The sequence below is a fragment of the Suricata suricatta genome, chromosome X (assembly GCF_006229205.1).
Source record: "Suricata suricatta isolate VVHF042 chromosome X, meerkat_22Aug2017_6uvM2_HiC, whole genome shotgun sequence".
Lineage (NCBI taxonomy): Eukaryota > Metazoa > Chordata > Mammalia > Carnivora > Herpestidae > Suricata > Suricata suricatta.
The window spans coordinates 37,815,791-37,887,879 of NC_043717.1; the positions used below are offsets into that span (position 1 = coordinate 37,815,791).

The 72,089-nt window shown below is 43.1% G+C and overlaps 1 long non-coding RNA gene across 1 annotated transcript; it reads right to left on the reverse strand.

The window, feature by feature from the left end:
- Nucleotides 1-11,923: 11,923 nt before the first annotated feature.
- LOC115283662 lies at nt 11,924-37,789 on the reverse strand. The gene is made up of 4 exons (XR_003905047.1): nt 37,617-37,789; nt 37,316-37,482; nt 27,278-27,363; nt 11,924-13,837 (listed from the first exon to the last, which is right to left on the reverse strand). It is a non-coding gene; the product is annotated as an uncharacterized LOC115283662 (long non-coding RNA).
- Between the last annotated feature and the right edge of the window lie 34,300 nt (nt 37,790-72,089).

Genomic DNA, 72,089 nt, shown 5'->3' on the forward strand with positions numbered 1-72,089 from the left:
TTGAATAACATGAGTTAATTTCATAGAGGGAAACTGGAAGTATTTTAAATCATTAGCTGAGGTAGTTTTAGAAATTCTTGTTTTAGAAATTGTGTCTCTTAAAGTGTTAGCTGTTTTTCTTATCTATAGCTTACGTATAGTTTTCTAAAAGTATAGTGGGGGGATCTATATAGTTCAAGAGGCAAATAGGTCTCTGAGACCTCTGAAGAGTAATAGTTGTCCCTCTCTCCCGTTCCTGTGTTCCACAAACATGAAGCAGGGAGAAACAGAAGGGAAGACATCGTCAGTAAAATAATTCCAGAACATTTCCCCAAATTGAAAGATTTGAATTTCCAGCTTGAAAGAGCTCATCACAATGGAGAAAAATAGATCCACATCAAGGCAGAGTTTTAAATCACTTAGGATGGAGGAAAAAAAATCTTTCCAGAGAGAAAGAGATTTAAAAAAACAAAAAACAAAAACAAAAAACAAAACAAAACAAACCACCCCAAGCTTTTATATAAAGGATCATGAATCATTATGACATTTTATTTTTCCACAGCAATGCTGGAAGCTAGAAAACAACGGAACAATGCCATTAAACTTGAAGGAAAAATCACTTCCAACCTAAAATTCTACATTCTGCGAAACTATGAATTCAGTATGAGAGCAAAGTGAAACGCTTATATAGTCTCAAAAACGTCACCTCCCATGCCCTGTTTCTGGGGAAACTGCTGGGGGAGGTGCTCACTAAAAAAGACAGTAAACCACAAAAAAGAGGAAAAGACAAGACAAGAGGAGAATCAAGTGAGAAAGAAGACACAAAAGAATACCTAATACGGGGGTGCCTGGGTGGCTCAGTGTCCGAGTTGGACTCAGGTCATGATCTCACCACTCATGAGTTCGAGCCCCGCATTAGCCTCTTTGTTGACAGCTCAGAGCCTGGAGCCTGCTTCAGATTCTGTGCCTTCTCTCTCTGTCCCTACCCCATTTGTGCGTGTTCTCTCTCTCGCTCTCTCTCTTTCAAATATAAATAAAAACATTAAAAAAAAGACTACCTAATATGGTAGTGAAGGGACAGTCTAGAATGAGCATTCCACAGGCCTAGGGAACAAGCTGTTCGTGTTTAAACAGATCAGAAGTCTTGGAAGATAGTTCTCCAAAAACAGAAGAAACTGATCGAGTATCTGACGTATTCAAACTTACTGAGAGGAAGAATAGAGAAGAGTCTGGGGATGAAGTACTGGTAGGTCCATAGAAAACTAAACAAACAGAAAAGAGAAAATTATTCATTCCAGAAAAAACAAAGAGTTATGCAGTTAAAAAAAAAGTAGTCATAGTATGCTTCATGACTTAGCTATGACTACCATTCATTTACACGACCATAATTATTAAACACAGAATAATGTTCCAGTGGTTCTATATTGCCACACTAGGAGAATGGGGGATGGAAAGAGTACTTGCTTGCCATGGTAGAGGGATAACTTTTAACACTGAAAAATGAAGGAATAGCAGTGTAAGGATTTTATTCAGAAAAGGGGGGGCAAAATGGCTGACTCGGTGGAGCATGTGACTCTTGATCTCAGGGTCATGAGTTTGAGCCCCACGCTGGGGGTAGAGTTACCTTTAAAAAAAAAAAAGGTAGGCAAATATCAAAAGAAAAAAGGAAAGACGTTGAAGGAGGCTATCTCTGGGGAATGGGAAGTGCTGGGAGAGGGGAGAGTAGAGAGGAAAAGGTTAAAGACAGCTGTCCTCCATAAGTCTAATAGACCTATTTGCTTCTTAAATTCTGTATATTCCCACACAACTTTTAGAAAATTAAACTGAGCCACCCAGTCTTAATTTCGGCTCAGGTCATGATCCCAGGGTCGTGGGAGCGAGTCCCACATCAAGCTCTGTGCTGAGTGTGGAACCTGCTTAAGATTCTCTCCATCTCTCCCTCTGACCCTCTCCCTTCATGCTCTCTCTCTCTCTCTCTCTCTCTCTCTCTCTCTCTCTCTCTCTCTCAAATAAAAATAATTTTAAATCTGAAATTGTATGCAAACTGTTATTTACCAGATCTGCTTCTGGAAGGAGGGTAAGCTAAACGCCATCAAATAAAACAGAAGATTCCGAGGAGACAAAAATACATTGCCTCTGCCAAAAACTCGTGTGTCCTTGATAGCTAATTCTATCTCCATTCTACAACTGGTGTATAACAAAGAGGTTACACTGTTCATGTGTGTCCTTGGGAATGTTCTGGAAGACAGAACCAAGCAAATGTGCATTAACATTGTCATCATCACGTAGGGTGCTTTTATAAAACTGTGCACATGGCCTTTAAAACTCTTACTAAAAGAGCTAAAGTTTTGGTCTCTAGAACAGCCTTATTAGGGGAGGTAAAAAAGAGGCAGCGGTCTGAGATAGAAAAATTTACGGCCATAGAGTACATTGTAAATCTAGATGTCCAGGAAATTTTTTTAAGAAGGAAATTTCAAAAATAGAAAAATAAAAAATAAATATAAATAAATAAATAAATAGAAGAAGGAAATTTCAGAAGTATAGTCAGTTCCTCAACAAACACTTTTGGCGTTATCCAAAGAGACTCTTGCATATTATCAAGTGCTTAGGAATTCAGTCAAAGACAAGGTCATACGTGGCTAATGTACATCAAAGTAACTGCAAGTAAGTTCAACCTCAGCGTGCTTGGGTGGCTCAGTTGGTTAAGTGTCTGACTTCAGCTCAGGTCATGATCTCACAGTCTGTGGGTTTGAGCCCCGTGTCGAGTTCTGTGTTGACAGCTCAGAGCCTGAAGCCTATTTCAGATTCTGTGTCTCCCTCTCTTTCTGCCCCTTCCCCACTTGCTCTCTGTCTCTCTCTCTCTCTCAAAATAAAGACATTAAAAGAACTTTAAAAAAAAATTTTAAAGTGAGTTCAACCTCAAAGTAATCAAAGAAGTCCAAATTAAACCAAAATACCATTTCTACCTGCCAAATTGATAAGAAGATGCAAAAAATATATTATAAGATAGTCAATTGATACAACTTTCCCAGAGAACTATGTGTATTGAACGATTGAAAATATTTATATCCTTTGAACTCAGTAATACTTCTAAGAATCCTAAAAAAAGTAAATCATTGGTACATATAAACCCATTTGTATAGAATAACTTATAGTATGAAAAATTGTTATTGTCCAATGTCTCATAATAGGAGATTGGTTTAATAAATTATAGGGCAATCATATTAAAGAGCTGAAAATCATGTTTTAGAAGAATATTGAATGTTATGGAAAAGATGTGATAGATTGTAGGCAAAACTGGACAAAAACCAATATGTAAAAAATGAAAATATACATTCACAGCTAATAGGAGCTAAAGAGAGAGGGGAAGATATATATCAAACTGTATTTAGTAGTTGAGTTTTTATTTTCTTCTTTCGTGCTTTTCCTACATTGAATGCCATTACTCTTATTACCCAGGAGGAGAAAAATGGTTCCTGTTACTGGGATGACAATCTTCTAGAATTTTTATATTACTTCAACAAGACCAAATTCCAACTAAATGAAAGTACCCTAACAACACAAATGCCAAGCAGCGGGTAATGAAGTATTTGCATGTGCTGTCTTCTTTTTGTAAATGTGATAAGTAATTCATCATCATTCAGTCACTTTCAAATCAGAATTTCTTTATAGGGGTAATGGACATGAACAAAGAGTCCAGCTAACACGGACCTCCCACTTCGCCATAGAGAGGGTACTCCGTGTCAGGGCTGTGATTTGCAACCCCGGGATAGATATTGTCCCTGTGGAATTCTGACTGATTTTCAACATGTCTTGACCTATCATAGATTTGATTCATGTAAACCTGCCCTAATGAATGTAGCACTCAACTCCAGATACTTCTCCAATACGGCATCGTTACTCTCTTTCCTACCATTAAAAAAAAACCTCTCAAATATTAGGAGAGTGATAGGTTGGTATATCTGAGCTACACATATGACAGGAACTTGTAAATTTTATCTGGGAGGTTATTGGTCATTTGATGTAAATAAATGCAATACAACCACAGGATTTAAAAAAATCAAACATGACAGGAGGGCATAATATGAAAACCCAGTCATCCTACCTCATCAGCCCACTTCCCAGAGGTAAGCACTTTAACATTTGGTTGGGTATGCTTCCAGATGAATTTCATGCGTATGTACAAATGGTGAATGAGATTGTATTACATTCAGAACCCTACACAGGGCTCCTCTCATTTAGTAACAGGTCTTGGGTACTGTCATATTAGTGCATTTAGATCTATCTCATTCTTTTGAACACCTACGTGGGTGGATGGATGATTATTCACTTATGGAATCCCATGGAATAACTGCGCATAAATGCATTGACACGGTGGTTCAACATTGGACCCTTAAGCTGAAACCTAGTTAAGGAAGTCAAATGAATAAGGAATGAGCTGGGCTACGAGGGTCCCTTGCTAGAAGGTCACCCGTTCCCAGGGTTGATGAGAAATCATATATTTTGTGGAATCTCAAAGAGCTCAGAAGTCACTGCCTTCTTCACTCAGGTCCCCGGATTTTAAAATATTATGTAAACTTCATATTGAAGTAAATATATGTACAAGAAATATTTAGGTTCCTTCCACTTTTGAGTACAGATGTAAAATTCTGAAAGGAAGGATTAGCCAAATTAACATAAAAATGGAACAACAAAACAAAAACAGATTATGTTTACACCAGGAATTAAAGGATGCTTTACAACAGACTAAAGGAGAGAAGCCATATGTTGTCTCAGTTCATGAAGTGAGTACAGTTTGATATAGTTCAACATTCATGATAAAAAAAAAACCCTCAGCAATCTAGAAGTGATTTTTCTGGCTTAATAAAACTTACAAGCAACATTATATTTATTATAGAAAATTTAAGGGCATTCCTCTTAACATCTGGAATAAGATTTAAATGCTCACAGGGGCACCTGAGTGGCTCAGACAGGTGGGCGTCTGACTTCAGCTCAGGTAGTGATCTTGTGCTTTGTGAGTTTGAACCCCGTGTCGGGCTCTCTGCTGACAGCTCAGAGCCTGGAGCCTGCTTCAGATTCTGTGTCTCCTTCTTTCTCTCTGTCCTCCCCCATTCATGCTATCTCTCTCTCTCTCTTCCTCTCTCCCTCTCTCTTCCAAAAAGAAAATAAACATCAAATAAGTAATAAAAATTAAAATGCCCACAAAAACTGCCACTAATTAATATGGTATTGAAACTGTTAGCTTCAGGCATAGAAAATGAAAAAGAAATAAGAGGTTAAGTATTAGGAGGGAGTATATGAGATTATCATTATTTTCAGACAAGTTCATCTTCTTAGAAAGGTCAGCAATAGATAAAGTTGAGCAAAATTGCCAGATACAAGAAGAGTCTACAAAAGATGGTATGTCCCTCTAGATCAGAAATAAATAATACCACTGGTAAAATTAAAAAAAAATTCTTAGGAATCATTTAATCCAAGAATACATAAGACTTCTTTGGGGAAAACTTAAAACTTTTACAAATGACGGTAAATGATGATCTGTGTAACGGGAGAAATTTCATTTTCTTTGATGGGAAGACGATATTCTAAAGATCTCAATTTAATCTAAAATAATTTATAAATTCAATGCAATTCTAATCAAAATCTAAGGTAAATTTGTTTAGGAACACCATATATTTAACATTTATATAGAAAATAAAGGTCAGAAGAAGCTAAGTCAACCTCAAAAAAGAAAGTTTAGGGGTGGCCCCTACTCAATAATAAGATCTTAACATCTATAGGATCTGCAATAATACCCCCTTATATTTCACATTTAATTTGTGGCTTCTCTTTTTTGTTTGATCAATCTAGTTGGAGGGTTTTCAATTTCATCGTTCTTTTCAAAAGCCAGGTTTTGGCTTAATTGACTTTTTCTATTGTTTGTATATTTTCTATTGCATTGATTTCTATTCTTCTTTTATTTCTTTCCATCTACTTACTAAGGATTTATTTTGATCTTTTTCTAGCTTCTCAAATAGAATTTTTAATAATTGACTGGATTGTTCATCTTATCTAACATAAATATAAACATTTAAAGCTATCCCACAAACTTTGATAAGATGATTTTCATTTTCATTCAGCTAAAAATATTTTCTCATCTCTATTTTTTTTTACCTCTGGATTACTTAGATGGGTGTTAATTTAAAATATATAGAAACATGTTTTACAGCCCAAAATATGAACTATCTTGGTAAATATTCCATGTGCACTTGGAAAGAATGTGTATTATGTTGTCGAGTAGAATGTTCTATAAATGTCAATTAGATTAAGTTGGTTGACTATGTTATCCAAGTTTTCTATATCCTCATTAATTTTCTGTATTCTTGTTCTATCAATTCCTGAAAAGAGTGCTGAAATCATTGATCAAAAAAAAAAAAAAAAGGAAACTGACTCAAGAAGAAAGAGAAAATCTCAAGATCAGTATCTATTAAAGAAATAAATTTAAATTTTTTAATGTTTATTTATTTTTGAGAGAGCTAGAGGGGAAGAGTGAGCACATGTGGGGTAGAAGCAGAGAGAGAGGGAGACACAGAATCCGAAGCAGACTCCAGGCTCTGAGCTGTCAGCACAGAGCCCAATGTGGGGCTCGAACTCACAAACTGAGATCATGACCTGAGCTGAAGTTGGACACTTAACAGACTGAGCCACTCAGGTGCCCCTAAAGTGAATTATGTTTAATCTCTAAGAAAAATGGACTGAAATTTTAAGAGTTTTCATTTCTAACAGCATCACAAAAGGTCAGATACAGAAGAATGAATCTAATGTCTGATATGTTAAGAGTTGTAGGCAGAAAACTACACAAAAACTTACAGTTTCATGTAAGAAAATAAGGAAGACCTACCAATGGCAAGATCCCAATCTTCATTAGAGTATAAATGTCAATTCTCCCCAAATTAACTACCATTCCAATTAAAATTCTAACTTTTTGGTCAAAATTGACAGTGGATTCTGAAACTTACATACAAATGCCAAAGTGCCTAAAATATCCCAAGCAATATCAAAGAACAACAACTCTAGTGCATATGAAAACTTATACAGTGAGGGTAATAAAGATAATGTGGTATTGGTACAAGAATACTCAAACAGACCAATAGAATGGAATAGATATGTAGACACATATATGTAAGTACATCTGATTTACAACAAAAGTGGTACTCCAGAGCGGGGGGGGGGGGGGGTTCTCTTCAACAATGTTGGGTAAATTGTAGAGCCCTGTACCGAAAACTGAGATTCGATGCCTAACACACCCAATTTACATGATCCAATTCCAGGAGAATTGGAGGTTTAAATGGGAAAGACAGGGGCAGGTGGGTGGTTCAATTGGTTAAGCGTCCAACTCTTGGTTTCAGCTCAGGTCATGGTCTTGTGTATCGTGAGTTTGAGCCCCACATCAGGCTCCTGCTTGAGATTCTTTCTCTCTCTTTCTCTCTCTCTCTCTTTGCCCCTTCCCCACTCACTCTCTTTCTCTCTCGAAATGAATAAATAAACTTAACAAAATAAATGCGAGGGGCTAAACAATAGAAATTCTGGAGTAGGGAAAGATTTTAACAGGGAACACACAAAAAATGGCACTTTTATAAAGAAAAGATTGAAAGATTGGATTAAGAATGTTTGATCATCGAACCCCTGAAACAATGAAAGGGGCATTAGAGTAAATGATATTTGTAGTAAAATAACAAGAGGCTTACATCCAGGGTATGTGAAGAGTGCGAGTCAACAAGTAACCCAAGGCAATATAAAAGTGAGCTTCGGCATTTTTATATCGGCACCAGAGTGGATATCTAAATGGCCAGTAAACATATACAAAGGTGCTGAACTTCATTAGTTATTAAATTAAATGCACCATAAGATACTGTTACATACCTAACAGAGTGGTTAAAATTAAGACCTACAGTGTTGTTGGTGAGGATGTAGAGCAACAGGAATTCCTGTACATGGTTGGTGGAAGGGTAAAGTGTAGCTAACAACTGCCAGGTAACACTGGCATTATCTACTAAAGCCAACTTCTGCATACTCTATGATCGAACATTTTTACTCCTAGATACACTTCAACAGAATGAGGGCACTTTGTGCCATCAGGCTACAAATGAAAGGACATTCATAGCAAGAATACTTCAAAAAAATTTTTTTTAATTTATTTTTGAGAGACAGAGAGATACAGTGCAAGCAGGGGAGGGTCAAAAAGAGGGAGACACAGAAACTGAAGACAGGCTCCAGGCTCTGAGCTGTCAGCACACAGCCCAATGTGGGGCTTGAACTCACGTACCGTGAGATCATGACCTGAGCTGAAGTCAGACACTTAACTGACTGAGCCACCCGGGTGCTCCAGAATACTCCAAAAATGTACACAACTGACTATGTATGTTTACTAATGTGGATTAAGATGCAACAGACTACAACATGGATACATTTCAATTTTTTGAGCAAAATAAGTCAAAACCAAAAGATTATGTACGATATAATTCCACTTATACAAACTTCATTACCAAGCAAGGCTAAGCTGTAATCTTAGACTTGAGGATAGGAGTCACCTTTGGGAGGAGGAAGGATAATGACCATGACAGACACCCAGGGGTAGGGTTTCTGAAGTCCCAGTAGTATTCCATTACCTGATCTGGGTAGTGGTTACACAGATCTATTCAGAGAGTTGTTCACTCATTTATTTTTTTAAGTGTATTTTTGAGAGAGAGAGGGCATGCACACACGTGAGTGGGGAAGGGGCAGAGAAAGAGTGAGATTTAGAGAGAGAAAGAATCCCAAGCAGGCTCGACACTGTCAGTGCAGAAGAGCCTGATGTGGGGCTCGAACTAACAAACTGTCAGATCATGACCTGAAGCGAAATCAAGAGTCGGACACTTAATCGACTGAGCCACCCTGGTGCCCCCATTTATTTTATGTATGTCTTCTCATGGATGTGCTATATTTTAGAATCTTAAGTTAAACATTAGAAAAACATGAACCTGACAGAAAACTCCCAAAGTTCAAATGCATATGAAAAAATGTCCTTGGGGTGCCTGGGTGGCTCCGTCGGTTAAGCGTCCAACTTCGGCTCAGGTCATGATCTCACAGTCTGTGGGGTCAAGCCCCGCATCAGGCTCTGTGCTGACAACTGAGCCTGGAGCCTGCTTCAGATTCTGTGGCTCCCTCTCTCTCGTCTCTCCAGCTTGTGTTCTGTCTACGAAAAATAAATAAACATTAAAAAATAAGAAGGAAAAAAATGTCCTTGATCACTAGTAGCCAGAGAAATGCAAATTAGCACAGTAAGATATTACTTTCCATCTTTTAGACTGGCAAAAACAGCTTCATTGTGTTAATTATTGGCAGGAAGGTGCATAAGAAGTCTCATTCACTGAAGTTGGAAGCACACTTATCAGGGCACTCTGAGGGACGCGGGGTGTGCATGTGTGTTTGGGGGGGGGTGGGTGTATCTTCTATGACCCAACAACTCCACCCTTCACTATATGATCCAAGTAATTTCCTACACAGATCCAGGAAGCAGGTGGTAGAATGTTTACTACAATGTTACTTGTGGTGGTATCGATTCCCATTTGAGGTCCATCTTTGGAAATGGCATTATTGAAATGTGGTGGTTATACGCCATAGAGCACTATGCAGAATGAGAAGCAACAAATTGGACAGCAACATGGATTGATCTTAAAAACACTGTGTTTAAGAAAAAAGAAACAGAATAGGATAGAGCACAATTATCACTCATATGAATTAAAAATACCCGAATGTCAAAAAGGATTTTTCAAGAACATATGAAAATTAAATGGTGTATATTAAACAGGTAACTTTGCATGGGGAGTGAGGGAAAGTGGAGAGTACAAGATGGTGATAAAAGAAATTTTGATTTTATTATTTTTTAGAGGCGGGGGGAGAGGGGCAGCAGGAGAGAGAATCTTAAGTAGACTCAACGCTCAGTGCAGAGCCCGACGCAGGGCTTGATCCTACAACCCTGGGATCATGACCTGAGCTGAAATCAAGAGTCAGACCTCAACTGACTGAGCCACCCAGGCACCCCAAAGGAAACTTTGCTTTTCAAAAGCAAGAAAAATATAAATAGCCAGGATCAGACACCAATTTAACCAAATGGTCAAAGTTAACAATGCCAGGAGTGGGACAAACCAACAGAATGTGCTTCCTAATGGTCACTTAGGAAAGCAAATGGTCACGTGTGTGGTATGTGTAACCCGAGGCAGAAGGAACCGTCAAGAGAAATACACACTGAAGGGTGTTCTACACAGTAGTTGGCCCGTACTTGTTGGGTGTCCAAGTCATGAAAGACAGGCGGGCTGAGGGGACTCTTTCGGGTTAAAGGAGACTAGACACAGGACCACCAGATATGGGATCTTAAATGGATCTTGAACCTAAAATAGGACAATAGTGAGACGAGTAGGGGGGATGTGAATCAGGTGCCTCAGATTATAGTGTTATATTGCTAACTTCCGATTTTTTGTAACTATAGTTACATAACATATGAACACTTTGGGAAATGATAAAGAATATGTGAGACTTTTATAGTTTTAGGATAGAATTCACACACCAAAAAATTCACCCTAGGTGTACAATTCAGGGGTCTTTTGTATATCCACAAAGTTGTGCAACCATCATTAGAACATTAATTGCAGAACATTTCTATCACACCCAAGAGAAACCCTATACCCATCGGCATTCATTCCCCACTGCCTCCTTTAGCCAGCCCCTGGCAACCATTGCTCTCCCGTCAGTCTCTCTAGACATGACTATTCTGAAAGTTTCCAACAAATGGAATCATATAGCATGTGGCCTGTTGTGTCTGGCTTTTCTTTTTTAAACTTTTAAATGTTTTCACTTATGTTTGGGAGAAAGAGAGAGAGACAGAGCATGAGCAGGGGAGGGGCAGAGAGAGGGAGACACGGACTCTGAAGCAGGCTCCAGGCTCCATGCTGTCATCACAGAGCTCGATGTGGGGCTCAAAACCACAAACCAAGAGATCATGACCTGAGCCAAATTCAGATGCTTAACCAAGCCACCCAGGAACCCCTCTGGCTTTTTGAACTTAGTGTAATGTTTCCAAGGTTCATCTTGCCTTGTAGCGTGTATCTGCATTTCATTCCTTTTTATGGATGAATAATATTCCAGTGTGTGGACATATCCCCTTTCTTATCCATCCATCAGTTGTTGGACATTTGTGTTGTTTCCACCTTTGGGCTATTATAAATAGGAATAGTCTGGCTGTGAACATGGATTGGTTTCTGTATCTGTTTTCAGTTATTTTGGGTATATACCTAGGAGCGGAATTGCCCTGTCATACGGGAACTCTATTTAACTTCTGGAGGAACTGCCAACCTTTTCCCAAGGGGCTGCACCATTTTAAGCTCCCACATAAAGCACTGTCTTCTTAGTGTTTTTGGTAACTTTTTGCCCGTCTGAAATTGTTTCAAAATGGAACCTTGAATAACCACATTGCTGTGTTGAGAAAAATGGGCAAATACAAACTCCCATTATTTGTACCTTTATTCTGGCTTTCAGGATCAATTCGATGTTGGGTACATTGCAGTTGAGTGGGAAACGAAACCCTGACCACGTAAGGAGTTCTTCGCAGTGGGCCCCACTGTCATTTTTTAATGTCGGGCAAAGGGACGCAAAGGGCATCACAAGTATGGGAGTGGACAGAGGAGAAAGAAAATGGTCCTTTCGACAATTATGATTTATTAAATATAAGCATGCCACCCAGAGACCTTTATTCCTCTCCTAAGGCTTTCAAATATCTCAAGTGCAAGGACTTTCTCTCCCAGGGCACACAGGCCAGTGCTTTCAGTGCAGAACAGATGACAGAACTGACAGGTGAATAAAAAGCCAAAAGACACACACACACACACACACACACACACACACAAACAAACACAGCACACACAAAAAATCTTTCAAGTCATTAGCTTTATTTTTCCTGAATTCAGCATGGGGTGACAAAAATACATTATGATCATGAAAATCAACTATTACTCATTCACGTTCTACTTTAAATCTGTTAATTCATATTAATTAAAAACACATGATCTCTTACTAAAACTCTCCATATCACCAAGAGTTTATAAACTTCTCCTTTAAAAAGTTATATTCCTTTCTTACTGAGGATTTAATGGTTTAAATTGCTAGATTTTGTTTTAATGTTTAGAGGATTACATTATTTACCAGGAGCAGATAAACAAACCATAATGTAAAAAGTTTTCCAGAAGCTCTTTGCATTCCCTTCTTCCCTTTCTCTTGCAAACTGGTGTCTTATCTTTACAAGTTCTTGGTCATGCCATAAAGCTGTTCTTCTGGTTTCATAAGAGATGGTGGACCGTGGTGTAAAAAAAAAAAGTCTAGTTTATGTAAATTCCAGAGTTTAGTTTAGAGAGCAAATCATGTGGTTGAATGTTGGGGCAGAGTGAAAGATCTGGAATCCGGTGAGACTGAGAGTCACTTACAGAAATTTCCAGGCTGTGGTAAAGGGAGAACAAAACTAAACCGGGTTCCTGCATGTGGGCAAGAAGCCAAAATGAGCAGGGAAGTGTGACCGGGCCCATAGGTGCTATGCCTGGTGACAGTAATTACGAACAGAAACCAAATACGAATTAATAACAACACGTAAGTTATCGCTGTTTGAGAGTTGAGGCAGAAGGTAGGACGAATGGCATTCCACCTTTTCTCTGGTTCGTTCAGTTTCCTAGGCTGGTGTGGGAGAGCATCTTAGGTGAAATCAGAGCAAAATAATTCCTTGCTAAGGTGATCAGCCGTCATGAGGCCCTTGCTCTACACTGTCTAATGCCAAAGCCCACTGCCCAATGCCAAAGAGGTTTCTGCCTCTTGGGAAACAGTTATTCCAGAGCCTGCCAGTGAAGCGCTGAGGGTATAACCATGAAGAACATGTTTCCAGGTAGCCTGAAACCCAGCAGACAATGTAGCTGTTGCTCAAGAAACACAGATGTCTACATTGTATGCCAGGTTCACGCCCCAGACCTGGATGCTGGCCCTGTAAGTCCTCCCCACGCATGATTTCAACATAACTGCCGGCTGCATTCCAAGTTCCCAGTATGTATCAGATCTACCTCACTGAAAAGACATGTCAAAATGCACTGTTGGGACTCATCAACTACAAGTAAAATGTCCTTAAACTGTCATACTGTAAAATTGTCATTTTTATTCACATAATTGTGAAAAATGCCATTTAAAAGTCTAGAGATGACAAAGATGGATGGATGGGTGGGTAGACAGATGAATAGGTGGATGGACGGGTGGGTGGATGTAGGTAGGGACGTGTGTATGTATGGATGGATGGATGGATAGAAGGACAGATGGGTGGATGGGTGGGTAGATGGATGGATGGATGGGTAGTTGGGTAGTTGGGTGGATGGGTGGATGGATGGGAGGGTGGGTGGATGGATAAGATATATAGGTAGGTAAGTTAAGTAGGTACACAAATGATTTTGTGACAGATGACACCTTCCACATGGGGAAAAGAGGAAAGAAAAAGAAAAACAGTCTATGGATTCCTCCTTCTTGTGGTGCTGAAATCAATTCACATGCCAGCTAATAATGGAAGATGTACCACTCCGGAACTTAACTCTATGTGAGTGTGTGTATGTAAATCAAGGTAACACTTAAATTATGAAGGACAGCACAGCAAACTTGCTCAGGACACTGTCACGGATGCCAGAAGATGCCATCAGAGACCCAGTAGCCAGATGTAGCTACTGATTCCAAAAGACAGGATCTACACTGGCTACTGAGCCCTTGAGGGTACCTACATTCGCCAGCAGCTAGGTGATCTGCAGTTTTCTGGGGAGGAGCTCTGTGGAAGAGAAGAGAAAAACATCAATCCTGGAAACTTATGGGGAAATGATATCAATGGATTTATTCACTCAGTGTATATCGACTGAATGATATTGAATCAAGTCCCAGATACTCTCTCAGTTGCTAGAGATCCATTAGCAAACAAGAGATGAAAAACCCGGCCTTTCTGGGCACATGACTATGAGAAAATCTACAACTGATTACCTAGCACGGGTCTACAGTAATGGGTTATCATATGAGAAACAAAGAAGTGGGCAAACACATAAATAAACACCCCAACCCAATGTTTTATTATGGCCTCGGAGCACTTTTGTTTGCTTTTTGTCCCTCGATGTGCATCCCTGCTCGATTACCCAAGTGAAAGTGACAAAAAGCAAACAAAAATGCAATCATGCACATAGGTAAGATAAATGACAGGAAAGAAGTTATATTGCCCCACTATAAATTGAGGATGGTAACATTATTTCTACCAAATGTCTAACACACCCAAGAAAATGCAAAAAAATAAAAAAGAGATGTCACAAAGTATTCAAAGCAGCAGCTCGCCAGCACGTCAGTACCAAGCTTTCTTCCCCAATGCGATGTAGGGAGACAAAAACTTTGAGGCTAGATGTCCTCTTCATGGATTCAGTCATTCATTCACTCCAGAAATGCCTACTGAGTGCCTTCTCCGTACTTTCTGCTGGGCACGGGAAATGTGACACTGACTAGAGTCGCCACACTCAGAATTGAGTGAGGAGGAGGAGAAGGAGGAAGAAGAAGAGAAACCTGTCACAGATCTGGGGTGAGAAAGTTCGCCGCAGAGAGAGGCAAGAGTCGGAACAAAGGCCCTGAAGCAGGAAAAAGCCTGGTGTCTTCGAGAAGACATGGCCACTGTGGCCAATGATTATTTCTGACTTTTAAGATTACATAGAATCCTACCCTCTTAAGAATTTAAAATGCTCGGGCTGTCACTTTGAAAAGACAAAGGAAAGTGACCATCAATTGGAAGAAAGCCTATACTCAGAACTTTAAATCACAATCCGACTGGACACATAGCTAGACCACAGAATGACACTGAAATATTCGTTGCCAGGAAAAGTGCCTTTAAAAATCTGTGTTAGCTGGTAGAAAAGATGACCAACGTTCTGGGAGCTCTAAATATATACATTTCAAGAGAATGATTTAACTATTTAATCACAGATGTCTAATTTTAAGAGAGAAGCTACTTGCCAAGTTATAATAATAGGGTTTCACCAGGTGGTTCACTCTTAAAGGAGGAGGGTAAAATTCATAAGGTGAAGGGGGTTTTCGTTTGATTGTTTCTTTTTTTTCTTTTTCACATTAATACAAACTCTACGAAGTACATTTTGGCACTGCCTGAAAGCCTGGGCATACATACCAAAGTGGGGGGGAAAAAAGACTGTTCGTGCAGGTTTGGCTGGATCTCATCCTCAATGTAAAACAAAGCATTTTATAGAACACGCCAAATTATATTTCATAAACCACTAAAACTAAATGTTCATAACTCTACTTTTATGAATAACTGACAATTACAGTGAAGCAAGGGTTCAGTTTGGTTAGTTTTAATGCCCAAATTCAAAGGATTATCTTTTATAAGTTTTGGTTTATATTTAAATTAGAATGGTATTTTTAAATTGTTCAAGCTTGCCCTGCTTATCCGCCAAATGTTCCTAAATTTAAAGAACTATGACGTTAAGATGGTCTTTTCCGTCTCTTTTTAAACTTACCAAGGTAATACCAAAAGGGAAAACTAAGTAAGATTTTATTAAAGACTATGCTATAGATTAGTGTCAACCAGGGACACATTTTTCAAGTTGATTAAAATATAGAACAAAATATCTAAGGAATATATTAGAGCATAGACTATTAACCAACAATACATTTTCAACGTTTAGGGGCACCTGGGTGGCTCAGTCAGTTGAGCATTTGACTCTTGATTTCAGTTCATGATCTCAGGGTTTGGGGAATGAGCCCCGGGTCAGGGTCCGCACTCAGCGTGGAGCCTGCCTAAGATTCTCTCTCTCCCTCTGCCCCTCTCCCCTACTCGAGCACGCACTCAATCTCTAAGATAAAAAAATTAGTTTATTTTAATCTTTTTAATGTTTAGTTTTGAAAGAGAAAGAGAGAGACAGAGACAGAGCACGAGCAAGGGAGGGGCAGAGAGAGAAGGAGACATAGAATCCAAAGCAGACTCCAGGATCCGAGCTGTCAGCACAGAGCCCGACACGGGGCTCGAACCCACAAACCGTGAGATCATGACCTGAGCCGAAGTCGGAAGCTTAACTGCCTGAGCCACTCAGGCACCTCCCCCGTCAAAATTTTTAGATAAAAATTTTTAAAAAACCATTTTCAAAGTTTATAAGTAAAAGTCAAAGAAAAGGAATCGGATCCAAATAAAAATGTCACATTATATAATCCCATTATCTAACAAGAAGCCAGCTAAGCCCCAGGGACGGGTGACACAACTGTAACCAAGGTACTTGCTGCTCAAGTCTCATTCATGGTGCAAACCAAATAAAGACAACAACTAAAAACATTTCTGTCCATTTGGGCTAAAGACCATTTATTTGAGGTGTACAGAATGGGAAAGAGAGTTTAAAGGGAGAAGACTGATTAGCAGTGAAGCCCGCCACCTGCTGTTGAAAATGTTAACCTAGAATTTGAAGAGCTCACCCTCCAGAATAGAACAGGGGTGACCTATAAACCAAATCAAGAAGTAAAGACCCCCACTGATGTTTCAAGCTAAGATGACAGACACAAAATGGCATACTCACCAAAGTTCCACGAAACACGGTGTTGTGGGTCATTCCACTAAAGAAGAGTAGCCTTACCCTGTCTTTTTTAGGGTTTATTGGGACAATCCTATTTGCCTCTGTCTCCAAAACAGGTCCGCTGACTTTAAAAGTTCTAGTTTTTGGAAAGAAATGTTGACCCCAGGCACTGTATGTGGAAGTCAATGAAGAGGGATGAATAGAATGTTAACTTTCCCAAGTCAAAATGGTCAAGTCTGGGGCACCTGGGTGGCTCAGTCAGTTAAGCGTCCAACTTTGGCTCAGGTCATGATCTTAAGGTTGTGGGTTCGAGTCCCACATCGGGCTCTGTGCTGACAGCTACTTCAGAGCCTGGAGTCTGTCTTCGGATTCTGTGTCTCCCTCTCTCTCTGACCCTCCCCTGCTCATGCTCTGTTTCTCTCTATATCAAAAATTAAAAAAAAAAAAAGGTCAAGTTTGATTCTAGATGTCTCCTCCATCTCCCACCCATGAGATTTCACATATTTTAGCTCATGTCCCAGCAGCTTTCAGAAACTAAATACAAATATATTTTTGCATCTGACAGCCGCACCCCAGAACGCTATTCTAACAAAGTCAGAGTTTACTTTAGAAGTGAACAAAAACGGTCTCCCATGGGTTAGATATCATGTTAAGTGTTCTTAACACACACACGGACACAAGGAAAAGGAGGTGTTGCATATGGGTATTTGCCCACGCCCAAACTCATCAAATTGCATACATAAAATACATATAGTTCTTTGTAGATCAATTATCCCTCTATAAAGTTGCTTACAAAAAAACAAAAACAACTAGCAAACAGCCTCCTGTGTGGTTGAGAACAGAAAGGCTTATGAACTCGATAGCCCAGGGAAGAAATGCACACACATATACACACCATGCACCATGGGATGAAACTATGTCAGAGGAAAAAAAAATAAAACCCAACCTTTTAAATACAGGTGACTAATTCAAGTACATTCTTGTGGACTTGGATTCCTTTGGGGTTACGCTGAGTTATGTGAGCCAGGGTCTCACCATGACCAGCACGTGATTGCTGCCCGTCGAAACCCTGCATACCTGAGATCCTGTGACCAGACGGACCAAAAACATTTACACCAGCTGATGGTCACTTGAAGCCCGAGGTGAACATTTTCTGAGACGCTCCTACTCGAGACATTTTTTTTTTAAAGGACCTCGCCTGCCAGATCATTCTAGTCTGAACAGGCCTGGGAAGGGGTGCGGTTGGCACGAGATCCTAAAACAACCTTCTAAAGGCAAAACCACTCAGAGCCCATAAAGACAGACTCAGACTAGTTTCTTAAAAATACTGTTTAGCAATTTAGACGCATGCCTTTCATCCGTCCCAACAAAAACCAAATTTTTTTTACACAATCGCTGGATGAAAACATGAATCATTTGACTCATTAAAAACACTCGGAGCAAACGGATGGTTTTCACTTAAGGAAAGGCCTTTTTATGGACAAGTTCCAGAAATTAATTGAACGTTTGTCCATGGGCAAACATCTCCGTGTGTCACTCTCCACTTCTCTGAAAGAAACCCCTCAATTCACTTCAGACTATGCCAGCCATGGGCATCTACAGGAACGAACGTTATCACTGACGAAGAAAGGTCATTTGTATTCTATCAATGGTAAATAAAAAAGAGTAAGAATACCAAAAACAAGGTGATTTTTCTGAACCTATAAATAACAAAGCAGGCAATTCTGCCAAGATTCCGTGACTTAGACTTTTACTTCATCACAATGAACCCCTACCCCTTACTCCTTTTCCATTCTTACTGGGGTCTTTCAAAATGTGTCAATATCACATCCCCCTAAGTACTGCAGGTTTCATTCATAATTAGATCTCCACTGTGCCTCTGCTCTGGTCGTGGTACAAAACTCCTTTTGTCACTGAATGTGCTCGCGGCGCAAAATTCTTCGTTTGGTCTTTGTCACCCTTCCCGTCAAATTTCACTCAGCTCAGGCAGAATGAAGGGGGGCAAATATCTGGCCTTTGCAAAACTGCGGGCCAGCTGCTCTTCTTCCTCTGCTGGGCTGCAGCTCAGAGAGACTCTTCTACGATTCTAGGGGGCCTTCTTAGAGTCTTCTGGAAAGTTAGCTACCTACTACCGAGGGCCAGGTTCCAGAGCACTCAGTCTGTGTCTCAACCAGAAACACAAGCCACATCACTCTCCAATTATTGCTTACAAGTGTGTCTCCCTAGGGGCGCCTGGGGGGCTCAGTTGGTTGAGCGTCCGACTTCGGCTCAGGTCATGATCTCACGGTTCATGGGTTCGAGCCCCACATCAGGCTCTGTGCTGACAGCTCGGAGCCTGGCGTCTGCTTCGGATTCTGTGTCTCCCCCTCTCTCTGCCCCTTCCCTACTCGCACTCTGCCTGTCTGTCTGTCTCTCAAAAATAAACACTGAAAAATAATTTAAAAAAAAGAGAGAAGTGCGTCTCTCTCTTAGAACGGGAGCTCTTTCAGGGGAAGAATGGAGACCTATTCTTTTGAGGTTAGCCAGGTGCTAGTATAGCACACTAGAGGACAGTAACCTCTTACTAAATATTTGCTGAAGAAATCGGACTGAAGTGCTTGGCACCTATACGAATATACATTGAAAAATAAACCAAGGGGCGCCTGGCTACCTCAGTCAGCAGCGTGTGCTACTCTTGATCTCGGGGTTTTGAGTTCAAGCCCTCCGCTGGGTGTAGAGATTATGCAAACATAAAATCTTTTTAAAAAATAAAATGAAATAGGGGCACCTGGGTGGCTCAGTTGGTTAAGTGTCCGACTTCGGCTCAGGTCATGATCTCACAGTTCACGGGTCGAGCCCCGCGTCAGGCTCTGTGCTCTCCGCTCAGACCCTGGAGCCTGCTTCAGATTCTTTGTCTCCCTCTCTCTCTGCCCCTCCTCCACTCACGCTCTGTCTCTCTGTCTCAAAAATGAATAAACATTAAAAAAATTTTTTTAATTTATAAAAGACAATAAAATGAAATAAACCAAAAAATTAGTGAGGGGGACCTCTATTTCAGGCAAATTCTTATATATCTTTAACCTTAAACAATACAAGCTTCCCATCTTAGTTTTATGGTACCTTTCTGGAAGATTTGTGGGCATTTATAGGAGTGCGCTATTTGTAAAGGAGTATATTTTCCTAACAGAACTGCAGGCTAGTGACAGCACAGTTTCTGAGTGCATGTTCCTATATAATCTCTTGCAGGGACAGAAGAGTCCTGGGCCTTCTGGAAGGCTCGCCTAAACACCTTCATTCCATACGATAAGTAAGCGAGATCTACTTCAATGACATGAAAACAATTGGGACAGCTGAACAAGTAACAGTGGAGGAGGGAAGAGAAGAGAAGAAGGAAAAGGTCAAAAGGAATATCCCATTTCTTTTGCTTGTGATGGTTACAAAATGAGCTACATTGTAATCAAATGAAGCCTCGTCCCAAAATCAAAGATCTCTACCAGAAGTAGCGTTGGACTTCCATTACCACAAGGTCTATGGTAGTATGCTGATTTTTCAAATTATTTGGTTTGGGTAAATGACTCATACCACAAAGGAAAAGGGAAGACAGCTAACGGATACATGTGAAGGTTTGAAGGGGCTAATAATAACGGTTTGAAATGAGGAGGGCTACATGTATATACCATGCTTGCTGATGCTATCTGATGACTTGGTGGTTACAATACCCACAAGATATTCACCAAGACAAACACGGTGATAACATAGATTAGTCTACTATGTAACAAAGAAAAAACAGGAAAGTTGATTGAGATTTATAAAGAAAGACTGTTCTGATGTGTGTTAAATAAGGCAAAGGGGCAGAATTGGGTATTTTTAAACTTCTAGAGAATGGGAAGAAAGACAGCCTTATCAAGTCCCAACCTGCACATCAATATTTGCTTCCAGAGTGATTGCCACGCAGTGGATGTGTGACCACTTCAACTGGTAATGAAGACACCACAAGTAGGGGTGCCTGGGTGGCTCAGTTGATTAAGTCAGTCTCTTGATTTTGGCTATGGTCAATGATCCCAAGGTTGTGGGGCTGAGCGTCCCAACTTCTGATTTTGGCTCAAGTCATCATCTCATGGTTCGTGGAATCAAGCCCCACATCAGACTCTGTACTGACAAGTGCCAAGTACAGAGCCTGCTTGGGATTCTCTCCCTCTCTCTCTGCCCCTCCCCTGCTCACTTGTACACATGCTCTCTCAAAATAAGTAAATCAACGGGTTTTTTAAATTTTTTTTAATGTTTTATTTATTTTGATACAGAGAGAGGCAGAGCATGAGAGGGGGAGGGGCAGAGAGAGGAGATGCAGGCTCCAGGTTCTGAGCTAGCTGTCAGCACAGAGCCTGATGCGGGGCTCGAACCCATGAACGTGTGATCTGACCTGAGCCGAAGTCAGAGGCTCAACCAACTGAGCCACCCAGGCGCCCCATCGTTTTTTTTTTTAAAGGAAAACAAAAAAGAACGAGGAGAGATGGAGGTCAATACAGCCGAGAAGAAAAGGGGTGTCAGAGAAGCCCGCCACCCAACTATGGCACCTAGGTACTCATCAAGGCTTCATGGGCTGTCCTGTTAAACTAGGTAGAAGAGGAAGGGTATAAGATCAAGAAAACCAAAAGTTGGGAGAGGAAGGATACAGGAGCAATAACCTTCGAGAGTTAAAAAAAAAAAGTTAATAAAGGTGAGCATCTGGAGTCCAAGAGAAAGGGAAAATTATTCACAGTCCTGTGCTAAAGGCAAGAGATGAAGGAAGGAAGTCTTTCTTCCTGTGCAAGGTGGGGGAGACGCAGTGGCCGACCTTATCGCTAGGTTGAAAGGGGAAATAACAGAAACAAAACTGGTGTTTATATTCATGGTTAGTAACAGAGGGGAAATCTGGTTCCTCTTTCTATGAGTGGAGAAAGCGGTCAGGAGAGATACTTGGCACTAAAGGATAATACAGCCTTGAAAGGACTGGCTAAGAAGGACAGGAGAGAGTGTTGTGTGTGTATGTGCATGTGCATGGCGGCGGGGGGTAGTAATCTGGGGGGTGTGAGTGGTGATGTACTATAGTAGTGATTTTCAGTCAACAAGGAATAGCAAAACCCTCTCGTTACAGAAAATGGCAAGGCGTAAGAGGCTAGAAACCGGTGCCTGGGTCGCTCAGTCAGTTAAGTGTCTGACTCTTGATTTGGACTCAGGTCATGATCTCACAGTTCGTGAGTTCGGGCCCCACATCAGGCTCTGTGCTATGAGCACTGATTGGGATTCTCTCCTCCCTCTCTCTCTGCTCCTCCTCCGCTTGTATGCATGCACACACACACACTCTCTCTCTCAAAACACACAAAAAAATTCAAATTTATTTAAAAAAAACTTGAAAATGAAAGGTGAACCCTCATCTTCTAATGAGAACACACTAGATGGAAGTCGTCAATGCTAGAAGAACAGCGAACCTCAGAGCTTGATGACCGATCCAAGCCACAAGACTGAACTTTCCCGGCATATGCAGCGTGTGGGTTGCCCACACATCCTATGGGCTTGACAAGCCAGGAACGATCCCAACTCATCGAATGTCCAACTTCAAAACTCAATGTCCCTAGCCCCACACTCACTCTCCTGCTTCCCAGTCCTAGCCCGCAGACAACAGCGTTGAAATTATTTGAATCCCTCCCGACAATTATGATTCATCATTCTGACGTTAGCTCTCTTTTAACTCCTATCCTGATTATTGAACTTTATGTGGTCTGGAGAACAAACTGTTAAAAAATATATATCCATGCAGTGTAATTCTTTGCATGCTGAGAGGTCAAATTCATCCTACCGCTGTGCTCTGTAACAGTTAACATGCCCATGGGACAGCTATTGGACCCCAGAATCTAGATGATTTGATGAAAAACAAAAACAAAATAAAGTAGAACAAAGAAAGAGAAATTCCTTCCATTGACTTTCATCCTTGGGCAAGACCTTACCATCTCTGCACTCTCAGATGATTACATCTCTTGATTTTCTAAGATTAAAATAAACCTGAATGGGTTTCAAAACCATGAATAAAAAGTTTAGAAACTGGAACTCTCGAGATCTAGTCAAGAAAACAAGTCGTGGTTTGTTTTCGATGTACCAGGATGGACAGACAGAAAACTCGTAGGAAAATTATCATTTTACCAACATATCAGATAACAAGGTACAAAACAGCATTTTCCACATGCATTCAACTTTGGAGTATTAAACCAAGAGAGGAGTCCGCTCGCGCACACGCGCGCACACACACACACACACACATACATACAACAGTTCTATGAATCTATTAAATTTGGGAAATGTTACAGAAGTACCATATGCTCCTCCTGAAGTTTCAATACAAACATAAAAGGTTCTGAGAAGTCCTGCAGTAAAGAAAGTTAATTGAATGTTGTTCACCCCAGTGTTTCCTGAACTTCTTCAACCAGAGAAGTTTTTCCCTGTGTTCTGAAAACATGTTTTGTGAAATGCCATCGTAGGGAATAAAATCGGCTACAGTGGCCCCCACATTGTTCATTGCATAAGCTGGGGAGAAGTTTGGTTGGCCAGAGACCCATCAGAAAGGAAGAGGGACAGTAAAGGAGGGCCACTGAATGTGATAAAGAGCAAAGAGAAACGTCAGTCAACATAGCCAAGAAGGAAAAAGGTGCCAAGTATGGATGGGCCAACCTTCTTAGCTAAGTAAATTCTAATGGTTCCCGCCTTCAGCTCTTCAGTGTCTTTTCAAACCACCGGTTTCAGTTTCCAGGACCCAACTAAGGACTGTTAGTCCCCAGTGTAGGGCTCAATCCCATACATCAGGAGATCATGACCTGGGCCGAAATCTAGGGTCAGATGCTTAACCGCCTGAGCCACCCAGGCACTCCAGGACCATTTAGTATCTTTTAAAGAAGAGTTTACAATAATTCAGGGCACAAGATTTCATTTTATTATGACACTGGGTGATCTTGATGGAAACTACAATAGAACCAATGAAATTAAGCTCTTTTGTCTACCGGTTGGTTTTACAAAGTGGCTCATTCAGTATCGCGCCATCAGTAATCAAGCCTGATAGGGAAAATCACATCGTAAATATCCATACCCGCTGCGTATATGATGTTTATGGGCTACCGCGGATCTTTCACGAGTCCTTGACCCTTACAACATTCTCGTGAAGCCTGCGGTTGTTAATACTACCTTTTTACAGATCGGGAAACAGGATTAAAGACCATTGCCGTGAGCAGCTCATATATACAAACAGAGGAGACTCTAGTAACTGCCTGGCAGATCAATGAGCGAAGAATCCTGGCCAAATACCCAAGGACATGAATTTGGGGAAGCCACAAGGTACGGTAGGAAAACTGGTGACCTCTCAAGAGGTTGGAGGCCCTGAGATCCAGGCAAACAGCTTGGCTTCCCTGGGTCGCGGTGTGTTCCCCAAGCAAATGAGGGGAATACCGATCCTCTTGCTAATGGGATTGTTGAGATGATCACACAAAATGAGGTTTCCGAAAAGATTTTATCAATGTTCATGGGCTGTGTGCATAGACTTGCTTCTCTTACAGTGGGAGAATCTGAAGGGGGGATTTTCATCTTTGCATATTTGAACCCCACTGCAGAGGCTTTAGCACCCCCCCCCATCATCTGGCGAGTGCTAAAGGAGTTGTGTTTAAGTACCAATGTTTATACACCAGACAGGTAGCTGGCCCCACAGCACTGGACAAGATCAGTCTGGATTCATTTGTTTCAATCCCTTGGGAAGAGGAGGAACTAAACCTATCACATCTATTATGTTCCGTTTAACTTCAGTTTCTCATCTGTTATTAGAAGGTTATAGATATAACCCCCCCCAAATTGAACCTTCATCAGGTATTTTTTTCCTGAGAGGCCAAGTCTTTATTTTGTCAACGAAGAGCATTTTTAAATGCTTACTAGAATAGTGATTGCTAAGTTTTTAAAGTTGTTTTTAACGGAGGAATAACTAACACGCCATAAACCGCACCTATTTAAAGTATACGATTTGATTAAGTTTTGACAGCAACATAGTGAAACTATCCACCAGCCCCAAAATTTCCCTGTGCCTTCTTGTACTCCCCAAGCAACCAGGAATCTGCTGTCATTATGAATTTCTCCGGCATGTTCTAGAATTTTACACAAATTGAATCATGCAGTGTGCCCTCTCTTCTGCCTGGCTTCTGGCATTAGGGGTCCTCTACGTTGCTGACTCCATTAATAACTCCCTTCATTTCAGTCTTGCATAGTAGCCATCGTACGGATACACCACAATTTGCTGATCTATTCACCTGTCGACGGACATCAGGGTTGGTTCCAGTTTTTAGCTGTTACTTATAAAACGGCCATAAACACCCAAGTACAAATCTCTGTAGAGACACAGGCATGCTCTTCTCTAGGAGCAGAATAGCTGGACCATACGGTAGGCGTGTCCTTAACACTGTAAGACTTTGCCAATGGTGTTTTAAAATGTGCCATTTTACACTTCCACCTACATGTATGAGGAGAGTTCCACAACATCTACAAACTTGCTGCCACTTGATCAGCCTTTTCCATTGGAGCCATTTGAATAGGTGTGTGGTAGACGACTGGCATTTCAATTTGCATTCCCCTAATGACTACTGACGGTGAGCATCTTTTCATATGTGCGTCTGTCATGTGTCTCTCTTCTTTGGTAAAGTGTTCAAACCATTTGCCCATTTTTTCTAGGTTGTTTCTTCATTACTGAAAACTCCATTGGTTTTATTGGGTGGTGCAACACAGATAGCTAGGAACTCGGTCAACATTTTACGTAATTCACGGGGCCCTCATGCTGAACTAAAATATTGTCCACACGTTAGGACAAACCTGAAATTGTTTTCAAAGCGAGAAAAGGGTGCGATTATTTTTACAGAGGCTCAGAACTCCGTCAGCAAACAAAACAATCGTATGTCCACGCATTCCAGGGGTACCAAAACCATCTGAATTCTCCCTCAGAGCATCATGTTCACGCTCTGTGCTCACTGTATTCTAATCCCTTAAGATTCCATTTTACGAGGGGAATCTCTCACGTCAAACTTGTGGCCACAGTCAAACAGAGACGAAGGCCAAACCTCTTTCTCACTGTTTGTGCGATCAGTTACGGCTACACATCTGCCAGCACGAAGATGATGTCTCCTTTAACATCTACAGAGGAGACTAGTTTGAGGGCAGCTCTAAGGCTTTCCTTTGAGGAAAAGCAGGCCCAGTTCTGCCGTGTAGGGCCATCGGCTCACAGCTCAATTGTTACAGTTGATGTGGGTTTCCTTTTAGATGCCTGGAAAATGACTCTGCTGACCACATCCACATTCTGAAATACTTTTTGAGAACTTGTAACCAAACTGCAGGAACTGACTCATTTTGCAGTGCCCGGCCACCACACAGTTCGTTCCAGAATAGACTCCAGTCAAAGGAGGTCTCAGAGCACAGGCACAGGGGAAGGCAAGGGGGAAATCCCGGGATGCAGGGGGCAAAACGGCTCAAGCCCCAGGAGACCAGCAGACGTGACCAGCTTTAGAAAAAGGACCAAAGAGGACACACCGCTTCATGAGTGACACATGTGTTGTCCTCCAAACTAGATGTCAGAGGCTGCTCGAAAACCAACCTTCATATATAGCTCTTGATCTTTCACCTAGAAAGCAGATTCAGTTGCGGGATGTATGCAGGGGGATTTGGCGGAGATAGGGTCTTGAACTCCCATTCCTGAATTCCTTGATAAATCAGTAACACACATACCCCCATTTCTCAGCAGCTAAGCAGGAATGGACCCCCAGTTTGAAGTCACCTGGACTTAAGACCAGAAATTTAGAGGCACCTGGGGGACTTAGTTGGTTAAGTGCCTGATTTTGGCTCAGGTCATGATCTCAAGGTTCATGGGTTTGAACCCTGTGTCGGGCTCTGTGCAGACAGCTTGGAACCTAGAGCATGCTTTGGATTCTGTGTCTCTTCCTCTGTCTCTGCCCCTCCCCTGCTCATGCTCTCCCACTTCTCTTTCAAAAATAAATAAATATTTAAAACAACTTTTTTAAAAGACCAGAAATTTGCAGGTACCCTGGGGGTCTCCTACATCCTTCATTATCTACTTCTACACCCTTCTCTCTCACCTCCCACAAGAAGTGGCAACCCTCAGCTCCCTTTTCTCCCAGTCCAGAGTTCCTACCTCAGGGGAGGGTGGACAGGAGCAAACCAGGCCCTCAGCCAGCAAACACTCTATGTTCCCCAAGTACTAATTTCTTCAACCCACAAGTGAAACTCTCAAACTCTCAGTCAGTTTCAGCCAGAGGCAGTGAGGAAATCCGGTCCAGTTGAACTCAACTATAAATGACAAAGCCGGTTAACTCTTTTCTGCAGGTGGGTCCCTGGCTCAAAGAACAGGGGCGCTAACCCAAATGCATAACTAACTAGTGGAAAGTCAGGCGAGGTTGGTAAGAATTAGGCATCAGGTCTCAAGTGGGGTGAAGGAAGAGAAACGTGGACAAGACATGCAAACAGCACTCAAGCCCCTGCGATGCTGTTTAAGTGGTTAGACCCGGCTGCGTGGTCCCATGTCGATAAAATGACGCGCATACACATTTTACATCTGTCCTCGCTGATTGCCACGTCCGTTAACAAGAAATGTCCCAGATGACAGAGACTGTACGTACCTTGCATAAAAGGGAGGACTTTTAATACAGGATGCAGAGCAGAGGACAACAAGGGGCTGCAATCCATTTACAGCAATCGACTCTATCTATAAGAAATGGCAAAAACAAAATGTCTTTAACGCAGTTATTTCAAAGAGAGTAAATAGACACACTTGCATTCATCCCAAAGGAGCGATGGCTTTGGCTTTCCCACGGTCCCTTTCTGCCCCTGGTTGTAGAGTAAGTATTGTGGAACACAGCTTTCTAACTTGCATCCAGCAGATCTTCGGACAGAATTATGAGGCCATCTCTCAACTCAGGGGACACAAAACTCAGGGCTACAAAAAAGAAAACCCGGAATGTTTAACCTGGAGGCACATGGAAACCATCAAAGTTCCCGATCTCAACTGTTTCACGGGGGTCCAAGCCAGCAACGACATGCACCTCGGACAGCGAAGTTTTGGCAGCCAGAAACGGAAGGGAAACATCCCAGTGCCGGACTCCTGAGGAGCCCACACCTCCCTGCAGAATCAGTGTGACAGGAGGAATCACCCACTTTTGGCTCCTTAGCGGCTAAGGGGGTATACAGCTCGTCTTTCTCTCTCGGTCTCTCTCTTTCCTCCTCCCAAGGTTTTCGTATAATTTAAACGACAAAAAAGTAGCGTTTTATCCAAAGAAAGCCCTACAGTAGCGTAACGTGAACACGCTCCAGTTAAGAGGCACCATGGGCTGGTCTCTCTGATCCCTACACAACATCACCCATACTCTCAAAACACCATCCTCCTTCCCTCTCGTTATCGTCTCCTACCTTCCAGAAGCTTCTATGGCCAGGAGGGTCCTAGGAGACCTGATATTCACTACCTCCCAGACCTCATCTGTTACCTGCCCTTTCCCCTTGCGTACTGTTCCACACTGGCCTCTCTTTTCTCAAAAAATTTTTTTAAGTTTATTTGCTTATTTTGAGAGAGAGCACAGGCGGGGTGGGGGCAGAGAGAGAGGGAGGGCGAGAGAAAATCACAAGCATGCTCTACACTGTCAGCGCAGAGCCCGACGTGGGGCTCGAACTCACGAACCATGAGATCATCAGCTGAAATCAAGGGTTGGAGACTTAAGTGACTGAGCCACCCCCCCCCAGAAGCCCCAGCACTGGCCTCTTTCCTAACTCATGGACATACCAAGCTTGCTTCTGACTCCACTGGCGTGGTTTTTGTGCTCTGTGCCTGCCACCCCTTCCTCCACATGCCCGTGGGGAAGTCTCTGAGCGAAGTATCACAATGGCAGAGAGGCCTCTCCCAAGGGCCCCGGATAAGCTGTCGTCCTCTGGACCTCTCGCATGCTCACCTGTCTGCCCTGGATGTATTTTTCTCCCTAAGTACCTACTGCCACCTGGCACGTACGTGCTCCATCCCTGTCAGCCTCCCCGCTGCCACGCGGGCAGGGATCTTGTTCCCGGTCATATTCCCAGACCCAAAACACCATCTGGCATGTGGTAGGTGTGCAACACGTTTCTGTAAACGGGCCGGGTAGGTGGAAGTTATCGGAGGGTGAACATTTCCCCCAGGCATTAAGAGAATTCAGGCAGGAGAGAGAATAGATCCCTTACGTGTAGAAGGAACGGCTTTACCTTGGCTACTGTGGTCGACACTCTCCCAGAAAACGCACATGGTTTGTGCCGGACAAAGAACTTGAATGGTTGGTTACCTGTTTTTGTTTCCAAAACCCGGGTCAAAGGCCACCCAGGTGAAAAATCTCCAAGTGTGAGTGGGTACCCCTATCGTTCCCATCCCCACTTAAAGAGGTTTTCAAAATCTCACAATAAATTCAATCGAGGGCAGAGCTGGATTCCCCCCCCCCAACCAAATTCACTTACATTCCACTTAAAAAAATCTCTTCCAAGACATCTTTGCAGTCTCTGAATGTTCTGCAAACATTCTCTACCAGGGGGCCTTTCCTCCACCACCATCAAAAAAGAGCAGAAAGAAAGACCTTTCTCTGCATTATTTTCCTGTCACAAGCCTTTTCTTTCCCTTACTTTAAAAAAAGAAGTCTAGCTGCCAAAGGAAGATGCTTAAAGACTTTTATGAATGTCAGCCTGTGAAATGTGCCTTGTCACCAAAATGGCAAAGGATCAAATAAAAGATGGAGTCACTGAGGAGAAAGGAGCAAAGAGTGGGTTGCCTTCCCCTAATGGACCCTCACGCTGTCCTTTCTTTCATCTGTCTGCAGGTAGGCGTTGAATGCGTTGTGTAAGAATATGGATAGAGGAAGGAGGAAGGGAGGGAGGGAAGGGGGGAAAGTAGGGAGGGAGGGAAGGAAGAAGGAAGGAAGGAAGGAAGGAGGAAGGAAGGAAGATTATTATATCCTCCCATGGGCAGGTTCAGTCTAAGGCCAGACGTTTTAAAGAGATTTCTCTCTTTTTTTAAATTTATTTATTTTTTTAAAGGGGAGATGGAGAGCTCACAAGTGGGGTAGGAGCAGAGGCAGAGAGAGAGAGAGAGAGAGAGAGAGAGCGAGCGAGCACGGGACCAGAGAGAGAATCTCAAGCAGCTGTAAATGACTGTAATTTGCTGTAAATTACAGCTGTAAATTGCTGTAAATGACAATGGAGAAAGTGGAGAGCCCGATGTAGGGCTCTAACCCATGAACCGTGAGATTGTGACCTGAGCTGAAGTCAGACGTTCCCACCGACTGAGCCACCCAGGTGCCCAGAGATTTCGAAGCACCCTAAGCCCATCAGCTAGGGCAGCTTGCTCTCAACTTCCAAGTCAAATTCTCAACCCACATTTGAAAGAGGAGGAAACGCTCAATGGGAAACCCCTCCCCCATGCTCTGAAAATGAAGCCCTCATCCAAACGCAGGCTTTTTAGGCACACCATTGCCTGCAGTTCTTTGCTCAGAGTGTTTTGCCCTTCCAGAAAGTGAGCTCCCAGAACTAGATGGAGATGAAGGAGAAAAACATCAGTCATTATGGATTCTTACTCATCTTACTTTTCTAGGGATTTGTTCTACACCAGATAGAGGACATGACAATGCATCCCTGGGACCTGCTCACACACTTCTCTCTCCCACCCCCACTTTCAAGTGAAAATACTCGAGAAAAAAAATAGGGGAAGTTGGATGAGTAAATTTGTTAGTGCATAAGATCAAATGAAAACAAGGAATTCCCCTCCTGGCCTTTCGTGGCCTAATTTAAACTCATAAAACACAAATGACTAAAATTGCTCCTGTTGATCTGTGAAGTCAGAAGCAGAAAAAGTCAACTGTGTATTTCAATATTGAGAGGGCTGGGCCTGGAGGACGTGACACTTTGCAGAATAGAAATGAGAAGACCATTTCTGAGAGTTTCAGGTTCAGTCAACTTTTATTCTGCTTTCCTGCCAGAAGGACTTGCCATCTACACCGGCCACAGCCTATCTGGATTTCCATTCTGGTTCCACAGCTTCCCGAGTGAACGGCCCCACCCTGTTCCTTCACCCCTGTGCCTTAGTGCCCTCATCTATGAAATGGGCCCAATAATCACACCAACGGGTTGTTGGGGGGATTCATATGGTCATTGCAGGCAGAGCACTTATAACAGTGCACTGTTGTGACAGCGAGAACATGGTGGCAAGTGTGCCGTAAGTGACTGCCACCATCCTCCTCCCTGTGTTCCTGAATGTGACGTGAAAAAGAAAGACAGAGCTTAGAATGGATGCGCAGGGTTTGTGGCTGAACTGAAGCCTGTTCCCGGAAAGACCTGGGACGGGAACTCAAGTGGGTCAAGGTGCCATTATTCCAGTGATCACAGCATGTGCTTTACACGTGTTCTCTCATTTCCTGCAACAGCCCTATGAACCGGTCAGTCCTGACACTCCGCTCTCTAGGGCTTTGGGAAATACGTGAAGTCATTTACTCAGCTAGCAAGGGGCAGCCTGAGCTGAAAGCAGAGGTCGGTTTGTTTCCAAAGGCTAGACCTCGTGGGGGGAAGCAAAGACTTCGATGGGTGCAGTGAACGGGCACCTTCCTAGGGTCGTGGGAACCACGGCCACAGACGTGATACTGACTAGAAAATGCCTGGAGGTTTGGAGAGTTTTTCCCCCAGGTAATTAGAACTCTGAAAGCGCCCTGGAAAGTTTTGCTGCGCCCGTACAACCTCAACTCAGTTTCACTCAATTTTAAGGACTTCGGTCTCACTTAATGTAGATGTCACAGGAATCCTCATGGAGAGGAACCGATGGGCTTGCGTTTAAAAAGCCTTTATCCATATATTTTTAAGAGCGATGGGACAAGAAAGCATGCTTCCAATGCTACCACCAGCAGTGGGTTTTTAGTGGAGCAGGTGCTTATGGAGAATTAAAATCTTCCAAGGCGGAAAAAGAAGATCCTTTAAAATAAAACCTTACCTTCCTATGAAGGACTCCACCTTCTACCTTAACATAAGCAGTTACACTCTGTTTTTAAGCAAGGTCTTACTTTATCATCAAAAGCACTGAGAAACTCTTTCCTGTTCAAATATAACTAACAGAAACAAAATGTCCCAAATACTATATGGACTTATAAAAAAAGCATATTGAATCCATTTTTATATGCATCTAATCTGTTCCTTGAAGAATTAAAGAAAAAAAATCAACTATGTAAATGTTCTAATGAGCTATTTAGAGGGCCACATTATTAACAGTTAATAATATACATCTATTTTTCATTTCATGTTTTAGATTATCTTAAATATTTTGGAATGCATAAACTAGAATCAATGTAGGATAGAAAGGCAATAGGTAACAGTTGAGAACGTAGGAACTTGACCCAGGAAATGTCCAAGATTTGACCACTTACATTCTTTTATTGTTTTTAAGTTTATTTATTTATTTTGAGGGAGAGAGAGAGACAGAGACAGAGGGGACAGAGAAATCAAGCAGAGGGAGGGGCAGAGAAAGAGTGAGAGAGAATCCCAAGCAGGCTCTGCACCATCAGGGCAGAGCCCGATGTGGGGCTTGAACTCACAAACTGTGAGATAGTGATCAGAGTCAAAACCAAGAGTCAGATGCTTAACTGAATGAGCCACTCAAGAGCCCCTAATCACTTACATTCCTTCATGTAATTTTGTAGAATTGTTTTATATTGAAAATTTTCTTAGTTTTTCCAAAAAAATAAATACTGGTTCCAGGTAGATGGGTTTCCATGTTTTCAGTGAAATAAGATTTTTGTTTAGTTCTCCAGTTCCCTATCTAAATTGAAGGCAGTTCACAAAATATGGAAGTCTTTTACCTTGCATATCCTCCTTAGTCATTTAAAATATGCTTGATTTTAAAAACACTCAGTGATTATATTCAAATTTGGCTAGTTTCCTCTCCTGAATGAAGACATCAGTTCTCCAAATACTGATTGCACAATCAAAACTGTTTAAGAAATTCTCGTGGCTGTGAATATAAAAATGATAACTAATATGTAAGAAAAATCCAATGGGCAGAAAAAAAAATTCATTTCTGATAGCAGCCTGAAATTGATGGGAGGGAACAAGTTTGAAAATGGAGCTCAAAGAGAAAATAAATTAGGGACCCTGAAATTAGTTCAAAAATATGCCTGCTGGTAATTGAACTGGAAAAGGAATACATAAGTAATACATCAGACAGAGACAAGTGGGCTAAGAAGAAAAATGAGGCAGAGTAGAGGGATAGAGAATTCGGGAAGTGGAATGGAGAAGTTGCTATTAGTTTGGAAGGAATCTTTATAGCCCTAGAAATACACAGGTATTGGAGAGATGCCATATACACTTTTTTGAAAAGTACTGTTACAATTATCTATTTGTGGGGCACCTGGGGTGACTCGGTCAGTTAAGCAACAGACTTTCATTTCGGCTCAGGTCATGATCTTACGGTTCGGGAGTTCTGAGGTTGAGCCCCTCATAGGGCTCCTTGTGCCCTCTCCCCCTCCCCTACTCGGGTTCACAGGCTCTTTCAAAATAAATAAATAAACTTTTAAAAAAGTATCCTTTTGTGCATTCAGGGTCATGCAGCTCAGGTTCCACAGGCTTCCCGAATTCCCCGCCCCCAAGGGCCCTTGCTTTGTCCCAATGTGGCTCCCACCCCAGGGTGCTCGTCTCCTCCGAGGTGACCCATGCCCTCCACAGAGCCCAGGCCTCCTGCAGGCACAGGGACCCAGAAAATGTCTATGAAAAGTCTGTTCCCTGTTACTCAAGATCATTTCCTTGGGGCCGAGGAAAGAGTTCTTCTGTGGGTCTTCATTTTTTAAGGCGAAGAAAGCCTGCTGATGGGAGATCAATGCTGGGAAGCCCAGAACTCCCCCGCCCCCACCCAGAAGAACCCGGTAGAAGCATTCCACTGCAGGCCCCTGACCGGTGACCACGGTGGTGAGGTCATCAGCTTCTGAGGACACCTAGGCACAAGGGGACTAGGAATCAGGGAAATAGCTGACCCGCCCCTCTGACTCAGTTCCTGGGCCTGTCATACCTAAGTGGGTTCCTGGAGGGCAGAGTGTGTGGAGACTGCCTGTCTTCAAACCTTGGCTCCTACTACACACTTTCTGGCTGGGTCGCTTTGGGCAAATCACTCCCCCATTGTGTGCATCAGTTTCCCCACGTAAAACAGGGCCTGACATATTGGTGATATTCAGTTTTTGTGAGGATTAAATCAGTTAATATAGGTAAAGCATTCTATACCCCAATGGGCCTAGACACCGCTGTGGATCATAGGAGCTCAATGTGTATTGGTAAATAGCAGTCCGCCAACCTTTATCAGACACTCCGATCATTAGGATGATGATTTGATAACGATAATAGGGGGACTACTCTACCTATAAAAAAACTTCCAGGGGGGTTGGGGGCCTGGTATAACACACAATAATCAAACACATCACTATTTCTACAATAAAACATACCAATGCTTGTACTAACTGGGATAAATAAAGACTATATATAAATAGCCTCCCCTCAGTTCAGGTTAGGATTTACTACCAAGCTTTTTACATGAAAATCTCTGGGTTTTCAGAGCTTTCTGGATTTCAGAAGAGATGGTGGATCTATTTATTAAACAAGGGCCAAAGCCCATGGAAGTTTCTTCTTCCTCTCTAGCTTCCGGACAGGGTTAATGACCAAATAGTCAAAACCACTTAGGAGTCGAAAATAGGAAGCCCTTTAGGCATGGAAAATCCATGACTGTATAATTAATCTATGCCAAATAGTATCAAAACCACGCCCCCCCCCAACACAGCGCACCATCAGAGACCTGGTCAATCAAGGCACTTCTACAAACAGCAGGTCTTAAAGTAATTTTTCACTACGGGATGAAATACTTAGGTTTTACCACTATTTTCAGGGTACAGCCTTCTTTTCCCACAGGAAACAGACAAGCTATCAAAGGGCAATCATGGACTTGAAAGCATGGGCCTTAAAAGAATACAGTGTTCTCCGTAGTCAGCCTAGAGGAGATGAACAAATGTTATGCCAGAGTGGTTAAAGGATCCTGCCACCAAAGGAATGCTTCTCCACGTTGCATTTTCGGGAATGATCTGCAGCTCTTGAAGAGCTAGCTGTGCTATAACTGGTTCAAGATGTTCTCGCTGCTGGTCAGCACTGGAGAAAGGATTTGCACAAACCTATGGAAGCCGACTTCTTCCCGCTTCTTTATTACCCCCATATGTTGGTATTTCTCTTCCCCAACTTTTCGGACCCCCCTCCATTGATTTTTACACTGAGGTATTGCTTTGTTCGAAACCTGTGTTTACCACTCCCAAGGCGATCGGGACACAAAGGCGAGTCAGGAAGACATGAAATCAACGGAGATACCTACGTTGCTTCATCGTTTTTCCCCCTTCTCATTATCCTCCTACTCAATGAGACTATAGTAGGAGGTCTGAATGACATTTCCAAACCGAGAACTTAAAGCTACATTTCAACACCCAACCCCTCAGTTGTCATAGGAACAACACCAGGCGGCTTATCTAGTTTCTAACAAACAGCCACTTGTCTTGCTCAGAAATTAAAGCTCCCCCTTCAATATATACACACACCCCATATACTAAACCTCAAAAAATGCTATTGGACAAACCAAAACCACACCAAAAACTTAAGAAACAAGCCCAAAGGGAACATGTTTATATCCCTGAATATGCAAGCACCAAATACTATTTGCAAGAAATGATTTTGAGGTCTGTCACTTGACCTGCGTCCCTTCGGTCTGTCGTTTTATATGCCCCACCAAACCCAGGTGAACCCCATTAATGTCTTTTCAGAGCATACAAAACTATTACTACTCTGATAACTGCAGGGGAAAATTCAGAGCTATGTTAATGGCATTTATCCTACATGTATTTCTAAAAATTAGTAAGTTGATAACAAAAGAGCAGCAAGAATTAAAAACATGAAGAGCTAAAGCAATTCTTCTGGAATATACTTTCTGGCATTTACTGTCTCAACCCGCTTCTATTGTATTTTTATCATTCAAAACAACGGCTTCTAAGTGGAAGAGTAAAACGTAAAAATTAGAGGCTTTTTTTCTCATTAAGCAAGGCAGTCCCCAGATTATGAAATCATCATGTTTCACTGAGGTTATTTACATGAAATACAAAGGTCAAGGTAACTAGGAATCACTGAACACAAGCTAACAACTGGCTAGAAGTTACCTGTAAATATCTCAAACCTATACATTCAGCGGCTTCAGGGAAACAAGGGATGTTTTTCCCTCCTTCAGCCACACCTTCATTGGATCACCAATCTGGTTTGCCAGAGGAGCTGCCCCTAATGGCCATGTTCACCTTGCTTTTTATTTCTTTCTTTGAAAATTAATCCTGATGCAAGAATTTTGAGAACTCTTAGTCTGAGCAAAATGGACTTTACAAGTTCTCAAAGCGTGTAAGAAAACAACAAACAAACAAACAAACAAAAACCAGATCCCTCCAGATTCACCTCCCTCCCCTCCAACCTTAGAGAGGCTGGAGAAAAATGCAGTAACGGAATGGGAAGCAAAAGTCAGACATGCAGATTCGACTTTCAATTTGGCTTAAGGTACTTAAAAAAGAAATTAACATTATAGCTTATAGAACCCCAACTTAATTACTCTGTCAATAACAGCTTTCATTCTATATAGTCACGTTCATAAAGGAGCATCACCAAAACTACCTATATCATTGCTAGCAGTTAAATCACATCCCCCCACCCTGTCTGATTCTATAAGTAGACATCACATGATTGCTTCTACTGACCAATAAGAAACTAGTAAGATCTGGTAGACACCCTCCATTCTAATTCTATTTTCTTATTCTAGTCCACTTTTCCAGCACAATCATTCTTCAAGAGCCAAGTCAAGAAATCAGACACTATAAAATGCCTGATACAAAAGTGTGGTTTTGTACAGTTTACAAATAAGAACCTATTGTATATAATATGGGTATGCCAAGCTTTATTGTATTTTTCTGAACCTTTTAAACACAAGGGCAGCTCAGAATACTGAATTTGTTTCACAGAAAGACAGACAGACAGACACATGCACACGCCAGGAAGAACTGCTAGCCACAGTCTCTCCCAACATGATGGGCCATACAGACAATACCCACCCTTTGGCTGTACTAAGTGTAATCAAATAGAACAATCTTAAAACTCATGACACAAATGTAAAAAAAAATCGATTATCAGCTTAACTGGCCCCTCACAACCGGTAGGAAATGTTTCCAATGCATTACTTCAACTTTCATTTTGTAGAATTCTATCCTTGGGTAGAGGGAGAGGTAGGATAGAGTATTCAGACTAAATGGAAATCTATACCCACGGACTATCAGTGCCCGTTTTGTTTGTTTATCCCCCCAAAAAGAAAAAGGAGGAGGGGGAAGCCAATCGGTTATATTCCATGTATTTGTCTAAACTGGTAAAGCACAGCTCGTCATCTTGGTTAATAACCCGGCTTCTTCTCAGACTTTATGGTATATTCCTTGGCTACTTCTTTCAAGAATTCCTCCCTCTGTTTATGTGGTCTCCAGTTCAACACAGTTCTTAGGGGTCTGTGAACAATTTTACAATTCCCACGTACACCATATGACATCTATTAGGGAGCAATGCCACTTTTCACTTACCAATTCTGGATGAAGCAGTATTTCCTGGTGACAGAATGCTGCTGCTTCCGTTTGCTGAAACTCCCTCTTCACAGCTTGATAAATCTGATTATAAAATGTCTTTGTTCCAGATCACACGAGGCGCTCTTCCTGCGAAAGTTTTCTAAAGAGTTAACCGCATTTCATTCCTGTTACAAAACGAATAAGAACAAGGGGGGGGTGGGAATAGGGAGTCAAGTTCACACAAGTTTCTGGCAAAAAAAAAATTTTTAGCTGCATTTTTCTGAGTTTAATCAGTAAGCAATATTAAAGTGACAGTTACCAGTTCGGGGAGCCAGAGTTTGATCAAGTCAGCCACCACCAGTGTTGGGTGTCTTCCACTGATGTGCGGACCCCAAGGAAGAAGTCACTTGGTCATCTATCACATGTAGCTGAATCACTGGACACCCGCCACTCCCCCCCCTACCCCACACACACCTCTGCCCCTGTTGAGCAGCACTCCGGACAGGACAGTGGCTGGACACCGAAGCAGGACCTCTTATAGGGACCCGCCAATTAGCTGCTGACCAATCACAGGCAGCATCTAGTGCCTAAGTCACATGACAGGGCAGTCCCTATGACTGCAGGATTTCTGAATTACTGGGGTTACACAAAGGACACTCATTCAGGAAAAGAGAGAAAAAAAAAAGCCATAAGCCGAAACAGAAAACGCCCAGGCTGTGACAACTCCGGCTTTAAAACAGGGAACACACGAGCTTCACACAGACGGAGAGAAAGCCACAACCAAGCCAGGATGAAAATCAGAGGACTGCCTGGCACTTATTAAAAATTAATCCCAAAGCAAAGGCTGAGTTTACAAACCCACTTCAGCTATAAATATCCTCCTCCTTCCTCTACAGCCTCCCTGACAGTGTTGCGTTCTAAACGTCTATATTTCAAAAGGCTCCGGTAAAACTCCTGTAGGAAACCGTGGTAAGAGACATGAGTCCCTTCTCCTCCTCAAAATACCCCTAACAGAGATTCAAGGTGCATCATGAAAAAATTTCTTAACCAAAATCCATTTCTTTCAAAACGGCTGGGTAACTCAGGGCAAATTAAACCTTGTTGTGACAATTCCGTACGGTAACTACCAAATCATATATGTCTCTCCCCACCCCTTCTCGCTCTCTCATGAAATCATTTTAAGCTGCTCACATCAAGAACATTCTTATGAAGTAAATGAGTCCCCCCCACCATGAACTAACTACCAATCTATGCTTAACACCTCCAATTTATTGCTTAAATATTTACATCCTAGGAAAAATTCAATTGTGAAAACCCCCTACCATTTCTTTTCCCCCCACCCCAGAACAGTACTTACAAAGGTCCTCTGTCTGGGTGTGTCGGTTTCTCCCCCTCCCCCGACATCTGAAGCCAAAACATGCGCTGAACTTCATCCTTCAGACCTAAAGGCCCTAGTTTGAATGTGCAAGGCTGCAACAGCTCTTTCTCCAAGGCAAGCCCAGAACACTGTGCTGCTTGCCATTCCCAATTTATGGAAGGAAGCGTATGTCAAACAAACCAGGTGATGACTCACACTGCCTCCCCCAGCCACATTTTCCCTAGAATGGGAGGGTAGCGTAAGTACAGCCCATTTGGATGTGACTCAGTTTTAGGAGACTGATGATGGTAGTTAATCTGACAAGCTCACATATTTCCTTTATAACTTGTACATTTTGGGATCAGAATGCACGTTCTAAACAGTTTCAAAGAACTGGATCACGTAAATGAGAAAGTTGCAAGATTCTTTTTAAGGTATGGCAAAGCTCCGGTTCTAGTCCCAAACACTTAAAAGTTTTTTGACGATCTGTTGAAAATTTTATAACCGAGGCAACCAAAGGTTTGAGTTCACAGGACAGCCGTAAACGAATTGTATACATTTAGGTCTACTAGAGGCTTTCACTGAGGGGGACTCAGACTCTTTCTGTCCTGAGCACCCAAGTGCAAGTCCAAGGAGGGGGCCCACGTGGCAAGTTCTTCAGGAAGTGGTTGGGAGCATGAGAGCCACGTTGAGGCTTTCACTTTTGCATTTACTGCAATTCACATACTAACCCTAGCTTCTCTCTCTCTCTCTCTCTCTCTCTCTCTCTCTCTCTCACACACACACACGCTACAACCACAACACACACACACTCACACAAATCTATACAGTCCTCTAATCCAACCTGCTTTTAAAAGCTGCAAAAGAAAAACTTGGAAGCCATCAACTGTCATCTCTGAAAATTTCTATTAAATACACGTGAATGTTTAAAAGTCTTCCACTTCAGGAAAAAGTTTACTCCCAAGACGGGAGAGGCATTACATGGAATCAATTGTTCCCAGGTATTACACAGGTGGGAAGAAGGCAGCCATAAGAAGTGCAACTCCCCACATGAAAAAGCTCAAAGAAAAGTCTGAGTAAGTTTCACTAGAGTTATCTCTTGTCAGACTGTTTCCTTTAGCCTTGAGCACAGTCAGCCAATGCCTGGAATAAGGCTTGACACTGACGGTTGGTCACACCTCGGTGGAGGACTGATTTTTTAACAATAGAGAAAAGAGCATTCTAGTTCTAGAATACACAAATCTGGTCAGGTATCTAATTTTCAAATAGGTAGACGAAGCCAGAGAAAGGGTGTACACAGCAAAACAGTGAAAATGTGCTAATTCGGGGGCTGACTGTTCAGTTTACAAAAGGATTCCCTTGGGGCGCCTGGGTGGCTCAGTCAGTTAAGCATCCAACTTAGGTTCAGGTCATGATCTCACGGTCTGTGGGTTAGAGCCCCGCATTGGGCTCTGTGCTGACAGCTTGGAGCCTGGAGCCTACTTCAGATTCTGCGTTTCCCTCTCTCTCTGCCCCCATCACCGACGCATGCTGTTTCTGTCTCAGTAATGAATTAAAAAAAAACATTAAAAAAATGATTCCCTTTAGGGTTTCACTGGAATAAACACTACATTAAATGCACATATAGAACTGACTTTCGGAAACTAAAGTCACATGATACAATGCAGAGGCGCATTTCTGAATTACACTTTTGAAGCATTCGTATTTTAACTGCGTGCAGAGAGTTGTCAATCAGTTATTAAGACATATTCATACTTCAAAAGGGATGTGTTAATCTAGCCACTGACATTGAGTAAAATTTTATTGGCTTAAAGAAAGTTACCTCCGTATGGCAGAGAACATAAAATCTATAATTACATGGCTTTCAATGGAAATAAAAACGGGCTATGAAAACAGAACGTTAATAAAATCAAACACTTAAACCTCTGGCTACTAAAACAATCTATAACATTTTAAAAGCTCGGAGCCAGACTTGCTGGGATTCGAAACTTGGCTCTGCCATTTCTAGCTGTTGCCCTTGGGTTAAAAATATAATCCATGTAGGTGTTGAGGGCAATGTCTGCCTAACAGACAGTGTGCACGGTAGAAGGGCTGGCTTTTCCATTATCATTAATGTGTCATTTCTACCCTTTTGACAATTCTTTGTGCCACTGTTTCAGAGTAATATACACCTTAGTCTAAACAACATTTTTCCACAAGAAAAATACAATCCTGTAACTTTTTAAAAAAAAGTCACTTGTAACTATTGTACTAATGATGACAAATACCTAGCCAGACCATAGTTTCCTACGAAAGTTTCAGTACATACTCCTCTGATTTTACATTTGACATCTGTTTCGGTCTTTCTGTCCCAACTTCTCAGAATTTCCAAAATCCAGTAGAGAATCAGGTCAGGGCCGGCAAAGGAAGACATTCAAAAAGAACTTCCATTCCATTCGGTCCAGATGGGTCAAGATATGAAACTTATCAGCCAAAAATGAAGGTGAATAGGTCAAAGACAAGGGGTAACACCATAGCCCTGTCTGGGCCAGTGGGGGGGCGGGGGGAGGGGGGGCAAAGTGGTTCCAGGCTCAGAAAACAGTACCTGAGATCCACTGTTTATTCTGTCTACAGGGCCATGACATAAAACTTTATGACAGTTACCCTAAGGGAAAAACCTCCTAAGGGAACAGAGGGTGTGAAGGGGGCACACAAAGAAACCTCAGCATGCATTCTGTCGTCCGTGGTCTTTGATTAAGAAATTTCATTTCTCTTCTTTTTTCACTAAAATTTATTTTTGAGAGATAGACAGAGACACAGACCACAGGAGGCGCAGAGAGAGAGGGAGACACAGAATCCGAAGCACGCTACAGGCTCTGAGCTGTCAGCACAGAGCCCGACGCGGGGCTCGAACCCACAAATGTGAGATCATGACTTGAGCCGAAGTGGGACGCTTAACTGAATGAGCCACACCAAGGTGCCCTGAGAAATTTCATTTCTTAAAGGAGAGAACTACATGGGTTTCCATCTGAAAACTATACGAAGAAATTCAAGCAGCCCAGAGACCCTTCAGTAACAAAAGCTAATCGTTTCCAGCCAGCATAGAACATAGTTGAAGAGTGATAAAAAGGACAGCAACAAGACATTTCTGAGGCTCGGGCAAGCTTTATAAATATGCAACTCCTCAAATACGGTGCTTGACACTGCTCTGGGGGATACGAGAAATAATTCTAGGGTTTCATTCCACGGCAAACAACTGCTCCAACTTGTCTTTATCCAGGCAATGTTTGTGAGACACAAGGTAACATAATGGAGGGAAAGCCAGCAACACGGAGAGCAGGTGGTTAGGACTACAAGTGAGTGTTTGGGGGACGTTTGGGATTTGTTCCCCAGCATGTCATTTCCGAGACACCCAGAGACCCGATTCAACAGTTCAGTTAAAGGCAGGTTTGGAGCCCCGGCACAGAGCCTCCTCTGGGCCATCACTCCTGTCCCCAGGCGATCGTTAAAATACTAAATGATCCAACTATGTCAGGTTCCCACGAACCAGAACTACAGGTCAGGATGCAAACAACCTGGGTTCCAAGTTCCAAGACTGGCTCTGGGACTAGCACCGGTGGGGAAGGGAGGGAACGTGGGAAAGTCACTTCATTTCACAGAGGCTTTTTGGTTTGCTTGTTTCATCTGGAGAATGGGCGCCAGTGAGAACACACGGAATGGACAGAAATAGCTGCCTCATTGGCTGCCATGCTGTTACACATCTTACGACTCCTCTGCGCGGCTGGGGCGGTAGGGGGAGGAGGACCCAACAATCTTAGGCTTCCAAGTCACGCTGTTCCTTTGAAGGTTGAAGGTTACAAAGCAACTTTATCCCCTATGTGTTCCGATGATCGAAAATCTTTTGGACGGCTGCTCGATTCCCTTTTTGCCCATAACAAAGTACCCTACTCGGAGACCAGAAGACTACCTGTTTTCATAGGGTACAAGTGAGAGTCCCGATAGACACCTGCTTACGTGGCTTTGGATGTGTACGCCTCTATGGACATGCACACAAACTACATCCACACTTACATAAGACAGTCTGAACGTCTCTTTGGGAGAGCTTGCCTCTCTGTTCCACGCTTTTTGTGTTATATAAGCAGCCACTTCGCCCGTCTTCCTGCAGGGATTTCAGATCTGAGCAGTATACTGTGCTCAGAAAAGTTTTTATTAGTTGTCTTCTCTCCCCACCCTTTTTAAAGAATGAACTGACTCAGTTTTCTGATGGCAATGCCACTGGGTGGGAGTGAGTATGGGGGCGGCAGGGTGGGAGAAAGGGAGGATGAGGAGGAGGTGATGGTAGGAGCCAAGAGCTGAATCACAGCCATGTGAGTAATCTTAGGCTTTTTTTTCTTCCGAAGGGTATGAATCAAATTAAGCTTGTTTTGCTGTGGGTGAAGGAAAAGGAATATAATAGCGTGAATCAGAGCAATTATCAAATATGTGGCACTCACTAAAAATTAATTACAGTCACTGCCTTCTCTCACTCGTCTGCCAAAAGAGGCCAGAGAGCTTTTGTTCGTCAATAGAATCCTTGACAAAAATTCTTAAGAGTTTGAACTTGATTCTCGCCCGCTTCCCTTTAAAAATTTCCTTTGACACATGAATTTCAGAAACAGGAATTATTTCGGGGCTTCTGTGAGATAATCTTTGGCCCTGGGAGACAAGTGTGAAAACAACGTTGCTAATACTGAGTAGAGACCAGGTTACATACTATCTAGCCGTGAGTGCTGGGAGCAAAATACTGAGTTTATGAAAACAATTGCTCAGAAATGAGTTTAACCTCTCCAGAGCTTTCCAAGGGGGAATGCTGTGTGTAACAACAAATCCTTGGGGGGAAAAGCGGGCATTCTTTCATAATGGTTTTCGGTGAGAATAAAGGTGCCACACGAAATTTTTGAACTACCTTATGCTGAAATAAGTAGATCCTCATCCTTTTAAGAATTTTCAAGGAGGGGCACCTGGGTGGCTCAGTCGGTTAGGTGTCCGACTTCGATTCAGGTCATGATCTCAAAGCTCATGGATTCCAGCCCTGCATCGGGCTCTGTGCTGACAGCTCAGAGCCTGGAGCCTGCTTCAGATTCCATGTCTCCCTCTCTCTCTGCTCCTTCCCCACGCATACTCTGTCTCTCTCTCAAAAATAAGCATTAAAAAAAAGGAACTTACAAGTAATCACATTAAGAAAATGATGGCTCAAAACATATAAAATCAGGTTTTCTGGAATTTACGTAAAGAGTGAGAACATGGATCAGCTATTTGTAGTTACAGATTTATAGAAAGACACTTCCTTTTAGGCCATATTTTTAAATCCGATCTATTTAGTAATTCATGGAATCTAAATATTACCACGGCGGGGGGGAGTGTCTACCTAAAGAAAAACGCATGATATATCTATAAATAGGCAAGTGCACCCTATGAATTCGGTACCCTTACAGAATATTCCACACACAGGAGCTCCAGGAGAACCGTGTCTTTTATCACACTGTCGCGTTTTCCAAAGTCCATTTCTATTAACATTACAATGTATTTTGTGTCAGTACAACCTTTACTGGGAGCGGGAGGGCCCCCAAATAAATGATTTCAAGAGCACTCTGAATAAGCAGAAGCTTTCAACTTTTCCATCCCTCTGCGTTCTTCAATTTGGGAATTTTAATCTGTAATACGAGCTCTTTAGGGACCATACTTCATATGCCTAGGTTTACACATTTCCAAAGCTGCCATGTAACCTTAACATTTTGGAGATTTTAGTCACGGTCTATTTACATAATCTCAAAAGATATAACAATAGAAGGTTCACGTAACATGAGCCAGATGTATTTTCAGACAAGGTGACGTGGCTATCTCTGTACAGCCCAGCCCTCCAGTTCCCTGCTACCTGGCCATGGCCAAGTTCATGATATTGCGGTATTTAACTTTCTACATTTCAAGCCGGTAACTCTCCCCACTTAGACGGTTTAGTTTCTCACGCAGCAGAATTAATATTCCTAAACTTGATTTTGTCACATCCTGAACTGTCTCCACAGCAAGGGGCTAGAAGTGACCAGAAATTTTCTATTCATGTTTTAGTTCTTTTTCTTTTTTCAATGTTCTCAACAGTAGGGCGCCTGGGTACCTCACTGGTTAAGCGTCTGACTTCGGCTCAGATCACGATCTCACGTTTCATGAGTTCGAGCCAGGCGTTGGGTTTTGTGCTGACAGCTCAGAGCCTGGAGCCTGCTTTGGATTCTGTGTCTCTTTCTCTCTCTCTGCCCCTCCCCTGCTAGTGCTCTCTCTCTCCCAAAAAAATATAAACAATAAAAAATTAATCTTCTAAATGTATTTGCAGGGGAAGACACTGAAAAATAGGTCTTTCCAATTCTCAGAATTTGAGTCCCCTGAAAAGAATCCTTGGTAGTTCTCTGCGTGGGTTTTTTCTCTGCCCCCGTCCAATATACCAAATGTCTGGAGGTGGCAGTGGGGAGCGGGTGGTTACATTCTGAGAATTTTAGAAATGGGAAGAACCAGAATTTTCAAAGGCTTAACTGACGATTCATGCAACGGAACCGAAGATCTACAAATCAGTCATTACCTATGCTGAGGTGACCTGGTTTGCATCTAGCAATTGGGCAGAAGAATAAAAAACAGCGGCAAAGGGCACCTGGGTGGCTCAGTCGGTTAAACGTCTGACTCTTGACTTTGGCTCAAGTCATGATCTCACGGGTCGTGGGTTCAAAGCCTATACATCAGGCTCCAAGCTGACAATGTGAGGCCTGCCTGAGATTCTATCTTTGCTTCTCTCTCTCTGCTACTCCCCTGCTTGTGTGAGCTCTCTCTCTCTCAGAATAAACGTTAAAAAATAAAAATAATTAAACTTTTCACTAAAAATGAAAAAAATCTAAAAACTGAAAATACTATTTTAATGGTGAGCTTTTGTTTCCAATCTTGTGCCGTGTCCTGTTTATTATTATTTTTCCTATACTGTATCTCTCAGTTCACTCCCTAATTAAAATACCTGATCATTATCTTCTCTCCAGGATGTGGCCAAGCTATCAGAAACCGCAGCAGCCAGGAAAGTGAGGGGGGCTAAGGGACGGCGGGATTAAAGGATCTAGATGTGTGGTTAAGAAAAGTCCTATCATGTGGATGGGGCGCCTAGGTGGCTCAAGACGCATGAGCATCGGACTTTGGCTCAGGTCACGATCTCACGGTTCGGGAGCTTGAGCCGTGCTTCAGATCCTTTCCCCTCCCCGCCCCCCATCAAGATAAATAAACATTAGGAAAAAAGGAGCTGGAACAGGAACCCGGCAGAGTGTTAAAAAGAGAAGTCACACTATTCAATGGGTGGCTGACCTTAAGTCCCTTCTGACCCTGCAATTCTAGAACTGCAAGGTGCTCTATTTCCAGAGTTCTTGGTAGAGCCTTTTAACTCCCTCTAAATTTCGTTAAAAGAAAGCTTGTGCTGAAGCAAAACCACAAGTTGACGCAGACTTCTGCTGCTGGAGAAACGGGTCACAAAACTAATTCAACCTGATTACTGGCTCTGTGACGTGGCAATCTGTATATGAATCCATCTGTGACATGGCTGCCTCTGATCTCAGCTCCTGTCATGGGAATCCTGTAACGGGAACAGGCTGGTCGTACGGTATGACAAAGCTTCGTGTCAATGGCTTGTCATCTCCATTGCTACCTACCCCGACAGGTCATTGGAAGAAAACAAGATGATCCATTAATACCTGTGGCTGTGCTATAGTTACATAAGATGTCACCAGGGGGGGAAATGTGGGGGATGGTCACACGAGCCTCTCCATCCCAATTGGAGGACTTCTTAGGAGCCTGTAATTATTTCAAAAGAAAGAGCTAAGGAACAAAACCTGTAGCTGTCTGAAAAACTTACCTTCAACTCATCGTTAACAAACCCAAGGCAAAATTCATTTTTGGATAATTAGTCCTAAGGGTGCTAGTGGCCCTTGATGCCACAGAAAATACTGGGAAAGAAACCCAACAAACAAGGGGTGCCTGAGTGGCTCAGTCGGTTAAGCATCCGACTTCGGCACAGGTCATGATCTCACGGCTCATGGGTTCAAGCCCCGTGCTGGGCTCGGTGCTGACAGCTCAGACCCTGGAGCCTGCTTTGGATGCTGTGTCTCCCTCTCTCTCTGCCCTTCCCTCACTCATGCTCTATTTGAAAAAAAAAAAAAAACTAAATTGGTTAAAAAAAAAACCAAAAAGAAACCCAACAAACTAGAACTCCAATACCTGACCAAGCCTCTGCCTTCTTTTTGAATGCATTTGCTAGAGTCTGCATGAAGTACGTGTTAACCTAAGAGACGCTGGCATTTTAAAAGCCAAAGTGTAACTGGAAATGACAAAATTAATACTTACACATTAGTTTTAGAATTCCAAGGTGCAGAAAAGAGTCCCACCCTATTTCACCCAACCAGAAACATCATGGACTTAAGATGCTCCATTTTTCTACGCACCATTAGGAAAGAAACAAACTTTGCCAATTAACTACAATGCAGTGACACCATGCTTCAAAGACAGCCCTGAGTGGCAGTCTCATTTGCATTGTCTGGGAGATGGTCTATTTCTCGTGCCTTCAGTTATGCCACTTGGCATGTAACAAGCAGTCCTGTATGTATCTCAAGCAGCAAAACAACAGTTTCTACGACTTATATTTTCCTAGTCATTGCTTTAAAAGAAAACGTGAGGTTTCACTCATTTCTCCAACAATGCACGTTTACCTCACTAGTATCAAGTTTACTCCCTGCTGTGCTAATGCCTTCCTTTTGACGTACACAAAAGGATTTGGTTTCGTATGCCAATAAAATTTTATTTCAGGAAGTGTCATCTTACTGGGAGCATACCCAGTAAGCAGATACCCTCAGCCATTTAGAGAACCAACACTACAACTCAACTAAACTGTTGTCTGTGCAAACAGCTGCGGCCAACTTTGTGCATGCACGGACAACCACATCATGACCACTGCCTGGCGGATGGCTACCGAGAGAGGCTGTCCATTCTAATATGCATCCAGATTTTTTGAATGGTTGAGGGCGCCTGCATGGCTCAGTCAGTTGAGCTTCTGCCTTCGGTTCAGGTCATGATTTTGCAGTTCATGCGTTCGAGCTCCATGTCGGGTTCCATGCTGAGCTCAGAGCCTGAGCCTGCTTCGGATTCTGTGTCTCTCTTGCTCTCTGCCCCTCCCCCTGCTCACGTTCTCTCTCTCTCTCTCTCTCTCAAAATAAATAAAACATTAAAAAACTTCTTTAAAGGAACAAAAAACAACTCCCTTCACAACGGCATTAGCCTATTGGTGCTGATGGTGTACAACAGCCAACGTTTCTAATTTTCAAAAGCAAGACCTAACAAAAAGCCTTCTATACAAGTTTATGTATGTGCTCATCCAAAAACTGGTGGTATAGGGAAGGAATTTCTCAGATCAGGGGAGTGGGACAATCTAAAAGGGTAACTCGTGAGTCAAGGGTAGGACAAAGCACCTAACTAATTAATCCAAATGAAGGGTCGGTGACCTGGCCTTGGTGGTATCAGTGGAAATAATGGTGACTGGTCTTCTTTTAATGTTTATTTATTTTTTAGAGACAGAGACAGAGAGAGAGATTGAGCATGAGTGGGGGAGGAGCAGAGAGCAAGAGACAGATGATTTGAAGTGGGCTCTGCACAGAGAGCAGAGAGCAGCATGTGGGGCTCGAACTCATGAACCGAGAGATCATGACCTGAGCTGAAGTCAGACACTTAACTAACAGAGCCACCCAGGCACCCCCAGGATATCTTTTAAAGGAAGAGGAGACAGGACTTGCTGATGTGGGGCAAACTAAAGAGAAGACTCAAGGGGGACCCCAGGGTTTGTGGCCTAGGCAACTGGAAGAAAAGAGCTGCCGTTTCCCAAGTCGGGGCATGGCAGGGGGTGGGGAGGTATCCAGGGGGAAACGAAGAGCTGAGTTTTAGTCATGCTCGGCTGGAGACGCCAATCAGACATGAAGCAGAGATGAAGTTGAAATTGAGCAGAGAGTTGCAAGATGAAATCATCAGTGTTTAAGTGGTATGTAAAGCCAAGGGATTAACTTGACTTTGGGAGTGAGGACAGAGAAAGAAGCGGTAGGAGGACCGAGGCACTTGAGTATGAAGAGGTTGGGGCCATGCCAGGAGGAGTAAGCAAAGGAGACTGGCAAGGAGCACCCTCAGGCGGGCAAAGCACCAAGAGAAGCCAAGTAAAGAAGATGATTTCAAGGAAAAGGGCAGCGGTAGCTGGGCCATATCAGCCCGAAGGCTGAATAAATGAGAGAAGGCCTGGAACTCTATGGCTGGTTTTGACTCACGGAGGTCCTAGGGCACTCGGGACAGGAGTCACTGTGGGGGCTGGGGTGCAGGGGGTGGACATAAAACCTCAGTGGAGTGCAAACAATGGAGCATGTGAGGACCTGTAATTGAGGCAGCAGATAAAGACAACACCAAGAAAGAGCACGGTAGTTGGAAGGCAATGTGGGTGGAAGAAATGCATAACACCAGGGAACATGGGTAAGTGCAGGAGCCTCAATTAGGAGACAGAGGACAGGACTCGGTCTGCCACGGAGAGGTTGGCCTTTGGTAAGGCGGTACAGGAAAACAGGCCCGCGAGCACCCACTGAGGCATGCCACCACCAGAGGTAGGAGTATGTGGAAGGTCTAAATTCTAGGTTATACGTCTCTTTGAGGCCTTTCTTTTTAGAGATGGATCCGTTTGTTCTCTGTGACCTCATGTTGTTGCTGCCTTCATGGCTACAGTAAGCCTACAGTCCTAATCCAAATATTTAAAAAATTTTTAAATAACTAAAGAAACATGGGGGCACCTGGCTGGCTCCGTCAGTTAAGCATTCGACTCTGGCTCAGGTCATGATCTCGTAGTTCACGAGTTCGAGTCCCACGTCGGGCTCTGTGCTGACAGCAAGGAGCCTGGAACCTGCTTCAGATTCTGGGTCTCTCTCTATCTCTCTGTCTCTCTGTCTCTGCCCCTCCCCCACTCATGCCCTGTCTCTCTCTATATCAAAAATAAATGAACACTAAACAGGGCTGTGGGTAGTGAATGGCATTAGCGTTAGTTTACATAGCTAAGGAACATAGTGAATGCGTCGGTACCAAATAAACTGCAACGCCCCTACAGCGATTCAGTATCAGTATCTTTTATATCTTAGTCACACTGTTGGAAAAACACGCCAACTGCACGGTTTTTGGAGATCCATCACCTGATATCATGACACAAACTTCAGATTGAGTATTCTAGTGTGCCATGGGTCACTCCAGTCAGAGAGGCACTCCCTCTGTGGCATCTCTCAGAACTGGAGGACTTGGTGGTCATCAGGTAGAGTCTATCTGTGGCCACAGAACTGAGGCTGCCCGAGTTCTGGCTAAGTGAGGACGTGAGGCACAACTATTGGGCTTCTTGAGTTCTAGAGAAATAAATTACCTGGAAATCGCATTAACATTGATTGCAGAAATGCTGTGCGTCATGTAGTGGCTGTGAAAAGCAGCACTAAAATTCTAACCACTATTACTCACACACACACATGCACAAAATCGATTGGTTTACTTGATTTCGTTTACTCTACGATGTTTGTCTACCCTGCAGAGAGCAGGGTAAGGTTAAGAACACAGGTTTGAAGAGCCAGACTGCCGGGGTCAGATCCCGTAGAACATTGGGCAACTTCCTGAACATATCTGTGCTTGTTTTCTCATCTATAAAATGGAGGTAGTGAATAGTACCTATTTCCTACAGTTACTAGGGGGATAAAAAGAATTGCTATCTACAGTAATTATTATAAACTCATATTCTCCATCTGGGAACTGAAAACTGACCACATGAAACAATTACAGACAAGTGGGGCGCCTGGGTGGCTCAGTCATCTAAGCCTCTGACTTAGGCTCAGGTCATGATCTCATGGTTCGTGGGTTCGAGCCCTGCATTGGGCTCTGTGCTGACAGCTCAGAGCCTGGAGCCTGCTTCGGATTCTGTGTCTCCCTCTCTCTCTCTCTCTGCCTTCCCACACTCCCACTGTTGTCTATCTGTCTGTCTGTCTCTCTCAAAAATAAACATTAAAAAAATAAAAATAAAAACATATTCCATGGAAGTAGCATGAGGACCCTCTTGCAAATTCACAAAACCAGGGACTTAGTATGTTACATATCTTGGGGAGATTAACTGCACCCCAACATTTGAGGACAATAAATAATGGATTGTGCAAAAATAATTTAAAATTGTTTTAACACAAAAAACATAGATGCTTGGTGAAGATTAAAACACAAAATCACATTTGAGGGCATGCCTTGAGAGAAATCGTATGGATGCTTGCTTCAGAGACTTTTCTCCTCGCACCCTCTGAGGTTTTGGGTCCTCTGAACCTTCAAAGGAATGCCAGCATAAAGCACTCTCTGCAGAGTCAGAGAAGAGATCTATAACCTACGGGGGGCGGGGAAGGAAACTGTGTTGCGACAACTCTCCTATATTCAATCCCTAAACCTAGAAACAGCCCTAAAAAAGGTGAGTGCCTGCTGAGGGTTAAATACATAGAATATGGTGGGGTTAAAAGTAAACCAGGACTCCCAAAGCGCCAGTTCAATCATGCCTTCAACTTGACCTGGGATGTGGGGTCTTCCCGAGAGGGTACTTAATTGCCCAGTTAGAGATGCCTTACTGTAGGTACGATGTTTCTTAGCTTGAGTTCGAGAGTTCGGGAATCCCCCGGTATTTCTGTGAGGATTGCAATCTCCACCCTGAATACTGTCGAAGTGCCCAGCCTCTCCTGGCCCCCAGGGTTGTTCCAACCAGGCCTGTCACCACCTGTCCCTTACTTTTTTAGCCCTTGACTTAATGAGACAGAACCCAACGCACTGAGGAAATAAAGAGACGATGGCGTCCATGTTCAAAATTATACAAATATTAAGAGGAGCAAGGAATGCACATACCCTCAGAAGAGGGTCTCAGAGTATTAAAATTTAAAGTTGTATCACCTATAGACTCTCTACCCTAAAATCAGTACATGAAATATTGACTTGATTGTGCAGCAAATATCTATTCTTATAATTCACTTTGTGCAGTCCAAGGCTGGGCTCTGCGTAGGTAGAAATACAGGGAACAGAGACTCTGCCTTCCAGAATTCAAGGTGCAATTAGAGAGACCAGACACAAAGATACGGAAAGATAATATATTATCTAAATCATCTAAATTAATGAAACAGACAATACCTTAAGCTCTGGGACTCTTTCTTCAAAAGAAATGTACAAGAAACAGATCAAAGCAAGTGATCTGGCAGAAGCTGGAAGAGCCCGTGTACGCAGCAATATTCACTGCCCGCCCCCCAGCCTAGAAGCCTGAAAGTGCCCAGCCTTCAGAACACCCGAGAAGGAGAGGTGGGTGTGTGCTTTCACAGGTGAGCAGCACCAATAAGCAGGTATAAAAAGGGCCCACGGGGCAGGGAGAACCGCAAAGACAAGGTGGAGAGGACTTCAGAAAGCAGGCAGCACAATTTCCCCTTTCTGACTTAAATTTGAATCCTGAACAGTGCATGGCAACTGTGTAACAAGCGAAGAGTGGCCCAGGAAGGGCGGGGTGAAGGGCAGAGTTCAAGAGCATGGTCGCCTAGCAGACAGAAAAGCTGGGAACCACACTTCCCATCCCAACCAACCTGGCTTTTGGCCTTGGCTCTCGCCCAAGGCTCTCCATCTCAGACGGGGTTCACTGTGTCGGGAGGCACATAAAGAAGGTGATCCCAACCAAAGGTGCCTCCAAGAGCTCACCTATCAACTACAAGGAGAGAGGGAGGCCAGGGTAGGTGGTAGAATATGTGCCCGTGCTTACCACGCACGGTAGGTATTTCTCAACACCCCTCCCACAACTTTCTTGACTTTTACACCATGTGGAAATACAGTTTCCAGAGGCCAAATCGCCCCATTTTTCAAGAGGAAAATCACTGTAGCATTTACAGCACTGCGTGAGCCAAAGAAAATATACCAAAAGGCCAGTGTGCACACCTACATTAGAAGAGGGGTCTGAGGCTGTTTTGCTCACTACAATGGTCCGAGCATTTTGCCCAAGGTCCTAATGGACACAGTGTGACCAATATGTATCTGTTCAGTGTGCATGTGAGAACGAAATATCAGAATAGGTAGCAAATGGTAAGCTAACTCCTTTGTCTCTCCTCCTTTAAAGAAACACTGCAGTTTGGGGGAAGTCGATCAGGTAGCAGGTTCTGGTAAAGGGAAATGTACAAAGAAGTTACAAAGTCACCATGAACAGTGTCAGGGTTACTGTACGTGCTCCCTACACTTCAGATCTTCAAGCTCATTTATTATGCAGTTATGCACAATCTCAATCGAATTCCTTCCTTCTTTTCCCTTCTCACCTTCTTCAAAGATTGCACTAGAGTTGTACCAAGAGAAGGTCATGATCACAAAGTGGGGTGTGGGTTGCAGTTCCACAGCAGAGTGGCAGGTGGTGCTACATCTGTCTCCAGCCTCAGAAGGTGGCAAGTACATGGGCTCTGAGTCTCTGCCCTGCACAGCCCTGTTCCTGGCCGGGAAAACTAGGAAGGACACGTGCACACTATGGGGTTTCTAGAAAGATCTCTGGAGCTCTTATATCAAAATGTATTTCTGGGGTTTTAAAGACAGATCCCAACTCTTCTCAGGAGCTCTGGGTGGACTTTACAGAAAGTCAAGTGTAAGGTTTGAGGAATCAGGGAGTTCCAAGATGGGGGGTGGGGTGGAGTAAGGTGTATCCCATACATCAGAATGAAACAGCTCTTACAGGGGCGCCTGGGTGTCTCAGTGGGTTACGCGTCTGACTTTTGCTCAGGTCATGATCTCACACTTCATGGGTTTGAGCCCTGCCTTGGGCTCTATGCCGATAGCTCGGAGCCTGGAGCCTGCTTCTGATTCTGTGACACCCCCTCTCTCTGTCCTTCTTCCACTCGTGTTCTGTCTCTTGCCTCTCAGAAAAAAAAATTTTCAAAACCCCACTTAAAACTGTTTTAAAAAATAGTTAACAAAATTGGTATTAGAAGGCCAGTGCCTCTCTTAGAGGCACCTTGTTAGATAGAAGCAGATGTAAGATTGTATTTCAGGCCAAGTTTCTAAAAAATTGTAATAGGTTCTTTGAGATATTTACACTGAGGAAAAAGAAAACTAAAAAGAACAGACCCAGAGTGAAAATCACTATCTTTTTCAGTAGATTCTCTCTCCCTCAGTAAGTTAAAAAAAAAAATCAGTAAGAAAACAGATAAGGCAATATAATATATAAGTCTTTTCAAGCCAAGAGGAAGGTATATATATATATTTTTTTAGATTACTTATTTATGTTAATGGGGAAGGGGCAGAGAGATGGCGGAGAGAGGGGAGGGGCAGAGAGAGAGGGGAGGGAGAGAAAGAATCCCAAGCAGGTCCTGCACTGTCAGTGCAGAGCCCAACATGGGGTTTGGTCTCCTGAACTGTGAAATCATGACCTGAGCCAAAATCAACAGTTGGATGCCTAACCAACTGAGCCATCCAGGTACTCACCAAGGGGTATATTTTTTAAATACTGTTTTAAATGATAAGGCTCTTCTGTATTTTCTGTGGAATTTAAATTGTTAGCAAGCGAAAGGTTAACATTCAGTGACCCATGACAACAAAAGCCTGTATGTCCAAGTTCAAGGTTTTTCCAGATGGTAATATAGGGAGGGAAATCTTTATTTTTTTTAATTGATAGTTACTGTCTGTAATTGAGAAGATGGTTCTATTTATTTGTGTCATTTTATACCCATATATACCGCTTTCTTTTTTTGGTGGCGATAGTGGTAGAATCTTATTAAAAGGTAATTTGAAGACGGCAGAGATCATTTATTTTTCAGGCAACTAAAGCACACTTCCTAATTAAAACTAAGGAGCAGACATTTGCTCCTCTCCCAGGACCAGGACAAAAGGTTTTATTTTATAAAACCAGCAGACTAGATTGTTCTATTTGCTGTTGCGTCCACCTATCCTTTCCGTTTGGGCTAAATTCTATCCTTTCCCGTGCCTGAAAGAACTCACACTTGCTAGCTGCTCAAAAAAATGTATTTCCAACATGCAGAAGGCACCACTGGGGGGGGGGGGACAGGGTTTACCTCACACTTGCCTTCACACACCTTTCCTTTCTCAGCTCTCCAACTTTCTTCTCTTGGATATTGGATGGGGGCATGGGACCTCTAACCTGCTGAGGACTTGCAGCTCAACCTCTTGAGTCTCCAGGCACAAACTAAACATTTAAAAATGGAACTCTGGGGCGCATGGCTGGTTCTGTCAAAAGAGCGTGCGATTCTTGATCTCCAGGTTGTGAGTTCGAGCCCCAAACCGGGTGTCTGAGATTACTAAAAATAAACTTTTAAAAGGTGGGGGAAAAAAGAACTTAAGTGTTTTCTTCACAAGAAATTAATCATTAATGCCTCTTGATGTTAACAAAGCCTGATTAGGACAATGAATTGTATTCTGACTTTTCCACCCTATTTCTTAAGCTTAGTACCAATCTCAGCAATGGTAACGCCCTCTAGCACTCCCGACTGGTTGATGGTTATCTAAGTCTCAGGGGCAATATTAAGAGCAGCCAGCCTGTAAATACCTTGTACAAAAGAGTCCGTCACACAGAATGGCCACCAGCTAATTATTACCTCCCCAGTGGAGAGACGAAATGGAAGCAAAAGCCAAATTTATATGATGAGAAATCTGGGCTTGAGGAGAAGTGAACCCTCAAAATGAGAACCTGAAAATAATGGACCCCAGAAATCGTCAAGTGAATCCTTTTTGTTAGTGAGCTGTAGTCACTACTCTCTGAGATGTCTAGAAATATTAGATCTAGCTATGTGCTAAAGTAGATGCATTTAGCTGAAATTTCTTCTATACAGCTCAGTGACGAAGCAAGGACATTGGTTTTAGTATCTTTTCTGTGTTCATTTTAAGTCATGGTTGTTCAGGGCGTCTGGGTGGCTCAGTGGGTTGAGTATCGTTGAGCGTCCGACCTCAGCTCAGGTCATGATCTCGAAGTTCCTAGGTTTGAGCCCCGCATCGGGCTCTATGCGGACAGCATGGAACCTGCAGCCTGCTTCACATTCTGTGTCTCCCTCTCTCTCTGCCTCTCCCCTGCTCATGCACTGTCTTTCTCAAAAATAAACATGAAAAAATAAGTCATGGTTGCTCAACATCAGCACTGTTGACATTTGGGGCCAGATCATTTGTTTTGGGGGGACAAGGAGGGATGTCCTATGCATTGCAGGATATTTACCAGCACCCCTGGCCTCCACCCATTAGATGTCAATACCATCCCCACTCCCCCAAACGTGACAATGAAAACCGGGCTCCAAACACTGCCAAATGTCCCCTGGGGGCGAAGTCATCCTCGGTTGAGAAGCAGTGTGTTAAGTCCCCAAACACACCCATCTGGGCAGCCTCTCCTTCACCTCATCCCGTGACCCAACAAAAGCCAAACTGATCGACCCGTGCATGGATTTTCTTTCAAATCTACAAACTCACTTGAGTGAACAACTGTGAAAAGTGAAAGAAACCATAAGGAGAAAGGGTGAGCTGCTTCCAGAAGGGCACAAAACAGGCACTTGAGAACTGCGGGGGGCCGGGGAGGGCGTTACACTTTTTCTTTTCCGCTGAAGAATTCACAGCCTCTCCCAAGCAGATAGAACCTGTCTCTTTCCAGTGCCTTACTTAGAAGGTAAACTCACATATCTTGAATGTGGCCATTACACTCAAAATAATATCACTACAGATTGTAATTTCTTCTATCTTTTTCACTCCAGAAGGAGGAATGCAAGTCTTTAATTTTTAGGAAGAACACCAGAACTAAATAAATACTTAGCACTTTAAAGCAAATGCTTTTTACACTTCAATGAATTCTTGCCAGGAGGCACGGACTTAAAAATGCAGCGCTCCTCAAACAATGATGCCTAACAATAACAGCCCACAGTACTTTACAGCCTCCTACCCGGGTTTCTATGGTGATACTTGAACTCAAAAGGTCTGAATTTAAACTACCTACTAATCTAAAGAAAATCCCTTTCCTCCTTCCTTGAAGCATTTTTTAAAAATCATTTGTTGGGGACCGGGTGGAGAGGAAAGATGAATACTTCCCAAGTTTTAGTAATGCGGACGTGAGACCTTCTCGAACCTTCACAAACGGAGGATAAAACTTCTAGACCAATTTTCTGAGACTCGTCTACCACTTTACAATCAGGAAATTCTAGACAGCGCTGAAAGCTCATCAGCAAAATATTAATGACGGCCCGAAACCTGACATATGGTCGGTCTCCCGTGTTCCGTAGGTACGATACATTCCAGCAATTGAAAATACATTCCGTTTCCTCTAAGTGTGCATTCAATCTGTCAAACTGGGTGACAACAACAGAAAGCTGCAGACGTCCTGAGACCCAAGCTGCCACACAGCCTGAAGAGCCAGCCCGTCTCCAGAGAAAAGTTCCGAGCCATGTTAGGTAGACGGTTCAGATATAGAAGCGTCTTGAAATTACTGAAGGATTTCAAACGGAACCCCCTCATCAACTGCTTAACAGGCACAGCCTTTCAAGTTCTCCATCTCATTTGACATTTCCATATTGGTGGCAAAGTGGTACTCAGATGGAAATTTTCCTTGGGCTTCGAAGCATCCCTAAGGGCTTTACGAGCCCTCTAGCAGACAGAGGCATACACCCCTGAAAACCGTGGGTTGTATCTTTAAAAGGTGTCAAAGGAAAAGCGGGTGAAATGCTGTAATCTCCACCCACTGTCACTTAACTGTACAGCCCACGCACTCCCAGCCGGCGCGGTGCGTCCACCCTTTCTGTCGAGCCCACAGCATTAGACCATGGAAACTCAGGATGTGTGGCCACAGGGGCCCCTGCTCTGGCTCCAGCTGGCCCACCACGTGGCGTTGCCATGACCTCAGTCACACTTCCCCCTGACATCCTGTGAGTGGGCTCAAGCTGGAGCCAGACCTTCCCACCATGCATGCCCGCCCTGCTCCTGGAAATGACGAACCCCCACTCCCTGAAACATTCCATTCTCTTCGAACAACCAGGAGCTTCCTGCTCCCCGCCCCTCCTGAACAACAGGTCTTTGAACAACAGGTCTTTGAATATCATTCACCACCCTGGTGACACCTTTAACTTTGTAGCTAAAAGGGAGGATCTGCAGCTTCAGTCTGGGTGTTCACAGAGGCTTGCTCTCTCTCTCCTGTTAAGGAAACCATTGTCACGATGATCGAGATCGTCACTTCTCCAGGAATTACAATAAGCACACAGGACCTTGGGAATGGAAAACAGGATGCTGGGAAATGTGAAAGCAAAGCTATCTTCATTAAAGAAGTACTTCTTTCCTTAGGAGACAGGGTGCTTGTTAGATTCAGATTTACAGAAGCATTATCTTCCTGGTCTTTTTCTAGTTGGGACTAGAAGGATTTCAGAAATCCTGGGAGTTGCTGGGGCACCTGGGTGGCTCAGTCAGTTAAGTGTCTGCCTTCGGCTCAGGTCATGGTCTCATGGCTTGGGCTGTCAGCACAGAGCCTGCTTCAGATCCTCCCCCTTTCTCTGCCCCTCCCCACTCACTTGAGCTCTCTTTCTCTCAAAAATAAACAAACACCGGGGTGCCTGGGTTGAGCAGCTCAGGTCATGATCTCATGGTTCATGGGTTCGAGCCCTGCATAGGGCTCTGTGCTGACAGCTCAGAGCCTGGAGCCTGCTTCCAATTCTGTGTCTCCATTTCTCTGCTCTCCCCACTCATCCTCTCTCTTGCTCTCAGTCCCAAAAATAAATAAACATTTAAAAAACTAAACATTAAAAAATTTTAACAGAAAAAGTATCTGAGTTGTATGCATAACTGTTATCTTTGAAAAAGGATGTTCATTTAAATAAACAGATTTAATGAGAAAAATACTCCCCATTTCCTTTTAGCTGTAGAGTCAAGAAAGAAGCAATGGCTTGTTTCATCGGGCGACTGGCAGTATTAATCCTACCTTCCTCCTAAAAGATGCGTGTGGGTCCTAAGGATGGTTTTGCAAGCAAAGATGTAAAGCTGGGTAGAGGGACCTTAACAGGCAGTTAATGCACCCAATGTTTAGACTCATACTAGTCACCATATTCACGAATGGACAGAGAGATTCCGATTCTGCGTAAAATAGAGCAAGCGCACTCCATCACCCTTTTTCCCAAGGTACAAGAGCATAAAACCTGAAGAGACTGCAAGAACAGCTATTTGAAGACTCTGAAAAGTAAACAATAGGCAGATTAGGAAAGACAGGTATTCAAAGTGCCACGAAACTGCCACTGAGTTTCCCATGACTTTCTCCTCCACTATTACCCCACAGCCTGAACCCAATAAACTGTCAGCGGGCACTGGGTGCTGACAGACGGGGGGGCCAGAAGATACCCTGGAGCTTTGGCTCAGGGAACAGGAAAGAACTCCTGATGCTCAGAGAGCAGGGAAAGTCCCCCACTGTTTTCCTCTGCTCTGTCTTCTTGGGTCACAACCCCCCAGTGGCAGCGGGAGCCTGCAGGGTCAGAACACGGAGGGAGAAGCGGCTTCCTCTATGTTCAATGGAGCTGTGGTTCCAAGAAGAGGGGTAAAACCACACCATTTTTTCTTCTCTGTCCTCCTGTCACCTGGTGCCAGAGACGTGGGCACAGCTGTAGAAGTACGTGGCACGGCAGAGCAATGGGACTGCAAGCTTGCTAGCTAAATGGCCAAACCAAGGAAGCCCCTTGGAACTGGAAAGTACTACAGAAATTATGTAGAGGGAGCAGCTCAGGAAAGACACCGCACAAATTGTTTATAAACTCCTGTGCTCACCCACACGCTTTGCGTGGAGGGATCTCATTTTTTTTTTTTTTTAGTTTATTGAGAAAGAGAGAGAGAGAGACAGAGAGAGAATCCCAGCTGTCAGCGGAGAGCCCAATGTGGGGCTCAAACCCACGAACCGTGAGATCATGACCTGAGCTGAAATCAAGAGTCAGATGCATAACCCACTGAGCCCCCCACGTGCCCCCTCCCCGCAGGGATCTCATCCTCAACACCCTACCTGAAGAGAACTGAACTTTAGATGTCGCAAACGGGTCACCAAGGGGCACACACACCCGACACTTCCAAACAGCGCCGCCAAGGCCTAGAAAACCGAACTGAAGCTGGGACTGCGGTCACAGGAGGTTGGGTTAGGACTTGCACTCTGAACATAACCAAGTCGGACTGCCTGCTAACACAAAAATATCAACACTTTCCATGGGATTTAAACAAGACCCAGAGCCTCCCTCGTAACATAACATTCAAAATGTCCTGGCTAAAATCCAGAATTACTCAGCACACAAAGACACTCAACAGAACACCAAACCCTGAGATGACACAGATGTTTTAACGATCTGACAGAGACTGTAAAGCAGCTCTTAGAACACTGTTCCGATAACCAGTCAGGCCCCATCGTGAAACCTACGGAAGAAGTCTGGGCAGAGATATAGAAGCTCTAAGAATGGTTGGGAAACTGGAGAAGCAAAAAATGAAATAACTGAAATACAAACCTCCTGGATGGGCTCAATACAACATGGAGAAGAGTCCTCGGACTTGAAGACGGAGCCACAGAAATTAGCCAATCTGCACAACAGAAAAGGGAAAAGATGGAAAACAAAACAGAGCCCCGCCCCCACCAGGGATTCAGGGAACAGTAACAGGAGGTCTGCCATCTTGTGTCCTGTGAGTCCCAAAAAGAGAGGAGAAAAGAGTGCATGGCAGGAAAGAAAAAAAAAAAAACAGAGAAAAATGGCCTGTTACCTACAAGCATAAAAACTCAAAAGGCTTGGGTTTTTTTTCCCTTGCTAGAAACCGTGGAGCAGACAAGCAAGTGGCCCAGTATTTTTTAAGCACTTCGTGAAACTGCCAACACACAGTTCTACATGTAGCGAATCTCTTTTGGGAATGAAGGTGAAATGCAGATATTCTCCGATGAAGGAGAACCAATAAGATCACTCACTGGCAACTGACTTCCTCTCAGATAACAGCTAAAGAAAGCTCTTTAGACAAAAGGGAAATGATACCAGCGTGAAAACCAAGACATCAGGAATTAAGAAAGAGCAGCGGAAGTGATAAACATCTGGGTAAATATAAAACACTAGGGGCGCCTGGGTGGCTCAGTCAGTTAAGCTTCCAACTTCAGCTCAGGTCATGATCTCACTCCTCATGGGTTCAAGCCCCACATCAGGCTCTGTGCTCTCAGCACAGAGCTGCGTCTCCGTCACTCTCTGTCCCTCTCCCGCTCGCTCGCTCTCTCTCAAAAATAAACATTAAAAAAAATTGCATTCACCTTAAGTGGTCTAAACATGAAAAGTAAAGGACAGAGACCGTGAGAATGAATTAAAAAATATGAGCCAACTATATCTTAACAAAAACTCGTGTGTGAAATACAGTATTAGTAGGTAGGTTAAAAGGAAAAGGAGGGAGAAAAGTATAACATGCAAACACTGCTCAAAAGAAAGCTGGAGGGGGGGGGTGGGTGCCTGGCTGCCTCAGTCGGACGAGAGTGTGTCTCTTGATCTTGGGGTTGTGGGTTCGAGCCCCACGCTGGGTGTAGAGTATACTTAACAAAAAAGAAAAGAAAGCCAGAATGGCTACATATATAGATCTATATCTGGATCTGAATCTATATGTATATATCTATGTCTATATATCAGACAAAGCTGACTTCAAGACAAAGCCAATTGCCAGGGACAAAGAAAGACATTACATAACAATAAAAGGGTCAATTTAACAAGACAGGACACATTTGTTCTCAACAATAAACCTTCAAGGTAAAGAAGCAAAAACTGAATCTAAAGTTCTAGTTGGAAGGCCTCAACATTCTGCTCCATAATATATGGAAACGGTAAGTAGAAAATACCACCATGAATGTGCTGGATCTCCTCTAAAAATACCACCATCCAGTTGAATCTAGTATTTGTAAAACAGTAACAAAAACAGAATATGTATTCTTTTAAAGTACTCGTGAAACATTCACCAAAACTAACCATACCTCCAAGTATGAAACTGAAACAAATGTAAAAGAACTGAAATAATACAGAGCATGTCTTCTGATCATCATGAAATTAAGCTAGAAATCAAAACAAAAGAGAACAGAAAGAGACAACAAAAACAGAAAAAAAACCTCATAGATACCTGGAAATGATACAACATAATTCTGAATAACCTATAGGTCCAACAAAAGTCTCAAGTGGGAAAGTTTTTTTGTACTGAACAAAATAAAAATGCAACCTGACGGAACGTGTGTGATGCAGCTCAAATAGTGCTTGGAGGGAAATTTATATGAAACATTTGTAGTAGAGAAGGTCTCTCATCAATAATCCGTTTCCACCTGCACTAACTGAAAAAGAAAGAGCATAATACCACCAAAGCCAGGAGGGGAAATGACAAGGACAAAGGCAGAAATAAATGAAATTGAAAGCTGAAACACAATAGGAAAAAAAAAAAAAGAACTCAATGGAAACAAAAGCTGGTTCTCTGTCAATATCAAAATTGTTAAGCCTCTAGCGAGACTGACAGAGAAAAAACTCATTTCTTGCTAAGGAAAGAAGAGTGTCACCACAGATCCCACCAACTTGAAAAGGAGAGGGGCACACATAATCTGCCCACTAATATTGCTTGTATCTTTTGATGCCTTTTTTTTTCTTTGGTCTGTGTGAGTTTGTCACCACTGTCTTGCTTTCTACCATCTTTGGTACCAGTAATGCTGGCCTCATGTCATACACTAGCAAGATTTCCCTCTTTATCTGAAAGAGACAGTCTCAAACCCGTGTTATTTCTTCCTTAAATCCTTGTTAGAATTTACCAGTGAAACCATCTGATACTGGACGCTTCTTTTTTGGAAGCTTTTTAACTATGAATCCAGTTTTATTAACAATGATAGGACCACTGAGGTGGGAGATTTCAACTCAGGTGAGTTTGGATAGGTTGTGGGTTTTTTTTTTTTTTTGGTGGGGGGAATTGGTGAAAGAAGGAAGTTCTTGTTGGATCCTTCTTTTGAGTCCTCCTGGATCGGAAGAGAGAGAATGTCATGCAGGATCTTTGAGATTGTCACAGAGAGGTTCCTAATCCTCTTGGTAGTAGTCAGATAGCACTAGAGGGGGCTGGAGGGGGTAGGAGGTTACAGGGAGGCTTAGGGAAGGGAGTTAAGGGGACAAATTTCAGACTCCTAGTTTCTGAGGTTGGCCTGTCACACACCACTGCTATAGTTACAGTCATCCAAATGCCTACTCCCTGGCCAGGTCAGAATGTTGTTCTATGGTGTGAGCTGGGAACCACGAGGCTGTAGGTGGTACTGGGGTTGGGAGGTAGGTATGGGAGATGGAGTTAGGTCTAAGGGCCGACCAACATGGCTTCTACCCACCTATAATGAGGAGTCTCTCTATTTCTCTTATTATTGTGAGGACACATCAGCCAGCTGCTACAGAAAAGTCTGGGAAAACACTGCCCTCAGATGTCCCAAAGGGGGTGACTCAGGTTCTGACACGGGCCTCTCAAGAAGGCAAGGGGCCAGCTCTTCCCAGCGCAAGGCAGGGCACCTGAATGCAATCAGCCCGGGCATGGAAACCAAGTCATGACATTCAACTGAGTGGCTGCAATTCTACCTCCACTTTGTCAGACACAAACTGAGACTCATAAAGCCCAAAGCGACCTCATGTATCTCCCTGCCTGTGGCCTCACTTCACAAGATGAGGAGACTCTACTGTAGCCAAGGTAAGTGACTGGCTCAAGGTCACATACCTTGTCAAGGCAAAAAAAACAAAAACAAAAACAAAAACAAAAACCCGAGACTGGAGCCCAAGCTCCAGGGTCCCAGCTCAGTGCTCTTTACACTACACACAAAAACAAGTATTAACTAGACAGCTACTGCCTATGTGAGGGCACTTCCTGTCATCATCGAATTCGAGCTTCAGTGGGGAATACAGACATTAAACAATGACACAGAGAACTGAAATAGAAATGAGCGTCAAGTTACTGATGAGAAACGCAGGGAGTGCAAATACATCGCCTTCCAAAGGCTTCTCCAGACACAACGCAGGACCCCCAGCACTGAGAGTCAGCCATAGTGGTCCCAATGGAAACGTTCCACCTTGGCAGATTGGGGAATTGTTATATGGGAGCTTTTGGTGGTTAAAATAAAATTTCACGTTGGTGAACTCTACAACCTAGAATGTGCTTTAGTCCTAGATCCGAGGCCCCATCTCAGGTAGGTACCTGGAGAAGAACGCCATATTTGTACACTAAGGAGCTAAGACAAAGAGACCGACACTCAACAAAGTGATGACTCTAGCCCTGGGCATTTTGCTGGACCAAGAAGAAGGAGCCATTGTGTGGTGACTCAAGCCAAGCGTGACCCAGATACTCCAGAGGAAATGGCCGTGGAGCCACAAAGGCCCTGAAACAGGCTCCGGCAACCAGCACGACATACTCCAGAGAGCAAGAGCTCTCTACTGAATAAACTGGGTTGTTCTGTAGAGCAGGGAATGAATCCAGGATTCTGTGTTTCAACACCCTGGCAACGAAGAAAGGACGTAAAGAAACATAAAGAGCTTCTGATTTACCTCAGAACCTGATAAATAGGAACACTTTTACTGAGAAACTTTTACAGATGTTTGATCAAGTTATTCTTTGGGGAGATGTTTCCCCTACAACTGGCGCTCTCATAATGGAAGCAATTAAAGGGACTCAAAATTCCCCCCATACTTTTGAGGGATAAATACAATCCTAGAATCGGAGACCTGAGATGAAAGTAGCTTTATAGATGGTAAATTACCATATGGGACTCAGAGTTGGCTCAGGTCATGATCTTGTGGTTCACGGGTTCGAGCCCCACGTTGGGCTCTGTGCTGACAGCTCAGAGCCTGGAACCTGCTTCGGACTCTATGCCTCCCTCTCTCTCTGCCCTTCCTCTACATACTCTCTCTCTCAAAAATAAATAAACATTTCTTTAAAAAGACTCAAGTCTGTAACCCGTGTTCTGATTATTCTATTATACCAGGAGACCAGAGTCTTTTAACTGTAACAATCAACAGAAGAACAACAAAGTAGGCATGTCATTCTATATGAAGCACAGTGTGTTCTGGAACTAAAAACACAAACTCGAGCCACTGATGAGGTAGCTGTGAGAACTATGAGAGAAGAGATGTCACTAGAGGCTTTTCAACCACACAGCAAAGTTGGGCACACTGACCAAATAGTTTGGGACAGAAAAACAGGAGTAACGTCAGAGACTGTCACTTCGGTGGGGAGGGTTCAGACCACACCAGGACCAAATAGGCATGTGACCACCTGCCTGGGCTCTCTGCTCACCCTTTCAAAGCCTACAAAGGCGACTAGCTTGGGTAAAGATATAGAATTTAAGATTTTAAAACGTATTCAGCTTAAAACGTATTTGTATACCACTCAACCCTGACGGGGCAGAAATAATTTATTATCATCACAGCATGCTGTACGAGTCTAAGGCAGCAGCCATCACAAAGGCTTAAATGGAATCTCCCTCCTTGAAAATTATTAATAATACAGTAACATAGTTTCCATTTCCCCCAGACCCTCAGGACCTGGCTAAGAAACCTCAGAAGTACCCCCTAGTAGTTCAGTCACTTTGTGAGTCGACAGGAAAATGACAGTTCATCCTGGGTGCTTTGTTTCAACACCTTGATAGTAAAGAAAGAACAGGATGAAATATGGTGAAGCATCTAGTGTTATCTCGAGCCTTGGTAAAAATAATACTGATTTCTAAATACATTCCCTGCTGCATCCAGAGCACCTAGTACACATCCTGGCATACAGTACAACTTCAAAAACAGGGGGTGCATTTTTGCATAAATACACAGTTGAATGACTCGGCGACAATTCTGCCAAACCAACAGGACCTGCCTTGAAAAATCACTACTATGTTTTCATATTGCTATCCGAGTAAGAAAGGGAAGATCGGAGCAAACATCTATGCTGCTATTTTGTCTTAGAAGCGTTTGGTGGAATCAGACCCGCAAGAGCAACAAATGCCTTCTACCGTTTACGAACTCTGTGATTTTGGTTCTAGGACTTAAATGCCTCCCATCTTAAGTATCTATGACCTCATAGCTAGCATAAAGCTAATAATCTCTCTTTTCCTTTCTTTTTTTTTTTTTTTTACTCTCTTCTCTTTTCACCCCAAACACGGATCCCAACAGAAGTGTATAGTATCCTTGTCAATTTCTGAGTTTCTTTCCAAAGAAACGAGTCCTCCACTTATTACAAGCATCCTCTACCCTGGTGGCAGATCAGACCCCCCAGGGGAGTTTTCAAGGCAGGTGACCTGGCTCACTGTGACTCTCCTGTGGTGAGTGGGGGGAGGAGTAGAGAGCTGCCTGGTGGGGTCTCCTCCACCTGGCATGGAGCCCCTGGGCCCTGGGCCCTCTAGGAGCTCAGGTATTTGGGGACAGATGGACAGCAAAAAGGAAGCAGTCAGGACACAGGGAGCCTGAGGTTTCAGAGGTAGGTAAAGGGGAGGCGTAGCACGGGGAGCACCAGGGAAGGATGGCGGGCCCAGATCAGGAGCACCTCACCTCTTCCCTTGGAGGAGCATCCTTTTTAGGTTAACTTAAGTTTATTTATTTATTTATTTTTAAAGTAATCTCTACACCCAGCGTGGGCCTCGAACTCACCACCCCAAGATCAAGAGTCCCTTGCTCCTGCACCTGAGCCAGCCAGGCCCCCTGAGAAGCATCCTTAATTTAACCAGTAAATGAAAGGCCGTTTGGAAAAAGCTTCTACAAGCCACGATTTGACAGAAATTTCGAGTGAATAGACATCTAAGCTTTCCAAACACCAGATCTGAAATTGGCTGGTTAATCTGGCCTCAGCCACAAAATACGGATAGATCCACCTGCTGCCGCAAGCCTCCATTTTGAAAGCAACGTTAAGTACTTGTTCGACGTAAGTTTAACATTTTTAAAAATCTCACGGGGTTGTAATCAGAAGGGCAATACTCACCAAGCTGAGCCAAAGCGTTTCTCCGCAACCAGGTGTCCATCAAGGAGAAGCGGTCCTCATCTTTACCTTCGAGATGAACTGTGTGCTACTTGAGTTCTCTGTAGAACCTCAAGGGTGTCTCAACCTTTCAGGTCTCAGACTCTCCATCTAAAAAAAACAGCAGGGAGGGCTGGATCTAGCAAACCCTGAAACACTACACTTCTCTTCTGAAAACAGCAATGACTGTTACTTCTTCCTATGCCGGGTACTGAATTACCAACTAGCCTATCTTCTAACATGTGGTTCCTCAGAAGGGTAAGAGGGACCAGAGTCTAAAAACTAACACAAGGAGGGGCGCCTAGGTGGCTCAGTCAGTTGAGTGTCCGACTTTGGCTCAGGTCATGATCTCATAGTTTATGGGTTCGAGCCCCGCATCAGGCTCTGTGCTGACAGCTCAGAGCCTGGAGCCTGTCTTCAGATTCTGTGTCTCCCTCTCTCTGACCCTCCTCTGCTCATGCTGTCTCTCTCTTTCTCGCTCAAAAAATTAAAAATTAAAACAAAACTAACATAAGTAGTAAACGCAGACTTACAGGGAAATTTCCTATATACCTTGTTCACCCCACAACAGGTCCATCCACATCCGTCCCCTTTCTTTCAATCAAATTGCCATAACCGGTGAGAGGAGGGGGCTGGGTGGCTCAGCTGGTTAAGCATCTGACTTGGACTCAAGTCATGATCTTGTGGTTCATGGATTCGAGTCCCGCATCGGGCTCTGTGCTGACAGCTCAGAGCCTGGAGCCTGCTTCGGATTCTGTCTCCCTCTCTCTGTGCCCCTCCCCAACTCACACTCTGTCTCTCTCTCTCAAAACTAAACATAGTAATAATAATAATAACAACAATAATAATAAAAGAGTGCACTGACTTAGGATTGGTGATGAGAAAACAGCACATACTTTTGTGACACATACAAATCACGGTCAAGTTAACCTACCAGCAAAGGAAGGCCTCACTTGGTAACACTGTCAAATAAAAATGAAGCCAATGTCATGAAAACAAAGGACAGCCCAAAATGGTCTATTTCAAAAGCATGCAGTATTTAGAGCACACAATCAAAATCTATTTTTCCTAAGTCCCAATACAGAGAAAACCTCAGTATTCATTAAATACTATGCAGACTCATTTTCACAGGCCTTACATGTGATAACATTATGTGCTCTGAAAGCCCAATGTAGCTATATAGGATACCCAACACTTCTTATGCGTTACGAACCATACAGACTACGTAAATAGACCACTCACTCACAGAACGTAAAGACTTGAGCAGGATAACAATGGCCAACCTAGGGAACAGTGTAACAGTCTGTTCATTACAACAGCCTTGCTCTCGAACCACCCGAAGTGTTCTTGATTTGCAGTGATAAAAGTCCGTTTTTAAGAACTGAATGAACTATTACTCAAAAGTGAACAAAGCAACTAGGTTGAGAGTCAGTAAAAGAAAACTCATCAGGAATAAGTGGGTTTATGCATAGCTAGTGTATAAAGTGTCTGCCAAGTGACAGTTCATCTCTCAATATATTTTTTTAAATTTTATTTATTTCTTGAGAGAGTGAGCTTGAGCAGGGGAGGAGCAGGGCGGGGGCAGAGGATCCAAAGCAGGCTCTGTGCTAACAGGGAGATAGCAGAGAGCCCAATGCAGGGCTCACACTCATCAACTGTGACATTATGACCTGAGATCAAGTCAGATGCTCAACTGCCTCTCAATATTTCTAAGGCAAGCATGAGCCCCTCCTTTCTCACTCCAACTAGCTTCTTTGGACCTTAATGCTATGCATAAAATGTCTGACTTCTACCATTTTGAAGAAGGTCTCCTTAAAAAGCACAAAGAGGGGCACTTGGGTGGCTCAGTTGGTTAAGCATCCAACATCGGCTCCGGTCATGATCTCATGGTTTGTGGGATCAAGCCCCATGTCAGGCTCTGTGCTGACAGTTAGCTCAGAGCCTGGAGCCGGTCTTCGGATTCTGTGTCTCTGTCTGACCCTCCCCAGCTCACGCTGTCTTTCTCAAAAATAAATAAAAAACATTAAAAAAATTTTTTTAAAAAGCACAAAGACGTGTTTACTTATTAACACTGCAAGAACCAATACAATTTTTCCAACTTACTATAAGAGAAGAAATATGGAAAGAGAACAAAAATGTTATTAAAAATGCTTAATGACAGGGGTGCCAGGCTGGCTCAGTTGGTAGAGCACATGACTCTTGATCTTGGGGTGTTTGAGTTCCTGCCCCACATTGGGCATCGAGCTTACTTAAGAAAATAAAATAAAAAAAATCTGTGGTGCCTGGGTGGCTCAGTCGGTTGAGTGTCCAACTCTTGATTTCGGCTCAGGTCATGATCCCGGCCAGGGTCATGTGATCAAGACCCCCACATCAAGCTCCACACTGAGCACAGAGCCTGCTTAAGATTCTCTCTCTCCTCCTGCTTAATGATAAACTCAAGTCGTCAAGATAAAATATGGAGATACATGAAAAATAATCATGACGTTGCTGAAAATTAACATAAAAATTTGTTCTAATTTTTTTTCATATTTATTTCGAGAGAGAGAGAGAGAGAGAGCAAGCATGCAGGGGAAGGGCATAGAGAGAGAGGAAGAGAGCGAATCCCAAGCAGGCTCTACACTGTCAGCACAGAGTGTGACACGGGCCTCCATCTCATGAACTGTGAGATCACAACCTGAGCCAAGATCAAGAGTTGGATGCTTAATCAACTAAGCCACCCAGGCGCCCCCATAAAAATTATTCTTCATGTAAAAATTACAGAAATGTCCAGTCTAGAATGAACATGTAGATACACAAATTTCTGGAAGTATATGGCCAAGGAGACAAGTTCTTTCTCCTTTATCCTTCAGAATGTGTCCATGTAGCTTTTAAGTTCAGTTCACGAGATATAATACAATCTACCTAGGACACTGCATAAATGGCTTCATTTGGAAAGCATCCTTTCATTCACAAGCCTGACAAATGCTTGCTTCCTGTGTTCCAGAGGAAACTATATTTATAATTAGCAATTTCTTGTAAGATTTACTTTGTGTGCTTCTCATGTGATTCGATGCTGGCAGGGTTGGCCCCAGTATGTGTGGTGAGAGAGAGAGAGCAGCAGCAAAATGCTCCCTTGCTCAAATGTTCACAAACCTTTTAAAAGGCTTAAGTCCTTGGCCTTCAGTTATTACCTCCTCAAGGCTTTGGTTAAGTTTCAACTCTTTTACCCGAAAGGAGTAATCACTAACCGTTTCATACAGGAATAAATACTACATGTTAATTTGTTTTTGTCAGCAAAGAGGACCCCAGGTGAGAAGAAACTGAAACTACCACCCTCCCCTACCTATGCACATAGGTCAACGCAGAAATTCAAATGTACTGTGCAGAAAATGGAGCCGGTCCAGTTATACAGTTGATGGGAAAGCAACGCATCTGTATTGCCCAGGCAAGTGAAGCATTCTGGGAAAGCAGACGCTCTGACTCCCCTAAGCCCCACGGCGTCTGCAAGCTTGGCTACTTTATGGGCAGACCACAGCTCAGAAGACCATTGGCATCCGGGAACCGCAGCACATCCATCCTTCCTTCAGGCCAACGTCAACCCGATGAGGAGTTTCTGAAATCAGGTGTCTTCTGTTGGCCAAGGGAGGCCCTCCCGTATCTTGCCTCTTTGTTTAGAAGGTCGTTTCATTTCAAGTGATACTGCCATATCAGGATTGATTTGAGAAAGGCGGGTGTGGGGCAGCACTAAGGGAAAATGTTGTATCCTCTGTATATCCTCTGTGGAAATTCCAGGCCTTTCCACTGCTTTCAGTTTTACTAGAACACACGGTCACCATTAGATTCAGAGGATACTCCTACAGTGCAAAAGGCAATATTCTTGATAAAGAAGCCATCGACCAATAAAATAAGCTTGTGACGTTGTCCCCAGTTTGTCATTCTCATCTTTGAAACACATCTCCTTTTTACTTTTTTAATCTTTATTTTTCAGAGAAAGAGAGAGAGAGAGAGAGAGAGAGAGAGAGAGAGAGAGAGAGAGAGGGAGCAAGCAGGGGAGGAACAGAGAGGGAGTTCAAGCCCCCACCATCGGGCTCTGCCTGCTTGGGATTCTTTCTCTCCCTCTCTCTGTCCCTCCCCTGGTCATGCTCTCGCTCGCTCTCTCTCTCTCTCTCTCTCTCTCTCTCACACACACACACACACACACACAAAATAAATAAATAAACTTAAAAATAACCCTAGATATATGGGACAAATACTTGGAGAGCATTTGAAAGCACTGAAGATGTGAACTTTTGAAAAGTGAAGTAAAACATTTGATTTATTTGACGGTATGAAATTTTGGAAGATTTGTCTTTCAGTCTCAATTTCAGTTACTGTCATAATAAAAAGGTTGATGAAATGAGGTTTACTTTTCAATTGCTGTGTAATTTGTCGTCTTTTTTCCTACCTGCCAGGGTGCATGAAACTGCTGTTCAAGTGAATGCAAAATATACAACTCCCCTATGGCTCCATTTGCTTTTAAGTAAAATGAGAAAATTGTCACAGATTAGCTCCTGCCTCTCACTACTTCTCAGAACAAGTAAAACTTTCTAAAGCATTTTGCAAATATAAAAAAAATGATTTTAAAAATTTGGGGGGGTTCTTAAAATACAAGGGTGCCCAGTTGGCTCGGTCAGTTCAGCACACGGCTCCTGATCTCAGTTGGGGCTGTGAGTTTGAGCCCCATGTTTGGTGTAGAGATTACTTAAAAACAAAATATTATAGAAGCATCTGGGTGGCTCAGTCAGTTAGGCATCTGACCGGCTCAGGTCATGATCTTGCAGGTCATGAGTTTGAGCCCCACTTCGGGCTGTCTGCTGTCAGCACAGAGACTGCTTGGGATCCTCTGTCCCCTCCCTCTCTGCCCTTCCCCTGCATGCATGCATATGTGCGCTCTCTCTCTCTCAAAACTAAACATTTAAATAAATAAATAGAAAAAAAGATGGGAGGATGAAATGTAGAAGCAAGATAAATACTTCTCGATCAAATATTTTAATTGAAGTATAGTGGACACACAATGTTCATGCTAGTTTCCAGTGTAGTTATCAGCGATCTGATAACTCTATACACTAAATGATGCTCAGAAGTGTCTATATTAAAATTCTTATCCTACAACTACCTGTTAATATTCTAAGTCCCCTTTATTATCAAATGTATTAACAGCCATGGTCCGTAGGAATCATTTGTAGTAAACACCCTTTATACGGACGGACCGACTCAGATTGGAGAAGAATACAAGGCCACTAAAAGGACTGTAGGATCATGGATGAGATCCTGGAACAGAAAAAGGGCACAAGTGGGAAAATGGAGAGATCTAGATAAAATCTGGAGTTCCATGGAGTGTTCTGCACC